This window comes from Gossypium arboreum, chromosome 8 (assembly GCF_025698485.1).
Source record: "Gossypium arboreum isolate Shixiya-1 chromosome 8, ASM2569848v2, whole genome shotgun sequence".
NCBI classification, from domain to species: domain Eukaryota; kingdom Viridiplantae; phylum Streptophyta; class Magnoliopsida; order Malvales; family Malvaceae; genus Gossypium; species Gossypium arboreum.
The window spans coordinates 122,679,006-122,751,094 of NC_069077.1; the positions used below are offsets into that span (position 1 = coordinate 122,679,006).

Here is a 72,089-nt window from a genome sequence, read left to right on the forward strand (position 1 = left end):
TAAAACATAGGCATTTATGCATTGATTGTTTAAACTTTAAGACATTAGGGAATCAAGCATGATAAGTTGAATTTTGAAGAATTAAAAACTTTTAGGTTGTTTCCCTAAGTTTAGGTATTGTCTTGAGTTGAAATTCACAAGTTTAAACATCAAAAAGCTATAATTTTTGTGAGATCTTGAGCCTTTAGAGCATATTTCATTTCTTTCACGCTCACTTTTATTATGAGTGCTTCAGTATTGATTTGTTATTCTACAACTTACTTGATTATGCATGTCAAGACCACACCATTTGATTTGATATGTCGAGATGATAAAGGCACTTAGGTTTAACTCACTCACTCTACAAAAGCCTACCTTCATAATTAACCCTTAGTGAACCCTTTTGAACTTAACAACCTATTAATTGATTTACCCTTAATGTTAGCCTATAACCCATTATTGTTGAAATCCCCTAATTTGATCCCTATTTTTGTTGAGATTTGATTTGAATTTATTGCTTAGCTATTTCTTATTCTTTGTTGCAATAATTAAGTTCTATGTTATTTGACTTGTTCTTAAAACAAATAAAATTATATTCGTCGTTTTTAAGCTTAAAGTATTAATTCCATATTCTGAGAAGAAGCTCATTTGTATTCAACTGATGAATAGTTATTTTTCTAGCTAGGTAATTTTTCAATTCAGTCTCGATTCTAACCTTTCTTTCAGCTTGTGACCACACCCCCTAACCAAAGCCACATTACAACCCTCTAAAGACCTTTTTGATTGATGTGTCATCTCAATATATAGTGGTAGAGATTTGATTTTCAAGCAAGCCTATGGTAATATCTTTTCATGTTGAGTAATGAGTGCTTTATTTGATGTCCTTTAACACCTCGAGTGATTTGAGTGAATGTTTAGTGAGGATGTTAAACTCTGTGATATTTTGATCAAAGGTAATCACATAGATGAGGGGAGACACCTATGTTTTCGTGATAAAATGCTCAACTTGGAATGTTTGAAACTTTGATGTACTTTTAGTTGAATTTTCAATTTATGAATACTTATGAATTATTTTGAGATATTATTGATAGGGATTATAAATTGAGAAGAATTTATTTTGATTGTGAGTTGGAGATTTTGCTTGAGGACAAGCAAACGCTTAAGTGTGGGGGTATTTGATAAACCGTAATTTATACATATTTTTATCCCATGCTTAGCACATTTATGGATGATTTCTCCTTAGATTTGGTGAACTCGATGCTCCTAATTATTTAATTTCATGTTTTACACTTAGGTGAGCATAGGAGAGTAAAAAGAGCAAGAAACAGGCCGAAAATAGAGAAAATGGACCCAATGGGAAATCAACACGGCCTAGACTTCCTCACACGAGCATATCACACGACCGTGTCCATTTGTCAGGATCGAAGCACGACTTACACAGGTAGACTACATGCCTGTGCCTATTCAACAGCCTTGACCACGGGCTAGAGCAATTGCACGCGGATGTGTCCCTGTCGAGCCCAAGTTTAGTCCTATTCGGAAAAGGCCACTTTTGAGGGCTCTTAGGCATTCTAAAGCTTATTTAAACACCTGAGGAGGAACTTAGAAGAGACATACGGGGTAGAAGGCAAGGAATTACTCAAGGGAACTCGATTGGTCCATCTCAGAAGCCGGATTCATCGTCAAGACTGAAGATCTCCCTTCAATTTCCATTCAAGGGTTTTGGGTTTTCTTTATGTTTTGTATTCATTGTTCTTCTAAGATGTTTTCTTTTATAATTATGAACTAAACCCCTTAAATACCTAAGAGGAATGAAACCTAAGATGGATCTTGTTATTATTATCTGAATTGTATGATAAATATTTGACTTGTTCTTAATTATGTGTTCTTAATTCTTCTTTTAATATTCTAGGATATTGATTCAGGTTATTGCTCTTATTTAAAGGAGGAAAATTCCCTGTCTAAGAGTAAATTTGTCGTAATTAAGCAGAGTTGATTGCACGCCTAGAGATAGGGTGACAAGATTTTTTCGGATTAAGGTGAAACCTAATAAGGGGATCCATAGATCGAGTTAATGCAATACTAGGGCGTTAATTAGAAAGAGATTTCAATTAATCAACCTAGGGTTAGACGTTATTAGTCTCAAGAGAGATAATAATATAACGTAGGGATTTCTACGGATCAAGTTAAACGAATAAATCATCTCATTTAGAGTCAAATAACAAGTGAAGTCTAGGTGGATTTTTCCTTGGGTATTATCTTAATCAGTCGAGTTCTCCCAAAAGCTTTTTCCCAATTTTCTCTCTGTGCACCCTTAGTTTAGCTAAGCAATTTAGATAAACAAATCTCTTAATTTTTAGGCTAGATAATAAAAAGAAAGTAATTACTAGTACTCTTGGTTCCTTTGGGTTTGACAATCCGGTCTTGCTAAAGCTATACTACTATTTGATAGGTACACTTTCCTTCATCGTGATAATAGTTAGTTTCAAGATGATTAATTATAAATTTTTAAAACCTTCACGAATATCACGTATCAGCTCCCGTCAAAGTTCTACTTGCATAGTAAATGGGGTGGAACACTTTATTTTTTCTTTGACCTATCACAGCTCCAACAGCATAATCACTTGCATCGCACAAACTCAAAAGGTGTGCTCTAATCCGGTGTAATAATTATTGGGGCTGAGATTAACCATATTATTAGCTCTTCAAAAGCTTCTAAGCATGCTTTGTTAAAATCAAACACTACATCTTTCTCTAACAACAAACACAACGGTTTAGAAATTTTCAAAAATCTTTGATGAACCTTTGGTAAAAACTGGCATGGCCTAAGAAACTTCTGACTCCTTTCACAAGCATTGGGGCCAATAATCTTTCAATGATTTCCACCTTTTCTTTGTCGACTTCAATTTCTTTCTTTGAGATTCTATGCCCTAAGACAATCTCTTCCTTAACCATAAAATGGCATTTCTCCCAGTCAAGGACAAGATTCGTCTCTTCGTATCTCTTCAGTACCTTAGCCAAATTACTCAAATAAATATCATAAGTGTTACCAAAAATAGAAAAATCATCCATGAAAACCTCAACAAAATTTTCAACCATATCAGTGAATATTTGTAACATCCCGAAATAGGGCCTAAACGGAACAGTGGTTGCGAAACCACAAATCTGAGGTAGAAAAATTTATTTTATTATTATTTTGAGGTTCATGATATGATTGCATGATTGTGTGAAAATTTCGTGATGAAATTCTATGCATAAAGTGCTTAAGTTGAGATTAGGGACTAAATCGAATAATTTGCAAAACTTGCATTTTAGAAGTTTTTAGTATGAAATTGCTTTGGAATATTAATTAGGATGGTTTAAATAACAATTTGACCAATTTCTAAGTTCATGGAAAAAATAGGACATGGATGGAATTTTTGAAAGTTTAATAAGGAAGGGCATTTTGGTCATTTGGATATTAAATGAAATAAAAAGGGAAAAATAACACAAAATTCATCATCTTCTTCATTAGCACGAAATTTCAAGGGTTCTCCATAGCTAGGGCTTGTTTCAAGCTTTCAAGCTCCATAATAAGTGATTCCAAGCCCCGTTTTTAATGTTCTTTACATTTTCGGAGTCCCGGTAGTTCGATAAAGATTATGCTAGCAATAATTTAAGTTAGGGTTCATATTTGGAAAAATACCCATAGGTGAAAAGTGTTTATTTTGATGTTTTATGATATAATATGAGGTCTTAGATTATGTTAGACAACTTGTGCTGCTCGGTTTTAGGTAAAAACGAGTAAAAGGGCTTAATCGGTAAAAATACCTAATAGTCATAAGTGCATGTTAGAGTGTGAATTTGATGCTACCATAGAAGAGAAAAATGATCAGCATGTCATAAAACATAAGAATAAGGGATAAAGTTTAATTCCCGAGCCTAGGGGCAAAAGTGTAAATATGCAAAAGTTTAGGGGCAAAAATGTAATTTTTGAAAAGTTTGAGTAAAGGACTGTTTTGGTAAATGTGAATATTAAATAAGTTAAATTTGCTATAATAGATCAAGAAGAGCGAAATTCGGGAGTAGATCGGGGAAAAGAAAAAGTAAATGACTAAATTGTAAAGTTTAGTCACATTTTGTATCGAGGTAAGTTTACATAAATAAATGCAATATTCTTTTATTTTACATTATTATTGTCAATTTCAGCATTTATATACTTATTTTTGAGAATATTTAAAGTCGAATTAAAGGCAAAGTGATGAGAAAAAGCATTAGGAAGCCCTGTTTGAACCTTAGGAATGTTAGGATATTGGGGTTGACAGACAGAGACAGATGAAATGAGCCATGTAAGTCCATATCGGATATATGGCTTTGGAGACAGGAATGAGCCATGTAGGCCCATATTAGATATATATATGGCATTGGAGACAGGAATAATTCATGTAAGTCCATGTCGAAGACATGGCATTAGCAGGATATTGATGGACAGGAACGGCCCTAGTATCCTTAGTATTCCGAGTGGTTCAATGGGTCATTGTACACGTTAAATTATAGTGAATTATCAGAAAAAGGGAAGGTAGATTATATTTATGAATAGTGAAAGGTCAGGTAAGAAAGAAGGTAAGTGAGTAAAGAAGAAGGTAGAAAATGAGAAGTAAAGAAAGTTTATGAGGCTGGGTGATATTATGTATATTTATTCATTATGTTGAATGTTGTAATTTATTTGCTTGTAAGCTTACTAAGCCTAGTGCTTACTCTCTTTATTTTCTTTTTCTTATAGTTTTTATCAAGCCACTCGGGGATCTAAGGAAACGTAGGAAACCGATCACACTATCGAAGAAATCACATTGGCATAGTTAGACGTTTCGTTTTGTGTATGGCATGTATAGGAACTTGGTTTCTTTTGATATGATATGATCAATGAATGATGTGTAAATACTTGCTAGTGATTAACTAATAGAATGGCTGATGATATACATGTTTAATAGTATGTATGATTAAGTAGTAACTATCACATGAAAACTAAGAAAAATGTGAAAGTAACTTAAAAAGGGATTCAAGTATCAGAAATAACGTGATTTTGAAAAATCACAAAAAAATTGTAGAGACATTGTTTGATGGTGAGTAATATATAAAATTAAATCTCATTATGTCTATTTTCATATGGAATAAGCAAAACAGGTAAAGGTTTTGTATTTTATAAGATATCTGAGTTTTAGTGAAAAAGGGCCAGAGCGATTTCTGGATCCCCTGTTCCAACTTTGGAAATTTACCATAAATTTTAAAAAAATAATTAGGTGGTTTACTTTATATGGTTAGAATAAATATTTAATCTAGTGTTAATAGAAACAAACGGTATAGTCATATAAATTTTGTACAGGGAGAAAAGTGGTTCGTAGTAAGTAGAGTTCAGTGCAGTCGATTTCTGAAACAGGGGTAACTTTAACTAATAAAATTTATTAATTGGCTAAGTTAAAAATTATAGAAAAAAATTAGTAGATATATATATGAGTCTAGTTTCAGGAAAAATTTACGGATCTTAATTTCAAGCTTTGAAACTCGAGAAATTAATTTTTAAGCAACGATGACGCAGAAAAATAGTTTATTTCGAAAATTAAAATAAGTGGTTTAGAGTTGTTTAAAAGGTGAGATAAGTTTAGTAACACCTCAAGTGTAACACCCCGTACCCGAGACCGTTACCGGAGTCGGACACGAGGGGTTCACAGACTAAATTCACTTATTATCACAGTCCATTTTAAAAATTCTAGGCAGCTGACTAACTGCGTCACTGTCATCTTAAAAATCATATCTTGAGTTCCAAAACTCGAAAATCAGTTTTATAATTTTTCCTGGAAACTAGACTCATATATCCATCCACAAAATTTTTTTCTAGAATTTTTGGTCGAGCCAATTAGTACAGTTTATTAGTTAAATTCTCCCCTGTTACAGGGTTTGACTATTCTAACCTTCATGCATTACGACTTGGATATCTCCCTGTACAGGGCTTCAATACTGATTCCGTTTGTTTCTATAGAAACTAGACTCGAAAAGGAATCTATAAATATATGGCATGACTTCTAATTATCTCTGGTTAATTTATAATGAATTTCCAAATTCAGATCAGGGATCCAGAAATCGCTCTGCCCTGCTCCACGTAAACTTAAATATCTCTTAAAATCCGACTCATATGACTGTTTAGTTTCTTCCATATGAAAGTAGATTCATCAAGGTTCAATTACATAATTTATTCACTATTTAAATCTATTCCTACTATTTTAGTGATTTTTCAAATTCACACCACTATCTGTCAAGATCGCCTTTAGGGTAGACTTTACCTATTACACGTTTCCATGATTCAACTAACCCTTTAGCATATATAGCACAAAGTATGATCGTGATTAACCATTCCAATGGCCAATCATTGCCAAGCATATCCACACCTCTCAATAACCATATACATACAAAATGATTATAACATTATGCTCAAAAATATATATAAGCCATTTTCGCATGGCTATCCAAATTTATACAAAACCGAAGGGTACATGACCCACAACAAAAAGGGTAGTCCTATACATGCCATTTCAAAGTTCAACCAAAAGTGTACCAAAAGGGGGTTTGATAGTGTGGACGACTTCGACTTCGAAAATCCTGAGTCCGATAGCTGACGAACCAAAATCTATAAAACAAAGATTCAAAGAACAGAGTAAGCATTTAATGCTTAGTAAGTTTGAGCCATAAAATTAGACACAACTAAAGTGTAGCATTCATATGGCTAAACAGATAATTTCATATGCACAAATTCTCAATATCATACTTACTTCACATTACCAACCCTTATATTCATACACAAAAGATCAACTTAGCCAAAGGCGGTAGCTCATTTATCGATCGAGCGAATACTATTTGTAAGGGATCAACTAATTCAAAGCATATCTGAAACATACCTCATCATTGGGATTTTACGAGCGTATTAATTGAAACTATTACAGCAAGGTCGCTCATTCCCAAGCCAAGTACCTTGAGTTTAACCGGATATAGCTATTCACTCGAATGCCTTCGGGACATAGCCCGATATAGTAACTCGCACCAATGCCTTCGGGACTTAGCCCGAATATAGTAACTCGCACAAATGCCTTCGGGACTTAGCCCGGATATAGTAACTCGCACAAATGCCTTCAGGACTTAGCCCGGATATAGTAACTCGCACAAATGCCTTCGGGACTTAGCCCGGAACTAGTCACTAGCGCAAATGCCTTCGGGACTTAGCCCGGTTATCATCCAAATACTCATGCACATATCAGTAAATCATGGCACATCTATACTTCATTTCCATAATTAGAGTTCAAACACAAGTCATGTATTAAGCAATCCCATTTTCGGCTCACTAGCCACATACAAACAGCATGGTTTAGTTTGCTTTATAACACGATCTCTATGCACATACGGCTACCCGTCATACGTATAGACTAATTAACTCAACATATAATTCAAGTAGAATCATCGTATCGCCGTATATTTGTTATGCTCATACGTCATGACTTAACCAAATCGTAAACTAAGTCTCGTTGCTCGAAAACTTACCTCGGATGTTTTCAAACGATTTCGATGGCTATTCGACCACTTTTTCCTTCCCTTTATCGGATTTAGTTCCCCTTTGCTCTTGAGCTTAATTTAACAAATAAATTGATTTAATCATTTGAGCATCGAAAAGAGGAACTCAAGGTACTTAGCCCATATATATACATTAGACATTAAAGTCACATACATATGAAATCATGAATCAAATTCAACCTACTAGCCAATATTCTCCTTTAGCCGATTTTCTAAGTCAAGATAAAGCCATCAATATGCTTACCTATAGCCGAATGTACAACATCAATCTATGAATTCATTCATGTGGCCGAATATGCATGTCTATGGTGAGGCCGATTGTACACTTAATACATTCTACAAATATGGTCACTTGTATTGACTAATTACCATTTTGTTTCAAATTCAAAGTTCGGCTAAAACACATATATACACTAGTAATCAAATACTAACATTTGCACTTCACCTTAATAGCTAACTTAGCAATCCTTAATTTAACATATAGTTATTCATAACAAAATTAAAGCATCCTCTCCATTCCATCAATTCAAAACACATACATTACTCAATAGTATTCAAAGTCATATTCGGCCTTAGCACACAACTTCTCCACTTCATCTAACATGAACAACAACTATATTTCTCTTCTACTTCCTACCATGGCTGAATGCTTCATGAAGTTGCTAAGACCTACCTTTTTCAAATTCTCACACACACTCTATCATCTTCATACCACATCAACACAACATCAAACACCAACCAAGAAGACAACACCCATGGCCGAGTATCATCTCCCTCACATAGCAAAGATTTAAACCATGGGCTAGGTAGAACTCAAGCTAACAACTAAAAAATATACATGAATCTCATGGAGCAACATCAAACATACCTTAGCCTAGTTACATGCATGGCCGAACCTTTTCAACCTTTCCTCTTCCTTTCTCCTTAGAATTTTTGGCCAAAGATGAACAACATGAAAACTTTTTTTTCTTTTCTTCAATTCACGGCAATGGGGGGGCATGAATGAGACAATTTTTTTTCATCACTCCTCCCTTTGCATTACTTTAATCCTAACCCCTTTTTTTTATTCTTTCTAACATAACACACTAACACAACATGTTTACAACATGTTTCCACCCATAACATGGCCGGCCACTATGCTTTAATTTTGGGAAATTTGACATGCAAACCCATCATTTTCACAACATGCATTAATAGGCCACTTTACATTTGCCTAGCACATTTCTAAATTTTCTCACATAAGTCTTATTTGATAAAATTCACTTACAATTAACAAAATTCAAACATGAAATTTTCACACATGCATATGTACATATAATGAGCATCAACTATGACGGCTAATTATTTTTATGACTCGGTTTAGTGGTCCCAAACCACTTTCCGACTAGGGTCAATTTAGGGTCACAACAACTCTCCCCACTTAAGAAATTTTCGTCCCGAAAATCTTACCGTAAATAGGTTTGGGTATCGCTCTTTCATAGAGTTCTCAGTTCCCAAGTAGCTCCTTCCATCCTGTGTTTGAGCCATAACACTTTTACTAAAGGAACCTTTTTGTTTCGTAACTCTTTCACTTCACGAGCTAGGATACGAATCGGTTCTTCTTCATAACTCATATTGGCTTGAGTTTCAACCTCTGATGGACTAATTATGTGTGATGGATCAAATCTATAACGTCAAAGCATCGAAACATGGAAGACGTCGTGAATCTTTTCAAGTTCAGGGGGCAAAATCAATCGATACGCAACTGGACCAATTTGTCCGGATACTTCATATGGCCCTATGAACCTCGGACTTAGTTTGCCCTTACGGCCAAATCTGAGTATCTTTTTCCAAGGTGAGACCTTAAGAAACACTTTGTCTCCCACCTGATACTCAATATCTCTTCGTTTTAAATCCGCATACGACTTACGATGATCCGATGCTACCTTCAGACTTTCACGAATTATTCTTACTTTCATTCAAAGATCTTTAATCAAATCCACTCCGAAAATTTTACTTTCACCGAGCTCGGTCCAAAACAATGGCGTACGGCATTTACGCCCGTACAAAGCCTCGTAAGGTGCCATCTTAATACTTGATTGAAAACTATTGTTGTAAGCGAATTCAATCAAAGGTAAATACCGCTCCCATGAACCACTAAACTCGAGGATGCAACATCTCAACATATCCTCAAGTATCTGAATTATCCGCTCGGATTGACCATCGGTTTGTGGGTGAAAAGCGGTGCTAAAATGCAGCTTGGTACCCAAAGCTTCTTGCAATTTCTTCCAAAATCGCGAGGTGAATCTCGGATCTCTATCCGACACAATAGAAGTAGGTACCCTGTGTAATCTCATAATCTGAGAAACATACAATTCAGCAAGTTTATCCAATGAAAAATCCGTACGTACGGGAATAAAATGAGCCGACTTAGTCAGTCTATCAACAACAACCCAAATCGCATCTTTCTTACTTGTCGACAATGGCAACCCAGACACAAAATCCATCGTGACTCGATCCCATTTCCATTCAGGTACCATGATCGACTGGAGTAAACCCGTAGGCACTTGATGTTCTGCCTTCACTTGCTGACATATTAAACACTTCGAAACAAAATCGGAAATGTCTCGTTTCATACCATGCCACCAAAACTGACGTCTCAGATCGTTGTACATTTTCGTACTTCCCGGGTGAATTGACATTCGGCTACAATGAGCTTCATTCAGAATCATCGAAATGAGTTCTGAATTTCTTGGAACACACAAACTACTTCTGAACCTCAAACAATCGTCATCATCAATTTGAAACTCGATTCCGTATTCGAACACATTCAGCCGTTTGCAACCAATTCATCATCGACTTTACGAGCTTCACGAATTTGATGAATCAATAATGGTTTGGCCTTTAATTACGCCACTAACACATTGTCGGATAGAAACGCACAAGTGTACATTCATCGTCAGAAAGCAAACAAAGTGATTTACGACTTAAGGCATCCGCAACCACATTAGCCTTTCCCGGTGATAGTCAATGACAAGCTCATAATCTTTTAACAACTCGAGCCAATGTCTTTGTCGCAGATTCAAGTCTCTTTGAGTCATCAAATATTTGAGACTTTTGTGATCCGAATAAACATGGCACTTCTCACCAAATAAGTAGTGTCGCCATATTTTCAAAGTGAATACGATGGCAGCTAGTTCGAGATCATGGGTCGGATAATTTTTCTCATGTGGCTTTAATTGTCTCGACGCATAGGCCACAACTCGACCTTCTTGCATCAATGCGCAACCCAACCCAAGTAGGGAGGCATCACTATAAATGACAAACTCTTTGCTTGATTCGGGCTGCACTAGAATTGGAGCTTTAGTCAAATAAGTTTTCAGTTGATCAAAACTTTTCTGACATTTTTCCGTCCATTCGAACTTAACATCTTTTTGAAGTAGCTTCGTCATTGGTGTGGCTATCATCGAGAAACCTTTTACAAACCGTCGGTAATGTAAGCAAGTCCCAAAAGCTCGAACCTCGATAATATTTCTCGGAGGTTTCGATTAAATATGGCTGAAATTTTGCTCGGATCAACTCGAATACCCGATGCGGATACCACATGACCCAAGAAGCTAACCTCTCTTAACCAGAACTCACACTTACTGAACTTAGCATATAACTGCTTATCCCGTAAAATTTGCAACACTAATCTCAGGTGCTCAGCATGTTCGGTCTCATCTCTTGAATAGACCAAGATGTCATCAATAAACACAACTACGAACCGGTCCAAATTCTGTTTGAAGATCCGATTCATCAAATCCATAAATACCGCAGGGGCATTAGTGAGCCCAAACGGCATCACTAAGAACTCGTAGTGGCCGTATCTCGTTCTGAAAGTAGTTTTGGGTATATCCGAATCTCGAATTCGCAAATGATAATAACCCGATCTCAAATCTATCTTTGAAAACACTGAGGCTCCCTTTAGTTGATCAAACAAATCGTCAATACATGGCATCGGATATTTATTCTTTATTGTCACCTTATTCAGCTGACGATAGTCGATGCACAACCTCATGGTTCCGCCCTTCTTTTTCACAAACAATACTGGTGCACCCCAAGGTGAGAAACTTGGTCGAGCGAAACCTCTATCCGTCAATTCTTGCAATCGAGTTTTCAACTCTTTTAACTTTCGGTTCTTTGCCATACGATCTGGCTATCGAAATCGGCATAGTCCCGGTACAAGCTCAATACCAAACTCTACCTCCGAACAGTGGTAAACCCAGTAATTCCTCGGGAAAAACATCCGGGTATTCACGAACCACCGGCACAGATTCGGGTTTCTTTTCTAACTCTTTGTCATCAAGTACATACGTAAGGTATGCTTCGCACCCCTTTCTTACATATTTCTGGGCCAACATTGATGATATTACAGCTGGCAACCCCTTTAAATTCGTAGACTCAACTCGGATTATCTCGTTATTTGTGCACCTCAAATCAATAGTCTTGCTTTTGCAATTCACAATCGCATCATGCACGGTCAACCAATCTAAACCGAGGATAACATCAAATTCATCAAACAGCAAAAGCATCAAGTCCGCCGAAAAACAGGAACCTCGAATTACTAGGGGACATTTCTTACACACTTTGTCGACAAGCACATAATGACCCAAGGGATTTGACACCCGAATTACGAACTCAGTAGACTCAATAGGTAAAGTCTTACTGGATGCTAAGGTTTCACATATATAAGAATGAGTAAAACCAGGGTCAATCAAAGCAATCACATTAGTATCAAAGAAAGTAAAAGTACCAGTAATAACATCTGGCGAGGAAGCATCCTCGGGTGCGTGTATAGCATAAGCCCTAGCAGGAGCACGAGCCTCAGATCTGGTCGTAGCATCTCTAGATCTTCTCTGACCACCACTAGCATTGCCGTATTTCTAGATGGTCTACCTCGGCGGTGGTAGCACCCGTTTCCCACTCGATTTATATTCTTCGCACAACCTCGGGCAATCTTTAATGAAGTGGTCAACTGATCGCACTTGTAACAGAGCGGTCATGGAATTTACAACTCCCGAGTGCCATTTACCACAATCTGACACTCGCTCGTCTCGACGGTCATTTCCAACACTAGCGATCAAGTGACTCGTGCACTCACGGGGTCGATCACGGTCTCGTCTAGAAAACCCGAAGTGTCTCTAGATCGGCCGAATCATCTCTAAACTTTTTCGATGATTGTTGAAAGGGCCTCCCAAGACCTCTTCTGAAACTCCTTTGCTCCCATATCGCCTTTTCTTTTCTCCATATCGAGCTCCTCGGCTTTGCAAGCTCGCTCGACAAGTACCACAAATTCTCGGTTTCCAAGATGCCAACATACGACTTTATATCATCATTCATCCATCCTCAAACATTTACACATTATGGCTTCGAGGAAATGCATTCTCGTCGTGTCGACTAAGCCTCACAAATTTTCGTTCATAGTCGATGAACCGACATGGAACCTTGTTTAAGTTCAAGAAATTCCTTCCGTTTTTGATCCATAAATCTCTGACTGATATACTTTTTCCGAAACTTGGTTTGGAAAAACTCCCAAGTTACTTGCTCTCTGGGCACAATAGAAGTCAACGTATTCCACCAATAGTAGGCAGAATCACGTAGCAAGGAGATAGTACACTTTAGGCACTCATAGGGTGTGCAAGATAGCTCGTCGAGTACCCGAATAGTGTTGTCCAACCAAAATTCAGCTTGCTCGGCATCATCGCTGTCCGTAGCTTTAAATTTAGTAGCCCCATGCTTTGGATTACATCAACTGGGGCTTATTTGACCTTATTTGGTCAGCTACTAGGAGGTATCGTGAGTCTTGGGGTTGTGTTTGTCGGGAATGGAGGTTGTGGAACAGTAGATAGTTCGAATGTATTGGTTGAACCAATCATTCATCACGCTATAAAAAGCTTGCCTAGCCTCATCATTCGGATTACTAGCAATAGGTTGAGAGTCCGCCGGCGCTGTCCCTTGTGCGGGAGTAGGCGCTACACTCTCAAGATCATCAACTACCGCTCGGTCGGGATCGGGATCCATTACTATAAGTAAACACATTTGCAAATGTCAGAAATCACCACACTATCAAATAATCACATAATGGCATGTATAGCTAGACCCAAACATATTACGGTAGTCCTAGAATTGACTAAACCGTAGCTCTGATACCAATTTAATTGTAACACCCAGTACCCGAGACCGTTATCGGAGTCGGACACGAGGGGTTCACAGACTAAATTCACTTATTATCACAGTCCATTTTAAAAATTTCCAGACAGTTGACTAACTGCGTCACTGTCATCTTAAAAATCATATCTTTAGTTCCAAAACTAGAAAATCAGTTTCGTAATTTTTTCCAGAAACTAGACTCATATATCCATCCACAAATTTTTTTTCTAGAATTTTTGGTCGAGCCAATTAGTATAGTTTATTAGTTAAAGTCTCCCCTGTTACAGGGTTCGACTATTCTGACCTTCATGCATTACGACTTGGATATATCCCTGTACAGGGCTTCAATACTGATGCCGTTTATTTTTGTAGAAACTAGACTCGAAAAGGAATCTATACATATATGGCATGACTTCTAAATATCTCTGGTTAATTTATAATGAATTTCCAAAGTCAGATCAGGGGATCCAGAAATCGCTCTGGCCCTGTTCCACGAAAACTTAAATATCTCTTAAATCCGACTCATATGACCGTTTCGTTTCTTCCATATGAAAGTAGATTCATCAAGGTTCGATTACATAATTTATTCACTATTTAAATCCATTCCTACTATTTTTATAGATTTTTCAAATTCACACCACTCTCGCTGTCAAGATCGCCTTTAGGGTAGACTTTACCTATTACAGTTTCCATGATTCAACTAACCCTTTAGCATATATAGCACAAAGTATGATCGTGATTAACCATTCCAATGGCCAATCATTGCCAAGCATATCCACACCTCTCAATAACCATATACATACAAAATGATTATAACATTATGCTCAAAAATATATATAAGCCATTTTCGCATGGCTATCCAAATTTATACAAAACCGAAGGGTACATGACCCACAACAAAAAGGGTAGTCCTATACATGCCATTTCAAAGTTCAACCAAAAGTGTACCAAAAGGGGGTTTGATAGTGTGTACGACTTCGACTTCGACAATTCCGAGTCCGATAGCTGACGAACCAAAATCTATAAAACAGAGATTCAAAGAACGGAGTAAGCATTTAATGCTTAGTAAGTTTGAGCCATAAAATTAGAAACAACTAAAGTGTAGCATTCATATGGCTAAACAGATAATTTCATATGCACAAATTCTCAATATCATACTTACTTCACATTACCAACCCTTATATTCATACACAAAAGATCAACTTAGCCAAAGGCCGGTAGCTCATTTATCAACTGAGCGAATACTATTTGTAAGGGATCAACTAATTCAAAGCATATACGAAACATACCTCATCGCTGGGATTTTACAAGCGTATTAATTGAAACTACTACAGCAAGGTCGCTCATTCCCAAGCCAAGTACCTTCAGGATTTAACCGGATATAGCTATTCGCTCGAATGCCTTTGGGACATAGCCCGGATATAGTAACTCGCACCAATGCCTTCGGGACATAGCCCGGATATAGTAACTCGCACAAATGCCTTCGGGACTTAGCCGGATATAGTAACTCGCACAAATGCCTTGGGACTTAGCCGGATATAGTAACTCGCACAAATGCCTTGGGACTTAGCAGGAACTAGTCACTAGCGCAAATGCCTTGGGACTTAGCCGGTTATCATCCAAATACTCATGCACATATCAGTAAATCATGACACATCTATACTTCATTTCCATAATTAGAGTTCAAACACAAGTCACGTATTAAGCAATCCCATTTTCGGCTCACTAGCCACATACAAACAGCATGGTTTAGTTTGCTTTATAACACGATCTCTATGCACATACGGCTACCCGTCATACGTATAGACTAATTAACTCAACATATAATTCAAGTAGAATCATCGTATCGCCGTATATTTGTTATGCTCATACGTCATGACTTAACCAAATCGTAAACTAAGTCTCGTTGCTCGAAAACTTACCTCGGATGTTTTCAAACGATTTCGATGGCTATTCTACCACTTTTTCCTACCCTTTATCGGATTTAGTTCCCCTTTGCTCTTGAGCTTAATTTAACAAATAAATTGATTTAATCATTTGAGCATCGAAAAGAGGAACTCAAGGTACTTAGCCCATATATATACATTAGACATTAAAGTCACATACATATGAAATCATGAATCAAATTCAACCTACTAGCCAATATTCTCCTTTAGCCGATTTTCTAAGTCAAGATAAAGCCATCAATATGCTTACCTATAGCCGAACGTACAACATCAATCTATGAATTCATTCATGTGGCCGAATATGCATGTCTATGGTGAGGCCGATTGTGCACTTAATACATTCTACAAATATGGTCACTTGTATTGACTAATTACCATTTTGTTTCAAGTTCAAAGTTCTATTAAAACACATATATACACTAGTAATCAAATACTAACATTTGCACTTCACCTTAATAGCTAACTTAGCAATCCTTAATTTAACATATAATTATTCATAACAAAATTAAAGCATCCTCTCCATTCCATCAATTCAAAACACATACATTACTCAATAGTATTCAAAGTCATATTCGGCCTTAGCACACAACTTCTCCACTTCATCTAACATGAACAACAACTATATTTCTCTTCTACTTCCTACCACGGCCGAATGCTTCATGAAGTTGCTAAGACCTACCTTTTTCAAATTCTCACACACACTCTATCATCTTCATACCACATCAACACAACATCAAACACCAACCAAGAAGACAACACCCATGGCCGAGTATCATCTCCCTCACATAGCAAAGATTTAAACCATGGGCTAGGTAGAACTCAAGCTAACAACTAAAAAATATACATGAATCTCATGGAGCAACATCAAACATACCTTAGCCTAGTTACATGCATGGCGAACCTCTTCAACCTTTCCTCTTCCTTTCTCCTTAGAATTTTCGGCCAAAGATGAACAAAGATGAAAACTTTTTTTCTTTTCTTCAATTCACGGCAATGGGGGGCATGAATGAGACAATTTTTTCATCACTCCTCCTTTGCATTACTTTAATCCTAACCCTTTTTTATTCTTTCTAACATAACACACTAACACAACATGTTTACAACATGTTTCCACCCATAGCATGGCCGGCCACTATGCTTTAATTTTGGGAAATTTGACATGCAAACCCATCATTTTCACAACATGCATTAATAGGCCACTTTACATTTTCCTAGCACATTTCTAAATTTTCTCACATAAGTCCTATTTGATAAAATTCACTTACAATTAACAAAATTCAAACATGAAATTTTCACACATGCATATGTACATATAATGAGCATCAACTATGACGGCTAATTATTTTTATGACTCAGTTTAGTTGTCCCGAAACCACTTTCCGACTAGGGTCAATTTAGGGCTGTCACATCAAGCTTGACTCCGGTGATGGTTTCGGGCATGGGGGCGTTACATTTATTGGTATCAAAGCAGGTTTAGTCAGTTCTCGGAACAGTTAGTGTGAGTAAAAGTCTAGCTATACATGTCATACCTGTATTTTGATAGTGTGACGACTCCTGATGATTTTTAAATATTTTGTTTTATAGTAATGGATCCCGAGTGAGCTGGTGATGATGATGTAGAAAGTAATGTGCCTGCTCCTGCGGAAGGGGCAACGCCATCTGAGAATAGGCCAGTAACAGTTGATCAGGGAGGAGTGACTCGAGAAGCTCTCTTCCAAGCTTTGAATGATTGGTTTGCCAAGTTCGTTTGTATGAATCCGGCAGTTAGACCTCCACCCCCTCATGATTCTCAGGCTACCCATGTAGCTCAAGCTCCCCGATCCAGTGCAATGATAAGAGAAAAACCACCAGTTGATAGAATCGAGAAATAAGGGCGTAAGAGTTTTGAGCAACAAAAGATGATGATGCAAAAAAAGCAGAATTTTGGTTAGAAAATACTATCAGAGTCTTTGACGAATTATCTTGTACACCCGAGGAATGTATGAAATGTGTAGTATCACTTCTTAGAGACTCAGCCTACTATTGGTGGAAGACACTTGTATCAATTGTACCAAAGGAGAGGGTCACTTGGGATTTCTTTCAGGAGGAATTTCGTAAAAAGTACATCAGTCAGAGGTTTATTGACCAGAAGAGAAAGGAATTCCTAGAATTGAAACAAGGTAATATGACGGTGACCGATTATGAGCGCGAATTTGTCAGGCTTATTAAATATACTCGAGAATGTGTGTCCACAGAGGCTATCATGTGTAAAAGGTTTGAGGATGGGTTAAATGATAATATCCAACTGTCAGTGGGTGTCCTAGAAATAAAATAGTTCGCTATTTTAGTTGAGAGAGCCTGTAAGGCAGAGAAGCTGTTAAAAAGAAAAGGAAAAGTTTAGACAGAGACACAAGATACAAGGAAGAGATAGATGAGAAGGTCATTCTAGGCTACATCCAAAAGGCCAAAGGAGTTTTCTACCAGATCTAGTTTCTCAGCCGAGTATTCTAGTCAGAATAGAGGCAGTAGATTTAAGGATCCGAAGGCTCAGACCACCTCGACTGCGAGTGTAGGTAATGTTGGACAGGGTAGATCAGGGTGTCCACGGTGTGGTAGACTTCATTATGGTCCCTGTCGGGCAGGCGAAAATGTTTGTTATAAATGTGGTGCTCCAGATTATTTTGTACGAGAATGTCCAGAGGTGGCTAATCGAGAGATAACACAGAGTGCTAGATCCGGAAATGCTCCTACTAGAGGCAGATCACCAAGGCAACCGGGAGTAGGAGCAAGTAACAGAGGTACCTCAAGAGATTCGGCTGTGAGACCAGATGTTAGAGCCCCTGCAAGGACTTATGCTATTCGTGCATGCGAAGAGGCATTCTTCCCCGATGTGATTACGGGTATATTTTCTCTATATGATATTAATGTCATTGCTTTGATTTATCCGGGTTCAACTCATTCATATATTTGCAAGAAATTGATGTCTAGTACAAGTATGCCTATAGAATCTATAGAATTTGTGATTAAAGTATTGAATCCATTAGGCAAGCATGTATTAGTAGATAAAGTATGTAGAAATTGTCCTTTAATGATTAGAGGCTACTGTTTTCCGGTCGATCTCATGCTATTGCCATTTGATGAGTTTGATGTGATTCTTGGTATGGATTGGTTGACTACACATGATGTGATAGTGAATTGAGGAAAGAAATTCATTGACTTGAAGTATGAAAATGGTGAAATTCTTCGGGTTAATTCAGAAGAGTCAGATAGTTTATTTCCCATAATTTCTGTTATGTCCGCTCAGAAATGTTTGAGAAAAGGGTATAAAGCTTATCTTGCTTTTGTGTTGAACACTAAAGATCCAGAATTGAAAATTGAATCAATGCCTGTGGTATGTGAGTTTCCCGATGTGTTTCTGGAAGAACTACCAGGTTTGCCTCCTATTAGAGAAGTAGAGTTTGGTATTGAGTTGATTCCAGGTACCACGCCCATTTCTATTGCTCCTTATAGAATGGCTCCGTTGGAATTGAAAGAATTGAAAGCTCAGTTGCAGGAATTAACAGATAAACGCTTTGTAAGACCCAGTAGTTCACCATGGGGTGCACCAGTGCTATTTGTGAAAAAGAATGATGGATCGATGAGATTGTGCATAGATTATCGACAACTTAACAAAGTAACAGTAAAGAACAAGTATCCATTGCCTAGAATTGATGATCTGTTTGATCAATTGAAGAGAGCTACTATGTTTTCCAAGATAGATTTGAGATCCGGATACTATCAATTACGAGTTAAAGAGTTAGATGTCTTGAAGACTGCTTTCTAGACTAAGTATGGTCATTATGAGTTCCTTAATGAACCGAATTTTCAGACCGTACTTGGATAAGTTTGTAGTTGTGTTCATTGATGATATCTTGATTTATTCTCATGATGAGACTGAGCATGCAGAGCATTTGAGAACGATTTCTGATTCGAAAGATAATCGCTTATATGCCAAGTTCAAAAAAAGTGAGTTCTGGTTACGAGAAGTTGGTTTTCTTGGACATATTGTCTCAGGTGAAGGTATTAAGGTCGATTCGAGCAAGATTTCAGCCATTGTTGATTGGAAGCCTCCTAGAAATGTATCCGAAGTTAGAAGTTTTCTTGGTCTTGTCGGATATTATAGGTGATTTGTAGAGGGATTTTCCATGATAGCTACCCAGCTGACAAGATTGCTGCGAAAGGATGTCAAGTTTGAATGGACCGAGAAGCGTCAACAGAGTTTTGACAAGTTAAAAGCGTTGTTGACTACAGCTCCTGTTTTAGTACAACCAGAACCAGGTAAGGAGTTTTTGATTTACAGTGATGCGTCCATGAATGGACTTGGTTGTGTACTTATGCAAGAAGAGAAGGTAATTTCTTATGCCTCTAGACAGTTAAAGCCACATGAGAAGAACTATCCGACACATGATTTAGAGCTAGCTTCCATTATTTTTATGTTGAGGATTTGGAGACATCATTTGTACGGTGAGAAGTGCCACTGTAACACCCCGTTCCCGATACCGCCGCCGGAGTCGGACACGAGGGGTTCTCAGACCAACTCTCATGTGTCACACAGACTATTTTTCACATTTCTAGTCCAGCTGGCAACTGCGTCCCTGTCATCTTAAAAGTCGTATCTCGAGTTCTAGAACTCGAAAACCAGTTCCGTAAATTTTCCCCGAATTTAGACTCATATATCCATCCATGGATATTTCTAGAATTTTTGGTCGGGCCAATTGGTACAGTTTATTAGTTAAAGTCACCCCTATTTCAGGGTTCGACTACACTGACCTTTGTGCATTACGACCTGGATATCATCTCGTACAGAGCTCCAATGCTCATGCCGTTTGTTTCTAATGAAACTAGACTCAAAGGGTAATCTATGCATATAAGGCATGACTCATAATTGTTTCTGGATAATTTATGGTAAATTTTAAAAGTCGAAACAGAGGATCCAGAAACCGTTCTGGCCCTGTCTCACGAAATCTTGAATATCTCTTAAAATACGGCTCATATGGTCGTTTCGTTTCGTCCATATGAAAATAGACCCATCAAGCTTCGAGTATGTAATTTTTTTAGCAATTAATTCCACTTCTACTATTTTTGGTGATTTTTCGATCTCATATCACTGCTGCTGTCCGCAATAGCGATTCGCAGAGACTATGCCAATTTCATGAATCTTTCCTTGGCCTTACTAATCATTCATCATACATGACACAAACTATGGCCACCTTATCAAAATTAAGGTTTCTAAGACCCGTGGCTATAGGTTCTAGCATCCCACTCAAACGACCACATAGGCCATTTTCACATGGCTTAAAGTTTACAGCCCAAAATTTAACAAAACAAAATAGCCCATACATGCCAAATGTTCTCCTAGTTCAACTAAGAAGACAATACCAAAAGTTTGCTTGCGGTGTGATGACTTCGTTGATTGTTCGAAACACCCAAAAGGAGACGAGTCCAAGAGACCTAAAATGGGTGACAAGAAAACACCAAGTGAGTTTATAACTCAAGAAGTCGTAAGCATTCTACAACCATCCATTAATAAAATTATCACAACATGAAACAATGCACGAGGCTAGGTACCCCATCCATATCGAACTATACCATAGTTCCTTGGACCTTCGGTTCAATCTCATACCAACTCACCCAATGACATTTTATATACTTATTCAATAGAGTAATTGAGGCATTTCCATACATCATCTCATTTCCGCAATAATCATGCAATCAAATGACTTTCATCTAATCCACGTTACCTTATTTACGGAATGCAATTGAAATCATCACATAGATTTAAACTTACCAACTCAACCCGAACATGAACATAGCATCTATTAGCCATGAACTCAAGGTGCTTACTCTTTCCGCTGTCCATACTCAACTCGATAAAATCACACCTCCATATAAATATTCAATCGATAGAACATACATATTAAATTCGCACACGTAGTGTAATAAACGATCTCGCACACTTAGTGCCATGCGATTTAAGCTCGCACACATAGTGCCATATAATTTAAGTTTGCACACTTAGTGCCATATAATTTAAGTTCGCACACTTAGTGCCATATAATTTAAGTTCGCACACTTAGTGCCATACCTTCCAAGCCCGCACACTTAGTGCCAATCTTGTCACCGTGCTCATTTATTGCCCACACACTTAGTGCCGAGACCAAACGCTCTACGCAAGTTACTACTTTTATACATTCAGCAATGTCATCATTCCATACACATACATTTTATATACACACCATCTCATTAAACACAATTTGCATGGATATTATGACCATTTAAATCAATACCAAATACATGCTTAATGACTTACCTTGTGTTGGGCAAATAATTCTAAGTCGGCTACTCGTTGACCTTCGATTTCCCCTTGTTGGACGCCTCTCCTTTAGGATCTTGAGCTTAAACAAATAAATTAACTCATTCAATCGCTTTGGTACATATGTTGGTATCCACATTCTAATGATCACATGACATACGGAACGACATGGTAAAATTTTTATCTTGCTACCTTATGTTCTTGGCTATTCGGCCAATAGCCTTATGCAATTTACTATTCTATCAATAATCCAATCACACATACACATATACATATTCGTATATTAGATAACCACCCTTGCTAACCACCCATTTTAGTTGATTTAATACAATCAAAGGCAATATCATAATTGGGTATACTTATATAGCCGAATGTGCTAAAATTGATCTAACATCACCTATACCCTTGATTGAATGGCCGAATACTTATACTATCAATTATAGTATCGATTTTATTCTTTCAAACACATAGTCCCCATTCGGCCCTAACCATTTACTTAACGTATGTGTACAAATTCCATCTCAAAATTAGGAGTTGCAACTACAACTAGGTTACCACAATGCTCATCAATGACCGAATGCCTAAGCATAACTCTACTAAAAATTTATCCAACACCATTAACTTTGCCCTTCACTATTTTTTTTCTAAACATCATATACAAAGTAACTTACATGTATATATTAAACCAACCTTGCTAGCACAATATCCCTTAACTGAATATCATAAACCCAAGCCACATATAGTTCATCAAGGCCTTTCATTGGCCACATTCGGCACCCCCTCCCCTTAAGAACAAACCAATTTCAACTTTCATGAAAAATATATGTACCAAGAGCTTCAACTACTTGGCCAAATACCAAACCTCCAAACAACCAAATTTAATCCATGGAATGAATAGAACTTGAACTAATCACCTCATTTACATCTAAATTTCCAAGGGTTTCAAAGTGCTTACCTCTTCCTAAGCATCAACCAAGCCAAATCATGCACAAAAGAATTCCTTCTTCTTCCTCCTTCAAGCCACGGCAATGGAGAATAGAATGAGCATTTCCTTTTTTTTGTTTTTTCTCTCTAGTTACGGCACAATGGGGGCATCCATGCTCATTTTTTGTTCATTTCTTTAATGCTAGCTATTATTTTATGGCTTCCTACATACACCACTAGCATAACATGTTGGAAACATGTTCCTTGCCCATAACCTTGTCATGGTCGGCCACTCACCTTAGGAAAGGGGTTATTTGACATGCAAGGACAACCATTTTCCCACATGTATTAATAGGCCACCTTACATTTGCCTAGCACATTTCTAAATTTTCTCACATAAGTCCTAATCACTAAAATTCACCTATAATTAAGCAAAAATTCAATTAAGAAATTTTCACACATGCATATTCACATATTTAGACAGTAACTATCATACTCAAATAATTTAGTGACTCGGTTTAGTGGTCCCGAAACCGCTTTCCGACTAGGGTCACTTTAGGGCTGTCACAGCCACATATTCACTGATCACAAAAGTTTGAAATATTTGATAACTCAAAAAGATTTGAAGACTCAAAAAGATTTGAATTTGAGGCAAAGAAGATGGTTAGAGTTTATTAAAGATTATGAGCTAGTGATCGATTATCACCCAGGTAAGGCAAACGTTGTTGCTGATGCTTTGAGTAGGAAATATTTATTTGCATTAAGAGCTTTGAACACTAGTCTAGCCTTATCAGATGATGGTTTTATCTTAGCTGAGTTGAGAGCTAAACCGATGTTTCTTGAAGAAATTTGTGAAGCTTAAAAAAATGACAGTGAGTTGTTATCCAAAAGAGATCAGTGTGAGTCGGATATAGAGTCGATTTTGGATCGATTCGACGGTTGTTTGATGTTCCGAGATAGGGTATGCGTACCGAAGAATGATGAGCTTATTCGAAAGATCTTATAGGAAGCACATAGTAGTTCTTTGTCTATTCATCCAGGTAGTACAAAGATGTATAATGATTTGAAGAAAATGTACTAGTGGGTAGGAATGAAAAGGGACATTTCAGAGTTTGTTTCTAGATGCTTGATCTATCAGCAGGTAAAGGCTGAACATTAGGTACCTTCAGGTTTATTGCAGCTTGTGCTAGTCCCTGAGTGGAAATGGGATCGAGTTACTATGGATTTTGTGACAGGATTGCCGTTTACACCGAGAAAGAAAGATGCAGTATGGGTTGTGATTGATAAGTTAACGAATTCGGCTCATTTTATCCCAGTTCGTACGGATTATTCACTTGACAAGTTGGCTGAGTTGTATATTTCAGAGATAGTTAGACTACACGGAGTACCGTTATCAATTATTTCAGATAGAGATCCAAGATTTACTTCACGGTTTTGGAAGAAATTGCAGAAGGCTTTGGGCACAAAGTTGAGTTTTAGTACAGCTTTCCATCCTCAAACTGACGGTCAGTCAGAGAGAGTTATTCAGGTACTTGAAGATATGCTTAGATCTTGTGTCTTTGGAATTTCAAGGCAGTTGGGAAAAATATTTACCATTAGTAGAGTTTTCCTACAATAATAGTTATCAGTCGAGTTTGAAGATGGCACCTTATGAAGCTTTGTATGGACATAAATGTCGCACACTTTTGTATTGGATGAGCTTAAGGAAAATCGATTCTGGGTTGATCTAGTTAAGGAAGCGAAGAAAGTAAAATCATCAGAGATTGCTTGGGAAAGCAGCGTCAGACAGACAAAAGTCGTATGCAGATTTGAAGAGAAAAGAGATTGAGTATCAAGTTGGTAACAAAGGTTTTTTGGAAGTATCCCCGTGGAAAAAAGTTCTCATATTTGGCAAGAAAGGCAAACTAAGTCCACGTTTTATTGGACCGTTTGAAGTGATTGAGAGAGTCGGACCATTAGCATATCGGTTAGCTTTGCCGATTGAGTTAGAGAAAATTTGTGACAGCCCTAAAACGACCCTAGTCGAAATGTGGTTTCGGGACCACAAAACCGAGGCATAAAAATAATTAATTGTTATATTTTATGCTTACTATGTGTGTGCATGAATATGTGGAAGTTTCATTCTCTAATTTTACCAAATGTATGAGAAATTATTAAATAGGGATCAAGGTGAAACATGGTAAAAAAATGATAGGCTAATTTGTAATGGCTTATTTGTGCATGTTGACACAAAGGTGGACTTGCATGTCAAAATTGCCCAAATTATTCTATAGTGGCGGCCAAGATGGATGTGATGGGCAAAGGAAAACATGTTTCCAACATGTTGGGTTAGTGAGGCATGTTGGGAGCAATTAAATAATGTGTTAGCATTAAAGAAAAGGTTGACAAAAAAAATGGATGGATGCCCCTTGTTGCCGTGAGTAGAGGAAAAGAAAGGAGAAAATTTGTTCATCCATTCTCAATTCTTTGGCTGAAAATACTAAGGGAAAAGGGAGGATTTTTGCTCCATTTTTGGTTTAGAAGAGATCTAGAAGGATATTTGGCTATACTTGCATCAAGATTAAGGTATGTATGAGGTTGTGTCATGAGATTCATGCATGTTTTAGTTGCTAACTTGATGTTCATGTTAGCCATGGTTCAAATCCTTGTTATGCCATGGAAATGGTATTTGGCCAAGGTTGATATTGTGTTAAAGCCATTGCATGCTAAATATGAAGCTTGTTGATGATGCATGTAATGATGGATTGACTACTCTTGAATTTTCTCTTAGCATTCTTGAGTAAGACATGGAGTTCTATGTTTAACCATGACCGAAAATTGAAAGGGATGGTGTGTGATGTATTCGGCCATGGTATGCTCATAAGTGCGATTTTTGCTTGTTGCATGATAGGTAAAAATTTGTGTTTTGATATATGTTTATATGTGATGATGTTTGGTTTTGAAGTATAAAATTGGCTAACATGGACATGCATATTCGGCCACAATAGGGGAATTGTTGTGCATGCATTCGGTTAGAGGCAAGCATAATGATGCCTATTCTTGAATTAGGTAATCAGCTACCTTGATGTGAGCTAAGGCCGAATGTGTACGAAATTAAAGAAAATTGACTAAAGTGCTTAGTTATGTGATGTTGGGTCAATGATATGTGTATTCGGCCAAGGCTAGCAAGTGAGACTTTAATAAGTTGAAATTGTTTGAATTAGCTCAAGAGCTTAGAGGGCCACAATTGGATAAAGGAAAGGAAAAAGTGATCGAATAGCCGTTGAAGCCGTTCGACAACATCCGAGGTAAGTCTTGAGTAATGACCCTACTTGAATTATGTGAAATGAAATATGGATGTGTAATGATTATTGACATATGTGTGTATGAGTATTTGAATGGTACCGGGCTAAGTCCCAAGGCAATTATGCTAGTGATATGTTTGTGTTTGAGCCTTAGTAACGAAAATGAAATATGGATGTGTAATGATTATTGATATATGTGTGTATGAGTATTTGAATGGTACCGGGCTAAGTCCCAAGGCAATTATGCTAGTGATATGTTTGTGTTCGAGCCTTAGTAACGAAAATGAAATATGGATGTGTAATGATTATTGATTTATGTGTGCATGAGCAATTGAATGATACCGGGCTAAGTCCCAAGGCAATTGTGCTAGTGACTATATCCGGGCTAATACCGAAGGCATTTGTGCAAGTTGTTATATCCGGGCTAATACCGAAGGCATTTGTGCAAGTTGTTATATCCGGGCTAATACCGAAGGCATTTGTGCAAGTCGTTATATCCGGCTAAGACCCGAGGGCATTCGTGCGTGTGGTTATATCCGGTTGTATTCAAGAAGCTTGGGTTGAAGGTGAGCGTTGGTTGCTGTAATAAATCCAATTAAATACGCTCGAAAAGCCCAAAGGATAAGGTATGTTTACATGTGCAATGGAAAAGTCGATCGTTTGAAATAATATTCGTTCAATCGACTAACGAATTTTCAGCTCTTGAAATGGGTTGATATCTTGTGAATGTATATATTGATGAAGTGTGAAGTAGGTACGATTATGTGAATGTGTATTAATAAAGTGATTCATTTGGCTATGTGAATGTAATGCTTTAGTCAAAGCCGATTTCATTACTTGAGACTTACCAAGCATAAAAATGCTTACCCGTTGCTTTGGCTCTCTGTTTTATAGATTTTGCTCGTTAGCGATCGGATTCGGGATCATCGAAGTTGAAGTCAACCACACTATCAAAGCCCTTTTGGTACTCCTTTAGTTGAATTTTGGATATGGCATGTATAGGACTACCCTTGGTTGTTTTCAAGTATCTTTGTGATGTATATGTATGCGGCCATGCGAAAATGGCTCGTAAAGGTGGAGTATGGCATTAGACGATTGAATTTGTGGTTTGTAATTATATATGGTTTCATGATGTGATTATGGATTGGAATGGGGTGTTAGTCACATGATCAGCCATTGGAATGGCTAAATATGATCATAAGTGGACCTATGTATGACAAGACTATAGTTGGTCCATAGAGACTACAATTTAGGTAAGGCCTACCTTAAAACAGATGCTGCCAGCTGCAGTGACGTGAATGTGAAAAATCACTAAAAATAGTAGGAATGGTATTAAATAGTGAATAAATTATGTAAACGAACCTTGATGGATCTATTTTCATATGAAAGTAACGAAACGATCATATGATCAGTTTACTAAGAGATATTAAAGTTCTCGTGAGACAGGGCCAGAACGGTTTCTGGATCTCCTGTCTTGACTTTGAAAATTTACCACAAATTATCCAGAAGGAATTAGAAGTCATGCCTTATATGTACAGATTGCTTTTTGAGTCTAGTTTTATTAGAAACAAACGGTATCAGCATTGAAGCCTTGTACAGGGAGATATTCCAGTTGTAACGTGCGAAGGTCAGTGTAGTCGACCCCTGTAACATGGGTGACTTTAACTAATAAACTGTACCAATTTGCCCGACCAAAAATTCTAGAAATAAATTCAGGGATGTATATATGAGTCTAAATTCAGGGAAAATTTATGGAATCAGTTTCCGAGTTTTGTAACTCGAGATATGCCTTTTAAGGCGACAGTGACGCAGTTTTCCAGCTTGCCTGGAAATGTCAAATTGGTCGGTGCTATAAGTGGGTTTGGCTTGTTAACCCCTCGTGTCCGACACCGGCAACGGGCTCGGGTTCGGGGTGTTACAAAATTCATAATGTATTTCATGTGTCTATGCTACGTCTTTATCGTTCAGATCCGTCACATGTGATTTCTCAGACAGAGGTTGAGATTCAACCAAACATGACTTACGGTGAAGAACCAGTAAAGATTCTAGCTCGAGAGGTAAAGTAATTAAGGAACAAAAGTATTGCACTTGTGAAAGTACTATGGAATAGACATGGGGTAGACGAGGCTACATGGGAACTCGAAGAGGCTATACGAAAACAGTACCCAAATCTCTTCACAGGTAAATTTTCGGGGACGAAAATCCCTAAAGGGGGGAGAAATGTAACATCCCAAAATAGGGCCTAAACGGAATAGTGGTTACGAAACCACAAATTCGAGGTAGAAAAATTTATTTTATTATTATTTTGAGGTTCATGATATTATTTCATGATTGTGTGAAAATTTCGTGATGAAATTCTATGCATAAAGTGCTTAAGTTGATATTAGGGACTAAATCGAATAATTTGTAAAACTTGCATTCTAGAAGTTTTTAGTATGAAATTGCTTTGGAATATTAATTAGGAGGGTTTAAATAACAATTTGACCAATTTCTAAGTTCATGGACAAAATAGGACATGGATGGAATTTTTGAAAGTTTAATAAGGGCATTTTGGTCATTTGGATATTAAATGAAATAAAAGGGAAAATAACACAAAATTCATCATCTTCTTCATTAGCACGAAATTTCAAGGGTTCTCCATAGCTAGGGTTTGTTTCAAGCTTTCAAGCTCCATAGTAAGTGATTCCAAGCCCCGTTTTTAATGTTCTTTACATTTTCGGAGTCCCGGTAGTTCGATAAAGCTTATGCTAGCAATAATTTAAGTTAGGGTTCATATTTGGAAAAATACCCATAGGTGAAAAGTGTTTATTTTGATGTTTTATGATAGAATATGAGGTCTTAGATTATGTTAGACAACTTGTGCTACTCGGTTTTAAGTAAAAACGAGTAAAAGGGCTTAATCGGTAAAAATACCTAATAGTCATAAGTGCATGTTAGAGTGTGAATTTGATGCTGCCATAGAAGGAAAAAATGACCAGCATGTCACAAAACATAAGAATAAGGGATAAAGTTTAATTCCCGAGCCTAGGGGCAAAAGTGTAAATATGCAAAAGTTTAGGGGAAAAAATGTAATTTTTGCAAAGTTTGAGTAAAGGACTGTTTTGATAAATGTGAATATTAAATAAGTTAAATTTGCTATTATAGATCAAGAAGAGCGAAATTGAGAGTAGATCGGGAAAAGAAAAGTAAAGGACTAAATTGTAAAGTTTAGTCACATTTTGTATCGAGTAAGTTTACATAAATAAATGCAATATTATTTTATTTTACATTATTATTGTCAATTTCCAGCATTTATATACTTATTTTTGAGAATATTTAAAGTCGAATTAAAGGTGAAGTGACAGAGAAAAACATTAGGAAGCCCGTTTGAACCTTAGGAATGTTAGGATATTGGGGTTGACAGACGAGACGGAGATGAAATGAGCCATGTAAGTCCATATCAGATATATGGCTTTGGAGACAGGAATGAGCCATGTAAGCCCATATTAGATATATATATATGGCATTGGAGCAGGAATAATTCATGTAAGTCCATGTCGAAGACATGGCATTAGCGAGATATTGATGAGCAGAACGACCCTAGTATCCTTAGTATTCCGAGTGGTTCAACGGGTCATTGTACACGTTAAATTACAGTGAATTATCAGCAAAGGGAAGGTAGATTATATTTATGAATAGTGAAAGGTCGGGTAAGAAAGAAGGTAAGTGAGTAAAGAAGAAGGTAGAAAATGAGAAGTAAAGAAAGTTTATGAGGCTAGGTGATATTATGTATATTTATTCATTATGTTGAATGTTGTAATTTATTTGCTTGTAAGCTTACTAAGCCTAGTGCTTACTCTCTTTATTTTCTATTTCTTATAGTTTTTATCAAGCCACTCGAGGATCGAAGGAAACGTCAGAAACCGATCACACTATCGAAGAAATCACATTGGTATAGTTAGACATTTCGTTTTGTGTTTGGCATGTATAGGAATTTGGTTTCTTTTGATATGATATGATCAATGAATGATGTGTAAATACTTGCTAGTGATTAACTAATAGAATGGCTGATGATATACATGTTTAATAGTATGTATGATTAAGTAGTAACTATCACATGAAAACTAAGAAAAATGTGAAAGTAACTTAAAAATGGATTCAAGTATCAGAAATAACGTGACTTTGAAAAATCACAAAAAAAATTGTAGAGACATGGTTTTATGGTGCATAATATATGAAATTAAATCTCATTGTGTCTATTTTCATATGGAATAAGCAAAACAGGTAAAGGTTTTGTATTTTATAAGATATCTGAGTTTTAGTGAAATAGGGCCAGAGCGATTTCTGGATCCCCTATTCCAACTTTGGAAATTCACCATAAAGTTTAAAAAAATAATTAGGTGGTGTACTTTATATGGTTAGAATCCATATTGAATCTAGTGTTAATAGAAACAAACGGTATAGTCATATAAATTTTGTACAGGGAGAAAAGTGGTTTGTAGTAAGTAGAGGTCAGTGCAGTCGAATTCTGAAATAGGGGTAACTTTAACTAATAAATTGTACTAATTGGCTAAGTAAAAATTTCTAGAAAAAAATTAGAAGATATATATATGAGTCTAGTTTCATGAAAAATTTATGGATCTTAATTTCGAGTTTTTAAACTCAAGAAATGAATTTTTAAGCAACCATGATGCAGAAAAATAGTTTATTCTGAAAATTAAAATAAGTGGTTTAGAGTTGTTTAAAAGGTATGATAAGTTTAGTAACACCTCAAGCTTGACTCCGGTGACGGTTTCGGGCATGGGGGCATTACAATATTGCCATCATGCATCGTTGAAAGGTTGCAGATGCATTGCATAAACCAAAAGGCATTTACCTAAAACCAAACGTACCGTATGGATAAGTAAAGGTTGTTTTGTTTTGGTCTTCTGGAGCTACAAGTATTTGGTTATATCCCGAATAACCATCTAAAAAATAATAGAATTCATTACTGCCGAAACCATTTTTTAGGGTTAGAAAAAAAATAGGGATCGACTTTTAAAACCAAATGTGGAGTCAGCACCAATCTATTGTTTCAGTATGATTGGATCACCTTAAAATATTTTATTTCATTTAAACCAATTTTGGCCTACGTAAATTTAAGAAAACGGGTTCAAGAGCCAGTTACGTATGAGTAAGGATTAGCACCCTCACTACGCCCAAAATTGGTACCAATTTGATTAAGTATTGTCTTTATGTTTAAGATTTAGAGCTATTTTTGAAATATGGTTCCTATTAAAACATTTGAAGGGCTTAAGTTGGTCGTCAAAATTCTCATGTTTCGAAGGTATACAGCATCACATCCAGCTCGATAGGACACGATCCTTTATACCCTCGAAAACACAATAAATTTTTGAATTCCAAAAGTTTATATGTTGAAAATTACAAAAGGATGCCCGATTATTTAGTCCAACGAAAAACTGAAACCCAGCACGGTAGGGCACGATTCCTCGAATTTCCAAACATTGAACATTGCCTTTCTTTAGAATTTATAAAACACGAGTGAAATTCTAAAGGAATATTCGATTATATTGAACAAACGGGAAATCGAAACCCAGCACGATAGGGCATGATCGCGTTATTTCGTGATAGGTTTAAAATATTTATAATTAACCGTTCTTGAAACTAACTATTATCGCGATGTAGGCAAGTGTACCTATCGAACAATAGTATAGTTTTAGCAAGACAGGATTGTCGAACCCAAATGAACTAAAAGTACTGGTAATGACTGTCTTTTTATTATCTAGCCTAAGAATAAAAAGGTTTTTGTTTTAACTAACTAATTATCTAAACTAAGAATTCACACAGAATGGAATTGGGGAATTGCTTTTGGGAAAATCGATTGAATTAAGACAATACCTAAGGAAAAATCCACCTAGACTATACTTGTTATTCTAGCTCCGAATTAGACGATTTATTCATTTAACTTGTTCCGTAGAGATCCCTAAGTTATGTTATTATCCCTATTCAAGACTAATAACGTCTAATCCCTAGATTGAATAATTGATACCTTTCTCTAATTAACACCCTAGGGTTGTATTAACTCGATCTATGGATCCCCTTATTAGGTTTCACTCTAATCCGGCAAAATCTTGTCACCCTATGTCTAGGCACGCAATCAACTCCACTTAATTATGAAAAATGTACTCTTAGACAGGGTCTATTACTCCTCTGAATAAGAGCTTATCTTGAATCAGTATCCTGGGATATCAAAACAAGAATTAAGAACACATAATTAAGAACAAGTTAAATATTTATCATACAATTCAGAAAATAATAACAAGACTCGTCTTAGGTTTCATTCCCCTTAGGTGTTTAGGGGATTTACTTCATAACTAAAAAGAAAAACATCTTAGAATAATATAGAATACAAAATATAAAGAAAACCTAAAACTCCTGAAGGGGAAATTGAGGAGAGATCTTCAGTCTTGATGGTGAATCCAGCTTCTGAGATGGATCAATCGGCTTTCTTGGAGTAATTCCTTAATCCCTATTCTGTGTCCCACTTTTCTTCCACCTCTAGGGTGTATTTATAGGTTTTGGAATGCCTAAGAGCCCTCAAAATTAGCCTTTTTCGAATTGGACTCAACTTGGGCTCAGCAGGGACACGCCCGTGTGCGATTATTTCAGGCCATGTTCGAGCCTGCCAAATTGACACGGCCGTGTGGTCTGCCCGTATGAGGAGGTCCAAGCTGTGTTAATTTCATAATTTAGCCCATTTTCTCTGATTTTAGCTCTTTTCTCGTTCCTTTCGCTCTCCTATGCTCTCCTAAGTATAAAACATGAAATGAAAGCATTAGGAGCATCGAATTCACCAATTCCACTAGGAAATCATCCATAAAATGCATTAAACATGGGGTAAAAATATGTATAAATTATAGTTTACCAAATACCCCCACACTTAAGCATTTGCTTGTCCTCAAGCAAAATTCTCAACTCATAATCAAAATAAATTCTTCTCAACTTATAATTTTGATCGCGTGATTTCGTGATAGGTTTTAAATATTTATAATTACTTGTTCTTGAACTAACTATTATCGTGATGTAGGCAAGTGTACCTATCGAACAGTAGTATAGTCTTAACAAGACCGGATTGTCAAACCCAAAGGAACTAAAAGTACTAGTAATGACTGTCTTTTTATTATTTAGCCTAAGAATAAAGAGTTTTTTGTTTTAACTAACTAATTATCTAAACTAAGAACGCACAGAGAATGGAATTGGGTAATTTCTTTTGGAAAAATCGATTGAATGAAGACAATACCTAAGGAAAAATCCACCTAGACTGTACTTGTTATTCTGGCTCCACATCGGACGATTTATTCATTTAACTTGTTCCGTAGAGATCCCTAAGTTATGTTATTATCCCTATTCAAGACTAATAATGTCTAATCCCTAGATTGAATAACCGAGACTTTTCTCTAATTAACACTCTAGGGTTGCATTAACTCTATCTATGGATCCCCTTATTAGATTTCACCCTAATCTGGCAAAATCTTGTCACCCTATGTCTAGGCGCGCAATCAACTCCGCTTAATTATGACAAATGTACTCTTAGATTGGGTCTATTCCTCCTTTAAAAAAGAGCTTATCTTGAATTGGTATCCTGGGATATCAAAACAAGAATTAAGAACACGTAATTAAGAACGAGTCAAATATTTATCATACAATTCAGAAAATAATAACAAGATTTGTCTTAGGTTTCATTCCCCTTAGGTATTTAGGGGATTTAGTTCATGACTAAATAAGAAAACATTCCAGAATAATAAATAATACAAAACATAAAGAAAACCCAAAACTCTTGAAGGGGAATTGAGGAGAGATCTTTAGTCTTGATGATGAATCCGGCTTCTGAGATGAATCAATCGGCTTTCTTGGAGTAATTCCTTACCCCCTACTCTGTGTCCTTTCTTCCTCCTCTAGGGTGTATTTATAGGCTTTGGAATGCCTAAAAGCCCTCAAAATTAGCCTTTTCCGAATTGGACTTAACTTGGGCTCGGCAGGGACACGCCCGTGTGACATGCCCGTGTGCGATTACTTCAGGCCGTGCTCGAGCCTGCCAAGTTGACACGGCCATGTGGTTTTCCTGTGTGAGGAGGTCCAGGCTGTGTTGATTTCGTACTTTGGCCTATTTTCTCTGTTTTTGGCCTGTTTCTTGCTCCTTTCACTCTCCTATGCTCTCCTAGGTATAAAACATGAAATTAAAGCATTAGGAGCATCGAATCTACCAATTCTAATGGAAAATCATCCATAAAATGCGTTAAAGATGGGGTAAAATTATGTATAAATTACGGTTTATCAAATACCCCCACACTTAAGCATTTGCTTGTCCTCAAGCAAAATTCTCAACTCATAATCGAAATAAATTTTTCTCAACTTATAATTTCTATCGATAATATCTCAGAATAATCCATAGGTAATCATACATTGAGAATTCAACTAAAAGAACATAAAAGTTTCGAACATTCCAAGTTGAGTATTTAATCATGCAAACATAGGTGTCTCTCCTCATTTAAGTAATTACCTTTGATTTAGAATATCACAGAGTTTCACATCCTCGCTACAGATTCACTCAAATCACTCGAGGTGTTTAAGGACAATAAATGACGCACTCAATAGTCAACAATGAAAAGTCATTACCATAGGCTTGCATGAAAATCAAATCTCCACCACTATAATTTAAGATGATACATCAATCAAAAGTCTTTAGAGGGTTGTAATGAGGTTTGGTTAGGGGGTGTGGTCATAAGCTGAAAGAAAGGGTTAAAATCGAGATTGAATTGAAAAATTACCTAACTAGAAAAAATGTTAATCATCATTTTCGTACAACAGAGCTTCTTCTTAGACTAAGGAATTTAATTTCTGAAGCTTACAAACAGAGGATCACTACCATTTTGTATACATTTTTTTTAAGAACAAGTCAAATTACAGAGGAGAACAAAACATAGCTAAGCAACTATTTCAATTCAAATCCCGCCAAAAATGGGGCTTAAATTAATTTAGGGGATTTCAACAATAATGGGTTAAAGATTAATATTAAGGGTAATACAAAAAATGGCTTGTTAGGCTCAAAGGGGTTCACTAGGGGTTAATTGTGGAGTAGGCTTTTCATGGCATGAGTGGGTTAATCTTAAGTGCCTTAATCATTTTGACATATCAAATCAAATGGTGTGGTCTCAACATGAATAATCAAGCAAGTTCTAGAATAAGAGTTCACTACTGACGCATTCAAAGTAATAATAAAAGTGAGCATGAAAGAATTAATAGATGCTTAAAAGGCTAAAAAATCTCACAAAATTATGGCTTTTTGATGTTTAAAACTTGTGAATCCCAACTCAAAGTAATACCTAAACTTTGGGGAAACAACCTAAGATTTAAATTCTTAAAAATCAACTTATCATGCTTGATTCTCTAATGCCTTAAAGTTTAAACAATCAATGCATAAATGCCTATGTTTTAATTCAAGATACATCAATCAAAATCATAAATCAATCAAAATTTATCCTAAATATGATATGAGAGCTTTTTAAGAGAATAAGACAGTCATTCAGGGATTTTTCTGATAATGAAATAAATACCCCCACACTTAAGATGTACATTGCCTTCAATGTACAAAGATAGATATTAGAGTATAAAATTAAGATAGGGAGAGAAGTGAAACTTCCTGTATGATGAATTCCTTGAACTGGAGTTATGGAGAGTAATTGGTTCGAGAGTGGAGGAATATACTCCGACGTTCATAGAGGTTCATTAGGCCATAAGTCCTGCGCCAAAAGGATATTATCTCTAGTGGTAGCTATGGTCGTGGGCGAGCAGGACATGGCAGTCGTAGAGAACCTTTCCCGGTGGAGTTTTAGTTCCTATGTGATGATGAGCTTAAGAGCTTTATATAACTGGGATAAAATTAAGAACTTTTTAGGGGATATTAGGAAGAATAATTACTCAAAAAGAAATAACCAAAATTAATAATTAAAAATAACATTTCTAAAATCTAATAAAAATTAAAAACATAAAATAATAAATAAATGTTTTTAAACATCTTCATCGTTGGATGGTTTGCGAGGTGGGACTGGCGATGAGATGCGGAGGTGCTGACAAATCTACTGTAGAGTAGCATCAATGTTGTCAAATCATTGAAAACAATGCTGATCGAATCAAGTGAGGCGCTCAGAGATGTCAGCATATGATGCCTCCGCATGAACTGGACGAGAGGGTGGTGGTGGCTGGGATGGTGGGTCCTCGTGCTATGAAGGGATATCATCAGGAATGTCCTCGTAAGCCTTCACCTCAGTGGATTGGGCGAGATGATATTGAGGAGGGTAGGTTCCTCATCACCTCTCGATCATCCTCATGCTAAGCATGCTTGAGATACCTTGTGGAGACATCTGGCCAATGAGGGTCAAGGATGATTCTTGGGCCGCAGCATCGAGTAGCCCTAAGTGTCGAGCCAATCGCATTACATAGGGGCCAATGGAGATTACCCCTTTCCTATGCCACTCCGTCTAGTGCTAAATCACGAGGGCGATGAAGTAGGCAAGGTCGATGACGTGCCCATGCAACATACACCATAAGAAGTAGGCGTCGTGAGTGTTGACGACGCCAGTGCTCTCTCGCCTCCCTGTAACCGTATGAGCTAAAATGGCGTGTAGGTACCTCAGAGATGGTGGGAGAACTGATGCCTTGGAGCAACTAGGATTGTAGGAGGTTGTGCCAGGGGCCAATGTGTGCCAGCACTTCATGGCAGAAAAGTGTATGTGGCGAGTGAGAGCATGTAGTTCATTTTCCACCCTGAACTCCTCCGTATATAAGTCTAGTGCAGCATCGAACTCTGGGACACTTAGCTGGCGGACTAACCCGTCTATACGAAACTGGACCATGCTAGGATCATCGTAATTTGTCATTACGATCTGAAGATGGAACATTGAGCATAGTTTCATCGTGAGCTCGAGGTATGTTGGTTCGATGATCCCAAGGAATAGCTCCCAAGGGTCAGTGGTTAGGAGGGTCTGAATCGCATTAGCCAACTGAACTTGTTCTACGGTAGCCCAGTCGATACAGCGGCTCACAATTAAGGGTTGGGCCCAAAATATTTGGAAAAGCTCTTCCTAGGGCCCTCGGGGGAACTGTAGGACAAGGTGACGAATTTTCATAGTTGGACCCGCGGAAGATGATGCTCCCTTCCTTTTCTTTGAGGCAGGTACGACGATTTTCTTTCCTCATGAAGACGACATGGTACCTGCGATTAGAATCATCAAGTCATCTTAATAAATGGTCAAAGTAAAAGGAATAAAATTTTCAAATAAAAAGCAGAATTTCAACCACAACCAAATATAACTAATATAAAATTTTCGTGACATTATCATTGTAATGGCATGAGAATGGGCGTAGTAATGCCATGTGTATGACAAAAGAGTAAGGCTTTCCTAACAACTTGTTTTAACATGAGATGTATGATAAATAATCGAAGAATGCAATTTAAATGATAGACATTGGCATGGAAATATCATGAGAATAAGCATAGTAAAGTCATGGGTATGAGGTTTTCCTAATAACTCGATTTAACACGAAATGTATGATAACTAACCTAAGAATGCAAACTAAATGATAAAAGAATGAGAAAAATGAAAAATAGTTCGAAAGCAATGAAGATTATGCTAATAATAAGCATTAGTAATAAGTAAAATAGAAGTGAAAGGTGTAAACAAACGCTAAGGGAGAGAGATTGAGCGTCAAAAATGGAGTGGGAAGCGGTGCACGGGCATGGCAGGGAGGCCGTGTGGAGTTGCAGTGGCTAGGGTTAGGGTTTTTGAATGGGGAAGAAAGTGAATAGTACAGGGTATTTATAGATTTTGGGCCACACGGTCAGGGCATACGCCCGTATTCCCCTATTTCAGCCCGTGTGATTTACGAATTTCAAATTTGGGCGCGTCTGACATTTAGTACACGCCCATGTTCCTTGGGCATATGGGAGCACACGACCATATCGCACGACCGTGTCTGGCGTTGTTCACTTCTCCCACGCCCGTGTGGGAAATCCCCACGCCCGTGTCAATCTAACAGGTTCGACCACGGGTGTTAGACACGGGCATGTCGCACACCCGTGCTAGTTTATCAGTTTCAACCACGGGTCTTCCACATGGGCGTGTCGCATGCCCGTATTGTTTTGGCAGGCTCGGCCACGGCCATGTCGTATGGCCATGGCATTTTATCGTAGCCCGTGTTTGGGGAAATCCTTGCCCTATTTTCACACAGCCATAAGCACGCCCGTGTGCTTGGCCGTGTCTCTGTGGAAAACCTATATTCGAGAGCTTCGTTAGTAAGTTAGATGTTGAAGACTAAATTTTTAAAGAAGTTAATACAGTTAGTGATCGAGTTGCCTCCCGAGAAGCGCTTATTTATAGTCTAAGATTGACTTACCTCTCTGTTGAATAATCATGGTGGTTTGAGGAGTTTATACTCCTCACTCCTGATTCATCAAAATAAGGTTTTAAATGGGTGTTTTTTACATTAAAAGTGCCGAACTTGGGGTGCCTTACCTTGACCATACTGAATGGAAAGATACTAAGTACTGTAAGAGAGATTTCTTCATTCGGTGTGGTAGTGACAATGTGGGGATCTGCGGCATCTAATAAGACTCTATCTCCAATCTTAAGTTGATTTGGAAAGGTATTGAGCTCGTTCTGTCATAGATTCGGTTTGTCGGGTGTTCTTGGTTTATGCGTCCGCCATTCATCGAGTTCCTCGATTTGTAATCTTCGATCTTCATGAATAGGTCCTCTACTATTGCTTGAGAATGACTTGTGTGCTTCCTTCAAACTCATTTCCTGTAGAGTAGGTTGTACCATATTGTCAGTTCTAGGAGAATGGGTTAAACGATCACCTTCAATTCCCGATGTGTTGCCAGAATTGCGAGTTTGAAGGGTGGTTGTTTCGTCTCCCACACGAAGTGTAAGTTCACCTGTGCCAACATCAATAATCGTTTTAGAAGTTGCTAAAAAGGGCCTTCCCAGAATTAAGGGAGTTTTGCTATCCTCTTCTATATCTAGAACAATAAAGTTAACGGGAAATATAAATTTATCGATTTTAACTAATACATCTTCAATAATAACCCTAGAGAACCTTATAGTTTTATTTGCTAATTGAATGTTCATCCTAGTTTTTTGGGGTTTCCCGAGACCTAATTGCTTAAACATTTTGTTAGGGATGACGTTAATACTAGCCCCTAAATCAGCTAATGCATTATTAACATCTAAACTACCAATTAAGCAAGGAATTGTAAAAATCTCTGGATCTTTTAGTTCGTTCGGTAGTCTATTTTGGAGAATAGCTAAGCAAACTGCGTTTAGCTCCACGTACGACACCTCGTCCAACTTCCGTTTATTTGCTAAAAGTTCCTTTAAAAATTTCATTGCGTTTGGCATCTACGATAGGGCTTTAATAAACGGTAAGTTAATATGTAATTTTTTTAAGAGTTTAAAAAATTTACCAAATTGTTCATCTAAGCGGTCTTTCCTTGTCGCGTTGGGGTATGGCACATGAGGTTTATATTCGACATTCACCATTTTGTTTTTATTGTTATCTACCTCACCTTGACCTTTACTTACCACAGTTTCTTGCCTCAGTTCTGGTTCAGGCTCAACAATTCCTTCTTCATCTTGAATATTAATTGCATTGAACTGTTCCCTTGGGTTAGGTTCAGTATTACTTGGCAAGCTACCTTGTGGTCGTTAGGAAATTAGTTTGGAAAGTTGGCCTATCTGAGTTTCGAGCCCTTGGATCGACACTTGTTGATTTTTAAGTGCTATCTTGATGTTCTGGAAATGAGTTTCTGACACAGATATAAACTTTGAGAGCATCTCTTCAAGGTTCGGTTTTTTTTCCTATTGGTAGGGTGGTTGTTGGTAGCCTGAAGGTGGTTATGGTCTTTGATTTCCTTAACCGCTCCACGAGAAATTGGGGTGGTTCCTCTAACCTGCATTGTAAGTGTTACTATATGGATTGTTTTGAGGTCGAGGATTATTACCCATGTAGTTTAATTGCTCGTTATCCATGTTGTGGCCATAAGGCTGGTATTCCGAATGGCTTGTTCTACCTCCACTTGCTTCGCACTGCATTAATGGGTGAACCTGTGAAGAACTAAGAAAACCATCAATCTTTTTATTTAAGAGTTCTACCTGATTAGAGAGCATGGTGACCGAATCGACGTTATAAACACTGGCTGTTTTCATTGGCTTTGTCCTTATAACTTGCCATTGATAGTTATTCAGTGACATCTCCTCTATAAACTCATAGGCATCTTTAGGTGTTTTATTATTGATGGTTCCGCCAGCAACTGTGTCAACCATTTGTCGAGTCGAAGGATTCAGGTCATTATAGAACGTTTGAACCTATAGCCAAAGCGGTAACCCATAGTGAGGGCACTTTCTCAAAAGGTCCTTGTATTTCTCCCATACATCGTAGAGTGTTTCTAAATCCATCTGCACAAAAGAAGAGATATAATTACGTAATTTAGCCATTTTAGTCAGCGGAAAATATTTTAGTAAAAATTTTTCAGTCATTTGTTCCCAAGTTGTAATTGATCCTCGTGGTAACTAGTTCAACCATTGTTTAGCTTTGTTCCTCAACGAAAAAGGGAATAACTGAAGATGAATGGCATCATTAGAGACACCATTAATTTTAAATGTATCGCATAGTTCTAAGAAGTTGGCTAAATGAGTGTTGGGATCCTCATCTTGCAAACCATCAAACTGAACAAATTGCTGTATCATTTGAATAGTGTTAGGTTTTAATTCAAAAGTATTTGCAGCTACAGCAGGTCTAACTATGCTCGATTCAGTTCCTGTTAAAGAAGGTTTAGCATAATCACACATAGTGCGTGGAGTAGGATTTTGATTAACCGCAATTGCAGGAGGTAGCTGATTGCCTTAATTTTTAGCCATCTCTTCGGTTGGGGGTTGAGTATCGTCTTCTTGCTCGTTCTCTATGTATCTTAAGCTTCGGCTTATTTCTCTTTGATTTCTTCGAACTGTACGATTGATTTCTTCGTCAAAAAGTAATGGTCCTGACGGATTTCTTCTAGTCATAAACTATAAAAACCTGCCAAGAGAAAGAAAAAGTAAATTAATAAATAATAATAATAAATTAAAGTGCACGAAAAATAAATTGCAAAAGTAATAACAATTGAGTGTTCCTAATATTTCAGTTCCCCGAAAACGGCACCAAAAACTTATTCACGCGATTTCGTTATAGGTTTTAAATATTTATAATTAATTTTTCTTGAACTAACTATTATCGTGATGTAGGCAAGTGTACCTATCGAACAGTAGTATAGTCTTAACAAGACCGGATTGTCGAACCCAAAGGAACTAAAAGTACTAGTAATGACTGTCTTTTTATTATCTAGCCTAAGAATAAAGAGTTTTTTGTTTTAACTAACTAATTATCTAAACTAAGAACGCACAGAGAATGGAATTGGGTAATTGCTTTTGGAAAAATCGATTGAATGAAGACAATACCTAAGAAAAAATCCACCCACACTGTACTTGTTATTCTAGCTCTAAATCAGACGATTTATTCATTTAACTTGTTCCGTAGAGATCCCTAAGTTATGTAATTATCCTTATTCAAGACTAATAATGTCTAATCCCTAGATTGAATAACCGAGACTTTTCTCTAATTAACACTCTAGGGTTGCATTAACTCGATCTATGGATCCCCTTATTAGGTTTCACCCTAATCTGGCAAAATCTTGTCACCCTATGTCTAGGCGTGCAATCAACTCCACTTAATTATGACAAATGTACTCTTAAATAGGGTTTATTCCTCCTCTAAATAAGAGCTTATCTTGAATCGGTATCCTGGGATATCAAAACAAGAATTAAGAACACGTAATTAAGAACGAGTCAAATATTTATCATACAATTCAGAAAATAATAACAAGATTCGTCTTAGGTTTCATTCCCCTTAGGTATTTAGGGGATTTAGTTCATGACTAAATAAGAAAACATCCCAGAATAATAAATAATACAAAACATAAAGAAAACCCAAAACTCCTGAAGGGGAATTGAGGAGAGATCTTCAGTCTTGATGATGAATTCGGCTTCTGAGATGAATCAATCGGCTTTCTTGGAGTAATTCCTTACCCCCTACTCTGTTCCTTTCTTCTTTCTCTAGGGTGTATTTATAGGCTTTGGAATGCCTAAAAGCCCTCAAAATTAGCCTTTTTCGAATTGGAATCAACTTGGGCTCGACAGGGACACGCCCGTGTGTGATTACTTTAGGCCGTGCTCGAGCCTGCCAAATTGACACAGCCGTGTGGTCTGCCCGTGTGAGGAGGTCCAGGCCGTGTTGATTTCATATTTTGGCCCATTTTCTCCATTTTTGGCTCGTTTCTTTCTCCTTTCACTCTCCTATGCTCTCTTAAGTATACAACAAGAAATTAAAGCATTAGGAGCATCGAATTCACCAATTCTAATGAAAAATCATCCATAAAATGCGTTAAACATGGGGTAAAAATATGTATAAATTACGGTTTATCTAATTTCTATCGATAATATCTCAAAATAATCCATAGGTAATCATACATTGGGAATTCAACTAAAAGAACATAAAAGTTTCAAACATTCCAAGTTGAGCATTTTCTCCTGAAAACATAGGTGTCTCTCCTCATTTAAGTAATTACCTTTGATTCAGAATATCACAGAGTTTCACATCCTCAGTAAAGATTCACTCAAATCACTCGAGGAGTTTTAAGGATAATAAATGAAGCACTCAATAGTCAATAATGAAAAGTCATTACCATAGGCTTGCATGAAATTCAAATCTCCACAACTGATAAATTGAGATGAAACATCAATCAAAAGGTCTTTAGAGGGTTGTAATGAGTCTTGGTTAGGGGGTGTGGTCATAAGCTGAAAGAAAGGGTTAGAATTGAGATTGAATTGAAAAATTGCCTAAGTAGGAAAAGAGTTAATCATCACTTGCGTACAACAGAGCTTCTTCTCAAAATATGGAATTACTAATGTGTATACATAGTTGTTTTTTTTTTCTTTTTTTCTTTCCTTTTGTTTAAGAAAAAGTTAAATAACATAGACTAACTTATTACAAACAAGACATAGCTAAGTAATTTACTCAACTTAAATCTCGAAAAAAATAGGGATCAAATTAATTTAAGGGGTTTCAACAATAATGGGTTGAGGGTTAATATTAAGGGTAATACAAGAAATGGCTTGTTAGGCTCAACGGGGTTTACTAGGGGTTAATCGTGGAGGTAGGCTTTTCATGGCATGAGTGGGTTAATCCTAAGTGCCTTAATCATTTTGACATATCAAATCAAATGGTGTGGTCTTGACATGCATAATCAAGCAAGTTCGAGAATAATAGTTCAATACTGACGCACTCAAAGCAATAATAAAAGTGAGCATGGAAGAATTAATAGATGCTCAAAAGGTTCAAAGCTCTTACAAAAATTATGGCTTTTTTATGTTTAAAACTTGTGAATTCCAACTCAAAGTAATACCTAAACTTTGGGGAAACAACCTAAGATTTTAAATTCTTAAAAATCAACTTATCATGCTCGATTCTCTAATGTCTTAAAGTTTAAACAATCAATGCATAAACCTCTATGTTTTAATTCAAGATATAACAATCAAAATCATAAATCAATCAAAATTTATCCTAAATACGATATGAGAGCTTTTTAAGAGAACAAGGTAGTCATTTAGGGATTTTTCTGATAATGAAATAAATACCCCCCACACTTAAGATGTACATTGCCCTCAATGTAAAAAGATAGATATTAGAGTATAAAAATAAGATCGGGAGAGAAGTGAATCTTCCTGTATGATGAATTCCTCGAACTGGAGTTTTGGAGAGTGATCGGTTCGAGAGTGGAGGAGGATACTCCGGCGGTCGTAGAGGTTCATTAGTCCATAATTCCTGTGCCAAAAGAATATTATATCTAGTGGTAGCTATGGTCGTGGTCAATCAGGACATGGCAGTCGTGAAGAACCTTTCTCGGTGGAGTTGTTAGGCATATGCGATGATGAGCTTAAGAGCTCTATATAACTGTGATAAAACAGGAACTTTTTAGGGGATATTAGGAAGAATAATTACTCATAAAGAAATAACCGAAACTGATAATTAAAAATAAAATTCTAAAATCTAATAATAAAAATAAAAAGTAGTTTTGATAAAAATTAAAAAATAAAATAATAAATAAATGTTTTTAAACATCTTCATCGTTGGATGGTTTGCGAGGTGGGTCTAGCGATGAGATGTGGAGGTGCTGACAAATCTACTGTAGAGTAGCATCAATGTTATCAAATCGTTGAAAACAGTGCTGCTCGAATCTGGTGAGGCGCTCAGAGATTTTAGCATATGAAGCCGCCGCATGAACTGGACGAGAGGGTGGTGGTGGCTGAGTCGGTGGGTCCTTGTGCTGTAGAGGGACATCATCAGGAATGTCCTCGTAGGCTTCCTCCTTGGTAGATTGGGCGAGACGATATTGGGGAAGGTATGTTCCTCAGTGCCTCTCGATCATCTTCATGCTAAGCATGCTCGAGATGCCTTGTAGAGACATATGGCCAATGAGGGTAAGGGATGATTCTTGGGCCGCAGTGCTGAGGAGCCCGAAGTGTCAAGCCAACCGAGTAACATAGGGGCCAATGGAGATGACCCCCTTCCTAATCCGCTCTCTCTGGTGCTGAATCGCGAGGGCGATGAAATAGGCAAGGTTGATGACGTGCCTGTGCGACATACACCATAAGAAGTAGGCATCGTGAGTGTTGACCACGCCAGTGCTCTCTCGCCTCCCTGTAATCGTGTGAGCCAAAATGGCGTGTAGGTACCTCAGGGATGGTGGGAGAACTGATGCCTTAGAGTAGCTAGGATTGTAGGAGGCTGTACCGGGGGCCAAACTGTATCAGCACTTCGAGGGAGAGAAATGTATGTAGCGAGTGAAAGCATGTAGTTCATTTTTCTCCTTGAACTCCTCCATATATAAGCCCAGTGCAGCATCGAACTCTGGGACGCTTAGCTGGCGGACTAACCCGCCTAGGCGAAACTGGACCGTGCTAGGATCATCGTAATTCATTATTAAGGTCTAAAGATGGAACGTTAAGCATAGTTCCATCGTGAGTTCGAGGTATGTTGGTTCGATGATCCCAAAGAACAGCTCTTAAGGGTCGGTGGTTAGCAGGTCCCAAATCGATCAGCCAATTAAACTTATTCTACGGCAGCCCAGTCAGTGCAGTAGCCTACAATTAAAGGTCGAGCCTAAAGTATTTGGAAAAGCTCTTCTTGGGGCCCTCGGAGGAACTGCAGGAGAGGGTGACGAATTTTCACGCTACCTTCCTTTTCTTTGAAGCAGGTACGGAGGTTTTCTTTCCTCGTGAAGACGACATGGTACCTGCGATCAAAAACCATTAGTTCATTTTGAGTAATGATCAAAGTAAGATGAAGATAATTTGTAAATAAGAATCATAATTTCAACAACTACTAAGACTAACAAGTTAATCAAAGCAATCTATTGTATGGGATAAAAATGGCAACGAATTTCATGGAATGCAATATGTGTGACGGATGAAAAAAATGTTAACACTAAAGGCATGAGTATATATATTGTTCTAATCATGAATATTTACTTCTAACTAATCAAATAAAGTAGAGAAATCATATAATGAGTAAGAATTTTAAAATGAGAAAGATAATAATTATTCTAGATATAAAATTTGTAAAAATAAGAAAGGAACATGAAAAATTTCATATTATTATGATAAATAGCCTTAGAAATTAGTAAGAATAAATGAGAAAAGAGTGAGAATGGGCGTCAAAAATAGAGTTGGAGGCTGCGCACGGGCGTGGCAAGGAGGCCATGTGGAATTGCAACGGCTAGGGTTAGGGTTTTTGAGTGGGGAAGATAATGAATAGTGCAAGGTATTTATAGATTTTTTAGGCACACGGCCAGGTAACACATCTGTGTTCCCCAATTTCAACCCGTGTGATTCGCGAATTTTGAATTTGGGCGCGTCTGACATTTAGTACACGGTCGTGTTCCTTGGGGGTGTGGGTGCACACGGCCATGTCGCACAGTCGTGTCTGACGTTGTTCGCTTCTCTAATGCCCGTGTATTCAGACCCACGCCCATGTCAATCTAACAGGTTCGAACACGGGTGCTAGACATGGGTGTGTCACACTCCCGTGCTATTTTAACAGGTTCACCCATAGTTCTTCCACACGGGCATGTCTTGCCCCCGTGTTGTTTTGGCAGGTTTGACCACGGCCATGTCGCACGACCGTGGTCTTTTATCGTAGCCCGTGTTTGGGAAAAATTGTTGTCCTGTTTTCACATGGCCCTAAGCACGCCTGTGCTCTTGGCCGTGTCCTTATGGAAAACCTGTATTCAACCGCTCCGTTACTAGGTTAGATGTTGAAGACTAAATTTTAAAGAAGTTAATACAGTTAGTGCTCGGGTTGCCTCTCGAGAAGCACTTATTTATAGTCTAAGCTCGGCTTACCTCTCCATTTAATGATCATGGTGGTTTGAGGATTTTATACTCCTCATTCCTACTATTAATCTCGTCAAAATAAGGTTTTAAACGGGTGTGGTTTACCTTAAAAGTGCTGAACTTGGGATGACTCACCTCAACCGTACCAAATGGGAAAATACTGAGTACCGTAAGAGGGATTTCTTCATTCGGTGTGGTAGCGACAATGTGAGGATCTGCGGCATCTAATAAGACTCTATCTCCAACCTTAAGTTGATTTGGAAAAGTATTGAGCTCGTTCTGTCGTAGATTCAGTTTGTTAGGTGTTCTCGATTTACGCATCCGCCATTCATCTAGCTCCTCGATTTGTAGCCTTCGATCTTCATGAATGGGTCCTCTACTATTGCTTGAGAATGGTTCATGTACTTCCTTCAGACTCATTTCCTGCAAAGTAGGTTACACCATATTGTTAGTTTTAGTAGAATGGTTTAGACGATCACCTTCAATTTCCATTGTGTTGCCAGAATTGTGAGCTTGAAAGGTGATTGTTTCGTCTCCCACACGGAGTGTGAGTTCACCTGTGCCAACATCAATAATCATTTCAGTAGTTGCTAAAAAGGGCCTTCCTAGAATTAAAGGAGTGTTGCTATCCTCCTCTATGTCTAGAACAATGAAGTTAACAGGAAATGTAAATTTATCGATTTTAACTAGCACATCTTTAATAATACCCCTAGGAAATCTTATAGTTTTATCTACTAATTGAATGCTCATCACAGTCTGTTTGGGTTTCCCAAGACCTAATTGTTTGAACATTTTGTAAGGCATGATGTTAATACTAGCCCCCAAATCAGCTAATGCATTATTAACATCTAAAATACCAATTAAGCAAGGAATTGTAGAACACCCTGGATCTTTAAGTTTGTTAGGTAGTTTATTCTAGAGAATAGCAGAGCAAACTGCATTTAGCTCCACATGCGATGCCTCATCCATCTTCTGCTAATTTGCTAAAAGCTTCTTTAAAAATTTCATTGTGTTTGGCATCTATGATAGAGCTTCAATAAATGGTAAGTTAATATGTAATTTTTTTAAGAGTTTAAGGAATTTACCAAATTGTTCATCTGAGCGGTCTCTCCTTGTCACGTTGGGGTATGACACACGAGGTTTATATTCGACATTCACCGATTTGTTTTTATTGTGATCTACCTCACCTTGACCTTTGCTTACCACAGTTTCTTGCCTCGGTTCTGGCTCAGGCTCAACGAATCCTTCTTCATCTTGAACATTAATTGCGTTGAACTGTTCCCTTGGGTTAGGTTCAGTGTTACTTGGCAAGCTCCCTTGTGGTCGTTCAGATATTAGTTTGGAGAGCTGGCCTATCTAAGTTTCGAGCCCTTGGATCGACTCTTGATGATTTTTAAGTGCTGTCTCGGTGTTCTGGAAACGGGTTTTTGACACCGAGATAAACTTTGTGAGCATCTTTTCAAGGTTCAGTTTCTTTTCCTATTGGTAGGGTGGTTGATGGTAGCCTGGAGGTGGTTGTGGTCTTTGACTTCCTTGACTGCCCCACGAGAAATTGGGGTGATTCCTCCAACCTGCATTGTAAGTATTACCATATGGATTGTTCTGAGGTTGAGGATTATTACCCATGTAATTTAATTGCTTGTTATCAATGTTGTGGCCATAAGGTTGGTATTCCGAATGGCTTGTTCCACCTCCACTTGCTTCTCACTGCATTACTGAATAAACCTGTGAAGAACTAAGAAAACCATCAATCTTTTTATTCAAGAGTTCTACCTGATTAGAGAGCATGGTGACCGAATCGACGTTATAAACACCGGCTGTTTTCGTTGGCTTTGTCCTCATGACTTGCCACTGATAGTTATTCAATGACATCTCCTCTATGAACTCATACGCATTTTCAGGTGTTTTATTATTGATGGTTCCGCCAGCAGCTACGTCAACCATTTGCCGAGTCGAAGGATTCAGGCCATTATGGAATGTTTGAACCTGAAGCCAAAGTGATAACCCATTGTGAGGGCACCTTCTTAAAAGGTTCTTGTATCTCTTCCATGCATCGTAGACTATTTCTAAATCCATCTATACAAAAAAAGAGATATCATTACGTAATTTAGCCGTTTTAGCCGGCAGAAAATATTTTAAAAGAAATTTTTCGGTCATTTGTTCCCAAGTAGTAATTGACCCTCGTCGTAACGAGTTCAACCAATTTTTTGCTTTGTTCCTCAATGAGCAAGGGAATAACCGAAGACAAATGGCATCATCAGAAACACCATTAATTTTAAATGTATCTCATAGTTCCAAAAAGTTTGCTAAGTGAACGTTGGGATCTTCATCCTGCAAACCATCAAACTGAACAAATTGTTGTATCATTAGAATAGCGTTAGGTTTTAGTTCAAAAGTATTTGTAGCTACAACATGTCTAACTATGCTCGATTCAGATCCTGTTAAAGAAGGTTTAGCATAATCATACATAGTGCGTGGAGCAGGATTTCGATTAACCGCAATTGCAGGAGATAGCTAATTGTCTTGGTTTTCAGCCATCACTTCGGTTGGGGGTTGAGTATCATCTTCTTTCTCGTTCTCTGTGCATTTTAGGTTTCGCCTTATTTCTTTTTGGTTTCTGTGAACTGTACGATCGATTTCTTCGTCAAAAAGTAGTGGTCCTGACGGGTTTCTTCTGGTCATAAACTAAAAAAACCTATCAGAAGAAAGAAAAAGAAAATTAGTAAATTAGAATAAAATTAAAAATAAAATTAGATTGCAAGAAAAATAAATGGCTAAAGTAATAAAAATTGAGTGTTCCTAATATTTTTGTTCCCCGGTAACGGCGCCAAAAACTTGATCGCGTTATTTCGTGATAGGTTCTAAATATTTATAATTATCTATTCTTGAAACGAACTATTATCGTGATGTAGGCAAGTGTACCTATCGAACAATAGTATAGTTTTAGCAAGACCAGATTGTCGAACCCAAAGGAACTAAAAGTACTAGTAATGACTGTCTTTTTATTATCTAGCCTAAGAATAAAGAGGTTTTTGTTTTAACTAACTAATTATCTAAACTAAGAATTCACAGAGAATGAAATTGGGGAATTGCTTTTTGGAAAATCGATTGAATTAAGACAATACCTAAGGAAAAATCCACCTAGACTATACTTGTTATTCAGGCTCCGAATCGGATGATTTATTCATTTAACTTGTTCTGTAGAGATCCCTAATTTATGTTATTATCCCTATTCAAGACTAATAACATCTAATCCCTAGATTGAATAATTGAGTCTTTCTCTAATTAACACCCTAGGGTTGCATTAACTCGATCTATGGATCCCCTGATTAGGTTTCACCCTAATCCGGCAAAATCTTATCACCCTATGTCTAGGCGCGCAATCAACTCCGCTTAATTATGAAAAATGTACTCTTAGATAGGGTCTATTACTCCTCTGAATAAGAGCTTATCTTGAATCAGTATCCTGGGATATCAAAATAAGAATTAAGAACACATAATTAAGAACAAGTTAAATATTTATCATACAATTCAAAAAATAATAACAAAATTCGTCTTAAGTTTCATTCCCCTTAGGTTTTTAGGGGATTTAGTTCATAACTAAAAAGGAAAACAACTCAGAATAATAAAGAATACAAAACATAAAGAAAACCTAAAACTCTTGAAGGGGAAATTGAGGAGAGATCTTCAGTCTTGATGGTGAATCCGGCTTCTGAGATGGATCAATCGGCTTTCTTGGAGTAATTCCTTACTCCCTATTCTGTGTCCCACTTTTCTTCCTCCTCTAGGGTGTATTTATAGGCTTTGGAATGCCTAAGAGCCCTCAAAATTAGCCTTTTCTGAATTGGACTCAACTTGGGCTCGGGAGGGACACTCCCATGTGCGATTATTTCAGGTCGTGTTCGAGCCTGCCAAATTGACACGGCCGTGTGGTCTGCCCGTGTGAGGATGTCCAGGCCATATTGATTTCGTACTTTGGCCCATTTTCTCCGGTTTTGGCCCATTTCTCGTTCCTTTCGCTCTCTTTTGCTCTCTTAAGTATAAAACATGAAATTAAAGCATTAGGAGCATCGAACTCACCAATTCTAATAGGAAATCATCCATAAAATTCATTAAACATGGGGTAAAAATATGTATAAATTACGGTTTATCAGGGCACGACTCCCCGGATTTCCAAACATCAAACATTGCCTTCGTTTTAAGGAATTTTCAGATGAATAATTATAAAACTAGCTTAAAACGCATTAATTTGACTTGAAATAGAATAGAATAATTAGTTTTAAAGAGTTGGATATTATAAAGCGACATTTGTAAACCAATAGAAAAAAATGAAAACATGGATAACATGCATGCATGAAATACAATAGTTGATGAATGAAGATAATATAACCTTATTTAACCAATCAAATCAAACAAATAATTATTTTAAAATAACAAAATTTACAAGCATGGGTGAACAACAATTGATTTAATAATACATAAAAGCGAATAAATGTACATTAAATAATATAAAAACAATTAACACATGAGATACCAAACGACATAAAACTAATATGATACAAAACAATTTCTAAAAATGATGCATTGATGAGCGAATAACACATGCTAGAACTTAAAATAATTTATAAAAAAACTAAGAATATATAAATAAATTTTTAAAATAGATGTGAGAAAAAGAAGACATTTGAATCAAATAACATGCACAATATTTTAAAAAATATAGTTATTTAAAATTGAAAATATGTACAAATAAGAATAAATTTAATAACACATGAAATATAAAAGGAAAGTAAAGGTATATAATAAAATATGATCTTAGGAAATAAATTATATACGTAATAGGTTAAAAAACATATATATAAAAACATTTAAACAAAATATTGTATAAAATGTTAAAATAATTTGATGTAAAAAGAACTTCAAAATGGCAATTTTATAAAAACAAAATAAAGTTATTGAAATAGCTCAACACATATATGAAAATGTTAAGAACTTTAAAATAATAAGCATTACAAATTAAAAACTCAATTAAAATAATGCATGTACAAATATATATAGAATATTTAAAAATATTGTACAAAACGTTAAAATAATATGATAAAAAAACCTCAAAGTAATTGGGCCCCGGGTAAATCGAGCTTTCTACAGCTGCCCCTCTTTGCTCGTTGTCGTGTAACGAGAACAGGGCAAAGACTTTTAAGAAAGACAAGTTTTGCCCGGTCTCGCCAAGTCTCGATTTCTTTGATTCTTTCTTCTTTGGATAGCCTCATTCCATCCCACTGCATCTTCAGGGTATGGGAATTGTTGCTCCAATCTACTTCACTGTAACTCTTGAGAGACTAGCCTTGTAGCTTTTAATCTACTCTACTGTGACTGCAGGGGGACAAAATCTGCTATCTTCAGTCTGCTCCACTGCAACTTCAGGGAGATAAGACTTTAACTTCAACCTGCTCCACTGCTACTTCAGAGAGATAAGGTTTGCTATCTTTGATCTATTCCATTGCAACTTCAGGGAGATAAGATCTACTATCTTCAGCCTGTTCCACTGCAACTTCAGGGAGATAAGACTTGGTACTTCAACCTGCTCTACTGCAACTTCAGAGAGATAAGGTTTGTTATCTTCGATCTATTCTATTGCAACATCAGGGAGATAAGATCTACTATCTTCAGTCTATTCCACTGCAACTTCAGGGAAATAAGACTTAGTACTTCAACTTACTCTACTACAACTTCAGAGAGATAAGGTTTGTTATCTTCGATCTATTACACTGCAACTTCAGGGAAATAAGACTTGGTACTTCAACCTGCTCTACTGCAACTTCAGAGAGATAAGGTTTGTTATCTTCGATCTATTCCACTGCAACTTCAGGGAGATAAGATCTACTATTTTCAGTCTGTTCCACTGCAACTTCAAGGAAATAAGACTTGGTACTTCAACCTACTCTACTGCAACTTCAGAAAGATAAGGTTTGCTATGATGACTTAATCTGACCTACTGTAATTTTAGAGGTATAGGATTTGTGGTTTCACCAGTCTGTTACGTCGCTCTCTAGAGAACATGACCTATAGAATCGATTTTATGGGACTATGTTTATGCCGAATGATTAGGATGCTTTGATCAGAATGAATCAAATGCTCCTAACTAGGTGTGTATGATATTTGCATGAATGCAGAATGTCGTGAGAATGATTCTTTTTTAATATTTGGGTTGTCATTACTCGTTGTTCATCAAGGTTTTACCACTGATGTGTTATCCTGTCTTATTTGCTCGGTTGGTATCTTTGGCAGAAAATCACTATTTATTCAACTGGTTTTCTCTACTGCATCTTTAGAGAGATAGCACTTACAGTTTCTTCTATCCATCCCACTGCAACTCAAGGGTGTAGGATCTGAATTTTCCCCCCATCAATTTGGTCTGTTACACCATTCCTCGGGTGTCATGGCCAGACTTTTGTGCCTGATAATTTCATGAATGTAAAATATCATTTTTCTTTTCTCAAGAGTGACCTCCTTTTATACTGATCATTTCTCATCAAGATCCTATCATTGACGCAATATCCGGTCTTTTGTTCAATCACTGTTTTGGACCAAAAATCCAAAGAGATGGTCTCAACTTACACCATTCCCACTATGATATTTCCTTAAGCTTGGTGAGTTCTAAATAACAGTTCTGTTTCATATTCTTGTATTATTTAGAAGCTTTCCAAAGTAATATGCGAAACTCCTTTTGTGAAAGTATTATTAGTTCATTAATCATTATCTCAATGCGACATGCTTGCAACAAATCATAGCAATGATAAGAATGGAATTTAATTAGGGCATAACTTGAAATGAATAAATTATCAAAGATAAAAATGAAAGTTTATTGGGGATGCATATATTGAAAAGAAAAACATTTCAAAGATAGCTAATTTATTATGAACAAGGTGAAGAATAGGTGCCCCTGATATCGTAGCCTGAGCTTCTTTGTACGAACTTCCTGAAGACCAATTTAGACTTGACATGTGTTTAGGAGATCAGAAGCACTTTGTCAATGCCCCAAGATGTGGCATACCCTCTCCCTTGTCAATTCAGATATAGCAAGATCATCGCATTTCCCATCTTTGATCAACATTTGAGCCGTCCTTTTCGGGTTTTCAACTCAAATCCCCTTTGGTCTCAAGGCGTCCTTTGCGGGTTTTCACCTTGGCCTCTCCTTTTTCTTTCTTTTTTTTTTATTAAGGAAGGTCTCAAAGCACCCTTTGCGGTTTTCACTTTGGCCTCTTTCCCTCTTTAAGTGTAGTACTTCTTGACAAAGTCTGAATTCACAGGATTAGGCAAGTTTTTTCCATCCATTTCGGCTAGTATTAATGCTCCTCTGGAGAAAGCTTCTTCACCACATAAGGCCCCTCCCAATTGGGTCCATTTTCCTCTAAAATCCTTTTGCATAGGAAGGATCTTTTTCAGAACTAGATCTCCCTCATGAAACTCTCTTGGGCGAACCTTTTTGTCATAAGCCTGCATCATTCTCTTTTGATACATCTGACCATGCTGAATAGCTCTGAGCCTCTTCTCCTCAATCAAATGCAACTGATCATATTAAGACTGTATCCATTCTGCTTCATCTAACTTCAACTCTGACAAAACTCGGAGAGAAGGTATCTCCACCTCAATGGGTAGAACTTCTTCCATTCCATAGACCAATGAGAAAGGTGTTGCCCCGGTAGAAGTTCTGACAGATGTTCGATAAGTATAAAGAGTGAATGGCAACTTCTCATGCCAATCTCTATAAGTTTCAGTCATTTTTCCCACAATCCTCTTGATATTTTTATTGGCTGCTTCCACTGCCCCGTTTATTTTTGAGCGATATGGTGATGAATTATGGTGTCTGATCTTAACTAACTACAGACCTCTGCTATTGTGCAGTTATTCAAATTTAATGCATTGTCAGATATGATCCATTCAGGCATCCCATATCGACATATGAGCTCCTTTTTTAGGAATTTACTTACTGCCGATTTTGTGACATTGGCATATGAGGCCTCTTCTACCCACTTGGTGAAAAAGTCAATGACCACAAAGATAAACCGATAACCATTTGAAGCCTTCGGTGAGATTGGCACTATGACATCTATGCCCCACATGGAAAACAACCATGTAAAGGCGATTGAGGTACATGAATTTTATCACCATAGATTTGACATTTGTGATACTTCCTGGCATAACTAATGCAGTCTCCTTCCATGGTTGACCAATAATATCCAAACCTCATAATTTGTCTGGCCATTGTGAACCCTTTAGCGTGTGTTCCACAAACGCCTTCGTGAACCTCTTACAAGATTTTCTTGGCCTCCACAGCATCCACATATCTCAAAAGTACTTGATCCTTTCTTCTTTTATACAGTATTTCCCTATCTAAGACATAATCATAGGCTAGCCTTCTCAACATCCTTTTATCATTCTCAGTTGCCTGATCAGAGTACTGCCGATTTCTCACGTATCGCAGTATATCTTGATACCAAGGATGGTCATCTCTCTCATCTTCCTCCATGTTGTAACAATAAGATGGGGCTTCACAAATACTCATCTGAATGGGTTTTACATCTTCTTGTTTGCTAACATTGATCATGCAAGCCAAAGTAGCCAAAGCATCCGCCATTTGTTTCTCATCTCGCGGGAGATAATTGATAATAATATCATCAAATTCCTCAATTAACCCCAGCATTATGCCTCAATAATTAATCAACTTGGAGTCTCTTGTCTCTCATTCGCCTTTAAGTAGATCACTAGTGCGGAATCTCCATATACTTCCAACACCTTGATCTTGCGTTCTATGGTTGCACGGAGTCCCATGATGCATGCTTCATATTCTGCCATATTATTTGTGCAATTAAAATCCAATTTACATGTGAATGGATAATGATCTCCATTTGGGGATACCAAAACTGCCCCGATTCCATTACCCACAGCATTTGATGCTCCATCAAAGTTCAATTTCCATGGGAGACCTTTTGTAACATCTTTAATAGCCGCAACATACATTAATTCTTCATTGGGGAAATCAAAGTTCAAGGGCTCATAATCTTCTAGAGCCCTACTGGCCAGAAATTCCACTATTCTGCTCCCTTTCACGGCCTTTTGACTCACGTAGACTATGTCAAATTTAAAAAGCAGAATTTGCCACCTAGCCATCCTTCCATTCAAGGCGTTTGACTTCATCATATATTTTAAGGGATCCAACTTTGAGATTAACCAGGTTGTATGGTACAACATGTATTGCCTCAACCTCCGAGCTGTCCAGATCAAAGCGCAACACAATTTCTTGATTGGTGAATATCTCAACTCACATTCCGTGAATTTCTTACTGAGGTAATATATCGCCTTTTCTTTTCTTCCTGATTCATCTTGCTGACCAAGCACACATCCCATAGAGTTATCAAACACTGCTAAATATAGTATTAGTGGCCTATCTGAGCTTGGAGGTGACAGCACTGAGGGACTTGACAAGTACTTTTTAACCTTATCAAAAGCTCTCTGGCATTTATCATCCCATTCTCCCGGGTTGTGCTTTTTAAGAAGACCAAATATGGGATTGCATTTCTCAGTTAATTGCAAAATGAACCGAGCAATATAATTTAGTCTTCTTAAGAAGCCTCGAACTTCTTTCTAAGTACGTGGTAGAGACAATTCTTGTATAGCCCAAACTTTGTCTGAATCAATCTCAATTCCCCTATCACTGACTACAAAGCCAAGTAGCTTTCCTGATCTAGCTCCAAAAGTACATTTTGCTGAATTAAGCTTTAGCTGAAATTTTCTCAATCTTAAGAATAGCTTTCTCAACACTTTGATGTGCTCCTCTTCAGTTCGGGATTTGGCAATCATGTCGTCTACATAAACTTCAATCTCTTTATGCATCATATCATGAAATAAGGTCACCATGGCTCTTTGATATGTTGCTCCAGCATTCTTTAGCCCAAACGGCATTACCTTATAACAGAACGTGCCCCACAAGGTTTTGAAGGTTGTCTTTCCCATGTCCTCAGGATTCATCTTTATCTGATTGTGTAACACCCCGAACCCGAGACCATCGCCGGTGTCGGACACGAGGGGTTAGCAAGCCAAGTTCACTTGTTTTGCCCATCCATTGGACATTTCCAGTCAGGCTGGAAAAACTGCGTCACTGTCGCCTTAAAAATCATATCTCTAGTTTCAAAACTCGGAAACTGGTTTCGTAAATTTTCCCTGAATTTAGACTCATATATCCATCCATGGATTTATTTCTAGAATTTTGGTCGGGCCAATTGGTACAGTTTATTAGTTAAAGTCACCCATGTTACAGGGATCGACTGCTCTGACCTTTGCGCGGTATAACTTGAATATCTCTCCGTACAGGGCTTTAATGCTGGTGCAGTTTATTTCTAATGAAACTAGACTCAAAATGGAATCTGTACATATAAGGTATGTCTCCTAATTCTTTCTGGATAATTTATAGTAAATTTTAAAGTTGCGACAGGGAACCCAGAAACCGTTCTGGCCCTGTCTTACAATAGCTTTAATATCTCTTAACATGTAACTCCTATGACCATTTCGTTTCTTCCATATGAAAATAGACTCATCAATGTTCATTTACATAGCTGATTCACTATTTAATACCATTCCTACAAATTTTGGTGATTTTTCACATTCACGTTACTGCAGCTGGCAGCATCTGTTTTAAGGTAGGTCTTACCTATTTTGTAGTCTCCATGAACCAACTAGTCTTGCCTTACATAGGTCCACATATGATCATTTTAACCATGCCAATGGCTGATCATGTGACCAACATTCCCATTTCCAATTCATAGTCACATCATGACACCATATATATATATACAAACCGCAAATAGTTTAAGTTGATACTTCACTATTACGAGCCATTTTCGCATGGCCGTACACATATACATCATAACATATTTAAACCAACAAGGGTAGTCCTATACATGCCATTTCAAGTTCAACCAAGAATTTATACCAAAATGGGGGCTTGATAGTGTGGATGACTTGACTTCAACGATCCCGAATCCGATTGCTATCGGCGAAATCTAGAAAACCGAGAGCCAAAGCAATGAGTAAGCATTTTTATGCTTAGTAAGTCTCAAGGAATATAATCAACTCTAATTACAGCAATACATTCACATAGTTAAATGCATCATTTCATTAATGCACATTCACATAATCATACTTACTTCACCATCCCAACTCTTATGTTCATACACAAATAACGGCTTCATTAAGGCCGATAACTCGTTCCATCATAGGAGCGGATATTCACACGCTCTACTCCTAGCGCCAGCAAGCACACACCGCACTTACCTTGTCATTGGGAAATTTCACAAGTGCATTAGCTGAAATTTTCCAGCAAGCTTATAATTTTCAAATCACATACCTTCGAGTTTAACCGATGTCGCTACTCGATCAATCGCCTTGGGACATAGCCCGTTATGGTAACCCGCACCAAGGCCTACGGGACTTAGCCGGATATCACGATTTGCACAAATGCCTTGGTCTTAGCCGGATAGAATGACTCGCACGAATGCCTTGGTCTTAGCCCGGATGTAGCCACTAGCACAATTGCCTTGGTCTTAACCGGTTATAATTTCCAGCATAATTGTCTTGGGGCTTAGCCCGATATCATTCAATTTCTCATGCACACATACATCAATAATCATTGGACATACATATTTATTTTCGTTACTAAGGCTCAAACACAATTATAATCACTAACATAATCGCCTTGGGACTTAGCCCGGTATCATTCAATACTCATACACACATAAATTAATAATCAATACATCCATATTTCATTCCACATAATTCAAGTAAGGTCACTTCTTGAGGACTTACCTCGGATGTTGTCGAACGGCTTTTACGGCTATTCGATTACTTTTTCCTTCCCTTGTCCAATTGTGGCCCTCTTAGCTCTTGAGCTAATTCAAACAAATTCAATTTATCAAAACCTCATTGTGCTAGCTTATGGCGAATATGACAAGGAATTTAAATGGTCATATGGCCACCCTTTAGCTTGAATACACAATGGTCATGCACATTTTATACTACATCAAGCAATTCAATACAATTTATTCGAGCATCAAGGAAAAGCTAAGGCCTTCAATAGGCTACCCAAGGCCGAATATACTTGTCCATGTTGAGGCCAATTATGCACTTAATACCACACAAAAACAGCATGCATTTTACTAGTTAATGCTTTGCATATTGTAGCTCAAAACTTACAATATAGCATCAAGCACTCATATGTGTGCTAGGCCAATGTGCTTACAATTTCACAATTATTCTTCAACATCTTCTTCTTTAAACAAACTTATTCATCACTTCCTTCATAACCAAAACATCATGTGCAAACATATATATATACATATATGAGCATGGCAATTTCAAGGTGTCCATAGCCATCCAAAACACAAATTTTAACTAACATGCAAGAAGCATGAACCATGCTCATGAATGCATCATGGCGAATATGACAATCATGCTCCTTTTCAACTTCAATCATGATAAAACAAAAGAAAGCTCAAAATCTTACTCAAGAGTAGACAATCCATCATTGCATGCATCATCATCAAGCTTCACACTTAGCATGCAATGGCTTTATCACCATAACAACTTTGGCCAAATACCATTTCCATGGCTTAACAAAGATTTGAGCCATGGCTAACATGCACATCAAGTTAGCAACCAAAACATGCATGAAACTCCTAACACAACCTCATACATACCTTAATCTTGATGCAAACTTAGCCAAATCTCCTTCTAGATCTCTTCCAAACCAAGCATGAAGCAAAAATCCTCCTTCTTCCTTAGTTTTGGCTCAAAGAAAGGATGAACAAAATTTTTTCTTTCCTTCTCTACAACTCACGGCAATGGGGGATTACCACACTCACACACATTTTTTTTCATTTTTTATCACCCATACACCTTTGTTTATTATTTCACCCTAATGCACCAACAAAACATGTTTCATGACATGTTTAGCCCATCCTCCTTGTCATGGCCGCCACCACCTATAAAGGGGGAATTTGACATGCAAGTCCATTATTTTGCATGCATGCTTTAATTAGTCATCACACATTTCCTATCATACTTTCAAAGTTCATTACTAAGTCCTTTCTTGTGGAATTCACCCTTATAACACTAAATCAATCATCATAAAATGTCATACATGAGCACACACATATTATAGGCATCAAAATAAATTTTAATTATTTTTATGCCTCGGTTTTGTGGTCCCGAGACCACCTTCCGACTAGGGTCAATTTTGGGTGTCACAACTCTCCCCACTTAAGAAATTTTCGTCCCAAAAATCTTACCGTAAATAGGTTTGGATATCGCTCTTTCATAGAGTTCTCGGTCTCCCAAGTAGCTTCTTCTATCCCGTGCTTGAGCCATAACACTTTTACTAGCGGAACCCGCTTGTTTCACAACTCTTTCACTTCTCGTGATAGGATATGAATCGGTTCTTCCTCATAACTCATATTAGCTTGAATTTCAATTTTGATGGACTAATCACGTGCGATGGATCGGATCTATAGCGTCAAAGCATCGAAACGTGAAAGACATCGTGAACCTTTTCGAGTTCGGGGCAAAATCAAACGATATGCCACCGGATCGACTCGCTTCGGATATCTCATATGGCCCAACGAACCTCGGGCTCAACTTGCCCTTACGGTAGAATCGAGTATCTTTTTCCAAGGCGATACCTTGAGAAACACTTTATCACCCACCGATACTCGATATCCTTACGCTTCAGTCCGCGTCGACTTCTAACGATCGGAGGCTATCTTCAGACTTTCACGGATTACTTTCACTTTCATTCAGCATCCCTAATCAAATCCACCGAAAATCTTGCTTTCACCGAGCTCGGTCCAAAACAATGGTGTACGGCATTTACGACCGCATAAGGCCTCGTAGGGTGCCATCTTAATACTTGATTGAAAGTTTGTTGTTGTAAGCGAATTCAATCAACGGCAAATACCGTTCCCATAAACCACTAAACTCGAGGACGCAACATCTTAACATATCCTCAAGTATCTCGAATTATCCGCTCGGATTGACCATCGGTTTGGGGTGAAAGGCGGTTGAAATGCAACTTGGTACCCAAAGCTTCTTGTAACTTTTTCCAAAATCGCGAGGTAAATCTTGGATCTCTATCCGACACGATGGAAATAGGCACCCGTGTAATCTCACAATGAGAAACGCATAATTCAGCTAATTTGTCAATTGAAAAATCCGTGCGTCGGGGACAAAGTGGGCCGACTTAGTCAATCGATCTACCACGACCCAAACCGCATCCTTCTTACTTGCGACAATGGCGGTCCGGATACAAAGTCCATTGTGACTCGATCCCATTTCCACTCGGGTATCGTGATTGGTCAAGTAATCTCAAGGCACCGATGTTCCGCTTTCACTTGTTGACATATTAAACATCTCAAACAAAGTCGGAGATGTCTCGCTTCATACCATGCCACCAAAACCGACGTTTCAAATCATTGTACATCTTCAGTACTCCCGGGTGGATTGCCATTCGACTACAATGGGCTTCATTCTGAATTATCGAAATGAGTTCAATTCTTTGGAACACACAGACGACTTTTGAACCTCAAACAATCGTCATCATCGATTTGAAACTCAATCCTTGTTTGGAACACACTCATTTCGTTTTGCGCCAACTCGTCGTCGACTTTCTCGAGCTTCTCGAATTTGATGTATCAATAGTGGTTTGGCTTTCAATTCAGCTACTAACACACTATCGGATCGAATGCATAAGTGCACGCTCATCGTCAGAAGCGAATAATGATTTACGACTCAAGGCATCCGCAACCACATTCGCCTTTCCCGGTGATAGTCAATGACCATTTCGTAATCCTTTAACACTCGAGCCAACGTCTTTGTCGCAGATTTAAGTCTCTTTGGATCATCAAATATTTGAGACTTTTGTGATCCGAGTATACATGGCACCTTTCACCAAATAAGTAATGTCACCAAATCTTTAAGGCGAATACGATGGCGGCCAATTCGAGATCATGAGTCGGATAATTTTTCTCATGTGGCTTTAATTGCCTCGACGCATAGGCCACAACTCGACCTTCTTGCATTAATACGCAACCTAACCCAAGTAGAGAGGCGTCGCTATAGATGACAAGCTCTTTGCTTGGACTCGGGTTGTACTAGAATTGGGGCTTCATCAAATAAGTTTTCGATTGATCGAAACTTTTTGGCATTTCTCCGTCCATTCGAACTTAACATCCTTTTGGAGTAGCCGTCATCGGCGTGGCTATCGTTGAGAAGCCTTTTACAAATCGTCGGTAATAACCTAAGAAGCCCAAAAAGCTCGAACCTCAAGAATATTTCTGAGGCTTCCAATTAAGTATGGCTGAAATTTTATTCTGCCGACTCGAATACCGATGCAGATACCACATGACCCAAGAAGCTAACCTTTCTTAACCGAACTCACACTTGTGAACTTAGCATATAATTGCTTATCCGTAAAATTTGCAAAGACTAACCGCAGGTGTTCAAAGATGTTCGGTCTCATTTCTTGAATAGACCAAGATGTCATCAATGAACACGACTACTTAATCGATCCAAATATGGTCTAAAGATCCGATTCATTAAATCCATAAATACCGTAGGGCATTAGTGAGCCCAAACGGCATCACTAGGAACTCATAGTGACCATATCTCGCTCAAGGCGCCTCTTGGGTACGTCCGAATCTCGGATTCGCAATTGATAATAGCCCGATCTCAAATCTATTTTCGAGAACACCGAGGCTCCCTTTAGTTGATCGAACAAGTCATCGATACGTGGCAACGGATATTTGTTCTTTATTATCGCTTTATTGTCGACGATAATCGATGCACGTACCGCATGGTTCCATCCTTCTTTTCACGAACAACACCGGCGCACCCTAAGGCGAAAAACTCGGCGAGCAAAACCTCTATCCACCAATTCTTGCAACCGAGCTTCCAACTCCTTTAATTCCGTTGGTGCCATACGATACGAGCTATCGAAATTGGAGTGGTACCGGTACCAATTCGATGCCAAATTCTATTTCCGAACAGTGGTAAACCCGCAATTCTTCGTGGAAAACATCCGGTATTCACAAACCACGCACACAGATTCGGGTTTCTTTTACGATTCCTTGTCATCGAAAGCGTCGCAAGGTACGCTTCGCACTCTTTTCTTACATATTTTCGGGCCAACATTGCGATATTACGGTGGCAACCCTTTAAGTCCGTAGACTTAACCCGAATTATCTCGTTATTCGCACCTCAAATCGATAGTCTTGCTTTTGCAATTTACGACCGCATCGAGCATGGTCAACCCATTCAAACCAAGAATAACGTCAATTCATCGAACGGCAAAAGCATCAAGTCCGCGGGAAACAAGAACCTCGAACACTAGGGACTTTTCTTGCACACTTTGTTGACAAGCACGTAATGACCCAAGGGTTTGACACCGAATTACAAACTCGAGAGACTCAATAGGCAAAGTCTTCTTGGATGCTAAGGTTTCACATATATAAGATTGAGTAGAACCGTGGTCAATCAAAGCAATCACATTAGTATTGAAAAGAGTGAAAGCACCGGTAATGACATCTGGAGAGGCAGCATCCTCGCGTGCGCGTATGGCATAAGTCCTCGCAGGAGCACGAGCCTCAGATCTGATGGTAGCATCTCTAGATCCTCTCTGACCGCCATCGACATTGCCCATATTTCTAGGTGGCCTACCTCGAGCGAAGGTAGCACCCGAGTTTCCACTCTGACTCACATTCTGTTCAAGCATCCTCGGGCAATCCTTCATAAAGTGGTCGGCCGATCCACACTTATAGCAGGAGCGATCACGAAACCAACAGCTCCCCGAATGCCATTTGCCACAATGTTGACACTCCGCCTCTCTCGGCGATCATTTCCACCATCACGATCAAGTGACTCGTGTGGTCACAGGGGTCGATCGCGTCCTCGTCTAGAAAAGCCCAAAGCGCCTCTAGACCAGTTCACATCATCTCGAAATCTCTTCGGTGCCTATTGAAGAGACTTTCCCGAGGACCTCTTCGAATTCTCCATTTCCCACGCCGCCTTTTTGTTTCTCCTTTCTAAGCTCTTCGACTTTACAAGCTCGCTCAACAAGTACTACGATCTCTCATATTTCGAGAATGCCAACGAACATCCTTATATCATCATTCAGCCCATCCTCGGCGTTTACACATAATAGCTTCGGACGAAATGCATTCTCGCGTGTATCGGCTAAGCCTCACAAATTTTCGTTCATAGTCGGTAACCGACATAGAACCTTGCTTAAGATCAAGAAATTCCTTCGCTTTTGGTCGATGAATCTCGATGATATACTTTTTTTTTTCGAACTTGGTTTGAAAGAATTCCCAAGTCACTTGCTCTCTAGGTACCACGAAGTCGAGTACTCCACCAATAGTAGGTGGAATCACGTAGCAAGGAGATGGTACACTTTAAGCACTCATCGGTGTACAAGATAGCTCATCGAGCACCGGATAGTGTTGTCCAACCAAAATTCAGCTCGTTCGGCATCATCATCATCCGTAGCTTTAAATTCAGTGGCCCCATGTTTTCAATCCTATCGATTGGGGCTTACTTGACCTTATTTGGTCGATTCGGAGGTATTGTAGGTCTTGGGGTTGCATTTGTCGGGAATGGAGGTTGTGGGACAGCCGTGTTAGTTCGAATGTATTGATTAAACCATTCGTTCATCACACTATAAAAGGCTTGCCTAGCCTCATCATTCGGATTGTTGGCCATAGGTTGAGAGTCCGCCGCGCTGTCCCTTGTCGGAGCAGCGCCACACTCTCCACATCATCAGCTATTGCTCGGTTGGGATCGGGATCCATTGCTATAAACAAACTCAAAGTCAAATTGTCGAAATCACCACACTATCGATTCATCATTTAATGGCATGTATAGCTAGACCCCAAACACCTCACGGTAGTCCTAGAATCGACTAAACCGTGGCTCGATACCAATAAAATTGTAACACCCGAACCCGAGACCATCGCCGTGTCGGACACGAGGGGTTAGCAAGCCAAGTTCACTTGTTTTGCCCATCCATTGGACATTTCAGTCAGGCTGGAAAAACTGCGTCACTGTCGCCTTAAAAATCATATCTCTAGTTTCAAAACTCGGAAACTGGTTTCGTAAATTTTCCTGAATTTAGACTCATATATCCATCCATGGATTTATTTCTAGAATTTTGGTCGGGCCAATTGGTACAGTTTATTAGTTAAAGTCACCCATGTTACAGGGATCGACTGCTCTGACCTTTGCGCGGTATAACTTGAATATCTCTCCGTACAGGGCTTTAATGCTGGTGCAGTTTATTTCTAATGAAACTAGACTCAAAATGGAATCTGTACATATAAGGTATGTCTCCTAATTCTTTCTGGATAATTTATAGTAAATTTTAAAGTTGCGACAGGGAACCCAGAAACCGTTCTGGCCCTGTCTTACAATAGCTTTAATATCTCTTAACATGTAACTCCTATGACCATTTCGTTTCTTCCATATGAAAATAGACTCATCAATGTTCATTTACATAGCTGATTCACTATTTAATACCATTCCTACAAATTTTGGTGATTTTTCACATTCACGTTACTGCAGCTGGCAGCATCTGTTTTAAGGTAGGTCTTACCTATTTTGTAGTCTCCATGAACCAACTAGTCTTGCCTTACATAGGTCCACATATGATCATTTTAACCATGCCAATGGCTGATCATGTGACCAACATTCCCATTTCCAATTCATAGTCACATCATGACACCATATATATATATACAAACCGCAAATAGTTTAAGTTGATACTTCACTATTACGAGCCATTTTCGCATGGCCGTACACATATACATCATAACATATTTAAACCAACAAGGGTAGTCCTATACATGCCATTTCAAGTTCAACCAAGAATTTATACCAAAATGGGGGCTTGATAGTGTGGATGACTTCGACTTCAACGATCCCGAATCCGATTGCTATCGAGCGAAATCTAGAAAACCGAGAGCCAAAGCAATGAGTAAGCATTTTATGCTTAGTAAGTCTCAAGGAATATAATCAACTCTAATTACAGCAATACATTCACATAGTTAAATGCATCATTTCATTAATGCACATTCACATAATCATACTTACTTCACCATCCCAACTCTTATGTTCATACACAAATAACGGCTTCATTAAGGCCGATAACTCGTTCCATCATAGGAGCGGATATTCACACGCTCTTACTCCTAGCGCAGCAAAGCACACACCGCACTTACCTTGTCATTGGGAAATTTCACAAGTGCATTAGCTGAAATTTTCCAGCAAGCTTATAATTTTCAAATCACATACCTTCGAGTTTAACCGGATGTCGCTACTCGATCAATCGCCTTGGGACATAGCCCGGTTATGGTAACCCGCACCAAGGCCTCACGGACTTAGCCGGATATCACGATTTGCACAAATGCCTTGGTCTTAGCCGGATAGAATGACTCGCACGAATGCCTTGGTCTTAGCCCGGATGTAGCCACTAGCACAATTGCCTTCGGTCTTAACCGGTTATAATTTCCAGCATAATTGTCTTGGGGCTTAGCCCGGATATCATTCAATTTCTCATGCACACATACATCAATAATCATTGGACATACATATTTATTTTCGTTACTAAGGCTCAAACACAATTATAATCACTAACATAATCGCCGGGGACTTAGCCCGGTATCATTCAATACTCATACACACATAAATTAATAATCAATACATCCATATTTCATTCCACATAATTCAAGTAAGGTCACTTCTTGAGGACTTACCTCGGATGTTGTCGAACGGCTTTTACGGCTATTCGATTACTTTTTCCTTCCCTTGTCCAATTGTGGCCCTCTTAGCTCTTGAGCTAATTCAAACAAATTCAATTTATCAAAACCTCATTGTGCTAGCTTATGGCGAATATGACAAGGAATTTAAATGGTCATATGGCCACCCTTTAGCTTGAATACACAATGGTCATGCACATTTTATACTACATCAAGCAATTCAATACAATTTATTCGAGCATCAAGGAAAAGCTAAGGCCTTCAATAGGCTACCCAAGGCCGAATATACTTGTCCATGTTGAGGCCAATTATGCACTTAATACCACACAAAAACAGCATGCATTTTACTAGTTAATGCTTTGCATATTGTAGCTCAAAACTTACAATATAGCATCAAGCACTCATATGTGTGCTAGGCGAATGTGCTTACAATTTCACAATTATTCTTCAACATCTTCTTCTTTAAACAAACTTATTCATCACTTCCTTCATAACCAAAACATCATGTGCAAACATATATATATACATATATGAGCATGGCGAATTTCAAGGTGTCCATAGCCATCCAAAACACAAATTTTAACTAACATGCAAGAAGCATGAACCATGCTCATGAATGCATCATGGCGAATATGACAATCATGCTCCTTTTCAACTTCAATCATGATAAAACAAAAGAAAGCTCAAAATCTTACTCAAGAGTAGACAATCCATCATTGCATGCATCATCATCAAGCTTCACACTTAGCATGCAATGGCTTTATCACCATAACAACTTTGGCCAAATACCATTTCCATGGCTTAACAAAGATTTGAGCCATGGCTAACATGCACATCAAGTTAGCAACCAAAACATGCATGAAACTCCTAACACAACCTCATACATACCTTAATCTTGATGCAAACTTAGCCAAATCTCCTTCTAGATCTCTTCCAAACCAAGCATGAAGCAAAAATCCTCCTTCTTCCTTAGTTTTGGCTCAAAGAAAGGATGAACAAAATTTTTTCTTTCCTTCTCTACAACTCACGGCAATGGGGGGATTACCACACTCACACACATTTTTTTTCATTTTTTATCACCCATACACCTTTGTTTATTATTTCACCCTAATGCACCAACAAAACATGTTTCATGACATGTTTAGCCCATCCTCCTTGTCATGGCCGCCACCACCTATAAAAGGGGAATTTGACATGCAAGTCCATTATTTTGCATGCATGCTTTAATTAGTCATCACACATTTCCTATCATACTTTCAAAGTTCATTACTAAGTCCTTTCTTGTGGAATTCACCCTTATAACACTAAATCAATCATCATAAAATGTCATACATGAGCACACACATATTATAGGCATCAAAATAAATTTTTAATTATTTTTATGCCTCGGTTTTGTGGTCCCGAGACCACCTTCCGACTAGGGTCAATTTTGGGCTGTCACAGATTGTATCCCAAGAAGCCATCCATGAAGGAGAACAATGAGTAGCCCGCCGTGTTATCCATTAGAGTATCAATGTGAGGCAAAGGGAAGTTGTCTTTTTGGCTAGCCTTATTTAAGTCTCTATAATGAACACACATTCGTACTTTCCCATCTTTTTTAGAAACAGGTACAATGTTGGCTACCCATTCCGAGTATTTGACCACCCGCAGGAATCCGGCATCAAATTTTTTCTTGACTTCCTTCTTTATTTTTAGCACAATGTCTGGCGTTATCCTTCGAAGTTTCTATTGAATCAGCTTGCAATCTTATTTTATGGGAAGGCGATGTACTACAATATCGGTGCTCAACCCGGGCATATCTTGGTAGGACCATGCAAAAACATCTTTAAATTCTTGAAGTAACCCAACAAGTTCTCACTTTGTTTCTTCAGTTATGCACATTCTGATTCTTATAACTTTTCCTTCTTCCAAAGTCACCACCTCCACTACCTCTTTATGCGGCAGAATTTGCTTTTTCTCTTGTTCTACTATCCTTAACAAGTCCTGAGATAAGTCACAGTCTCTGTCATCTTCAAAGTCCTAAGATCCCTCTAAACACATGTCTTGCTCAAAAAGTGATTCCGAGTCAGTAGCAGCGTCACTCATGACATTGATATCCTGGGACCTATTATAGGTACAAGAATATGCAAAAAAATGAATGAATTTGAGAATTATTGTTTGCATGGTATGATTATGAAGGAATGATTGAAGAAAGTCTAAAAAGACCAAGATAATTACTCTAACGGAAAGAATAAAAAAATTACTAGGGGAAATAATGAAAGAATATTTGCTCAAAATGATAGAAAAAATGTACTTCATTAAAATAACGATGTTTGAACATGAGCCTATTTCATAAAGAAATTCTCATTGCCTCTAGGCTTAAAGTAACAAGATTGTTTTGAACATTACTCTGAGTAAGCTCTAAATACTACAGGAATGTCTTCTGCAGTCCAGTTGCCTAGAACACTCCCAGGTTCATAAGGACGAATATCTGACAAGGTCCCCTCTTCAGTCGCTTCTTCCAATATGGCATTGATGTGAATATCTTTCAACATTTCTTTAATGTCTTTTTTCTCCGATGTCCTTCGTTCAGAATGAATAATCCCTCCCTATACGAAAGTCTTCGATATGTAAGGGATCACCATGGATTCCCACTTGATTTCTTCACAACTCAATCGTGCCTTTCTTCTTTCTTTCCTTTTCTCTAATTCCTTCTTCTTTTGTTTGGCATATGGCTTGAACCCCAAACCAAAGTGGTCATATTTGTTCTTCAGCATAGGCAACTCAACTTTTCCCTGAAGACTCCTTCTAAGTCCTCTTCCTGGTAAAGCTCCTATTCCAACCATCAACTGTAGACTCATCCTTGTAGTTTTGGATAATTTCAGCGTCAGAATCTTGCTCCCCTCAGTAATGAATGTCACATTAACAAATTCCAAAGACCAAAATGAACATTCAATTGCTCATCATCTGTCTCTAAATATGGTCCATCACTTCTTACAGCTGCAATGATATTTTCTTCAGCATTTATCATTATCAACCGACCCTCTGATACTAACTTCAACTTCTGATGCAACGATGAAAGCACTGCCCCTGCTAAATGCATCCAAGGTCTTCCTAATAGGCAGTTGTACAAGGGTTTGATATCCATCACCAAAAAGTCCACCTCATATGTAGTTGGACCAATCAACAAAGGTATTTCTATTCTCCCCATGACTCTTCTTTCTGTGCCATTGAATGCCCGTACTATATTTTGACACCCCTTCATGTGCGAGCTATCCACAGGTAATCTATTTAATATAGACAAGGGCAATACATTCAATGCTGACCCATTGTCTATCAAGACTCCCAACAATGTGTATCCTTTGCATCTGGTAGTGATGTGCAGAGCTTTAGTGGACCCCATACCTCCTTGTGGTATTTCATCATCGTTGAAGAAGATGAAATTATTAGCACTTATGTTATTAACCAGCCGATCCAACTTATTGACAGAGATATCATTAGTTATGTAGGTCTCATTTAGCACTTTCATCAATGCATTTCGGTGGACCTCTAAACTTAGGAGCAAAGCTAGTATAGATATGCGAGCTGGTTGTTTACGCAACTGTTCCACCACACTATATTTACTATGTTTCAGAAATTTCAGGAATTCCTTAGCTTCCTCCTCTTTCACTGGTTCATTAACAGGCAAATCAAACTCAAAAGCTTTTCCTTTCTTTTATTCTGCTATCAGAGCTTTTCCTTTTACAGGTTTTGTTCGGGCATTTACCAAATCATATCGTCTTCCACTACGCATGTGAGAACCCATATCTTGATCCTCCATAGCTGAACTCTCCTTCCACGAGATTGTCACATTACAATCATAATTCCATGGAACCCTTTTGTTGTTCTCGTAAGAGAAAACTACTGGTTTCTAAATTATAACCTTTGGTGCCATTTGAATTTCCGCTTTATTTTTCAGACATGAAATGATGACCACATGATAATTGACCTTTGGGCCCTTCGACGTTGATTCTGACGTGCATACACACCCCTCCTCTTTAGACCCTTCATAAAACTCTATCTCCTTGTTGTCCATCAGGCCCTGAATCAAAGCTCTGAACTCTTCACATTCTTGAATTCTGTTCCCCTCTTCATGATGGAATTCACAGTATCTCTCTATCTCTTTTCCACTCTTTTTTGGATTCGAAATAACTAATCCCCTTTTTGCCATCTCCTTCTAGACCCATTTTAAAGGGGTTTTTACTTTCGTAATGTCTATCTTGATCTTTCTCCTCATATTTTCACTTACCGCATTTACCCCACCATCAGTGTGATTAGGTAATGGATTTTTTGCGTTGGGTGCATTATCAAACTTCACAACGCCCACTTTAATAAGTCTTTCAACTACTTTCTTAAAGGCAGTGCAGTTTTCTATTGAATACAATGAAATTCCTACATGGTAGTCACATTGAGCGTTTGCGTCATACCACTTGGGCTATGGAGGTTGTAATGGCTTTAGGTAAAAGGGTCCATGACATATACATCGAATAAACTTTGGTACAGCTCCTTATATGACATTGGGATAGGCATAAATTGAAGCTTCTCACTATTTTGCTTTATGCCAGACTCTTGTCTTAATGAACCTTGACTCCCAGTAGTCACTTCTCTGCTGATTAACGATAAACGATTTCGAGTACCCTATGTTCGTATTGTTCACCTCGTTTTCCTTTTTCCGCGGGGTTGGCCTTTTGGTATTCTCTCATGCCTCTATCCTTCCACTTCTTATTACATTCTCTATCATTTCTCTAGTCATTACAACATCTAAGAAGCTTTTTATGGCACTTCCCAGCGTGTTTATAATGAACAGAGCCTTCAAAGTGTTGATAAAGAGCATCGTGGTTTCTTTTTCTAAAAGCGGCGGCTGAACTTGTATAGAAACTTCTCTCCATCTTTGTCCATATTGTCTGAAACTTTTATTTGGTTTCTTCTCCATATTCTGCAGAGTAATCCTGTCAGGAGTCATATCCGTCAGATGGTTGTACTGCTTCATGAACGCTTGGGCCAAATCTTTCCATGAACTAATCCTGGTGTGACTCAACTGATTGTACCACTTCGATGATGCCCCTACTAAACTGTCTTGGAAGCAATGAATCAGTAGTTGATCGTTGTTAACATACCCAGTCATTCTTCTGTAAAACATGGTAATATGAGCTTCAGGACAGCTCGTTCCATTATACTTCTCAAACTCTGGCATTTTGAACTTGGGGGGAAGGATTAAGTCTAAGACCAAACTCAGGTTCTTAGCGTCAATTCCATGATGACTATCAATACTTTTCATCGCTCTGAATTTTTCCTCTAGCCATTTACACCGTTCCTCTAATTGCTTTTGTGATTCCATCCTTGCCTTTTCTTCTTCTGCAACTTCGTCCAAATCAAGAATAAGCGGATAATTCGAGTTATTAATAAGGTTAGAGCCTAAGCTAGCTTGGAAATTTATCGGTATCGAAGTTCCAGCCTGAATC

General features: G+C 37.9%; 1 non-coding gene across 1 annotated transcript; it reads left to right on the forward strand.

Moving 5' to 3' along the window:
* The first annotated feature begins 40,649 nt into the window (after positions 1–40,649).
* LOC128279842 (small nucleolar RNA R71) lies at positions 40,650–40,756 on the forward strand. Its single transcript, XR_008270035.1, has one exon. It is a non-coding gene; the product is annotated as a small nucleolar RNA R71 (small nucleolar RNA).
* The last annotated feature ends 31,333 nt before the right edge of the window (positions 40,757–72,089 follow it).